This window comes from Cyanistes caeruleus, chromosome Z (genome assembly GCF_971803275.1).
Source record: "Cyanistes caeruleus chromosome Z, bCyaCae1.hap1.1, whole genome shotgun sequence".
Taxonomy (NCBI): domain Eukaryota; kingdom Metazoa; phylum Chordata; class Aves; order Passeriformes; family Paridae; genus Cyanistes; species Cyanistes caeruleus.
Window position 1 is genome coordinate 2,478,479 of NC_141732.1, and position 72,089 is coordinate 2,550,567.

The 72,089-nt window shown below is 39.8% G+C and overlaps 1 protein-coding gene and 1 long non-coding RNA gene across 2 annotated transcripts; one reads left to right on the forward strand and one right to left on the reverse strand.

The window, feature by feature from the left end:
- Positions 1-15,794: 15,794 nt before the first annotated feature.
- LOC111941683 (uncharacterized) lies at positions 15,795-25,776 on the reverse strand. The gene is made up of 4 exons (XR_015280536.1): positions 23,159-25,776; positions 21,590-21,886; positions 19,587-19,663; positions 15,795-17,697 (listed from the first exon to the last, which is right to left on the reverse strand). It is a non-coding gene; the product is annotated as an uncharacterized LOC111941683 (long non-coding RNA).
- LOC147647981 (uncharacterized) lies at positions 22,312-27,202 on the forward strand. The gene is made up of 2 exons (XM_086868066.1): positions 22,312-25,780; positions 25,847-27,202. The coding sequence occupies exon 2, from the start codon at positions 26,090-26,092 to the stop codon at positions 27,098-27,100; it is 1,011 nt and encodes a 336-aa protein (XP_086724192.1). The 5' UTR covers positions 22,312-25,780; positions 25,847-26,089; the 3' UTR covers positions 27,101-27,202.
- Positions 27,203-72,089: the final 44,887 nt, after the last annotated feature.

Consider the following 72,089-nt stretch of genomic DNA (forward strand, 5'->3'; position numbering starts at 1 on the left):
GTCTCCATTCACCTGAACAATTTTCAGAAAGAAATACATATTTTGGCAAAATAATAGTAATAGTAATAGTAATAGTAATAGTAATAGTAATAGTAACATATTTCTAAATATATAAATTGTCTAAGAAACCTTGTGAACAGTCATTAAAGGAGGAAAATGGTGTAGCACGTGGCTAACACTCAGATAAGGGGAGTAGCCCCTGTTTCTCAGCTAGAGGCCACAAAGTTCTGTCTGGTTAAAAGTAAGTTCTGAAAAGGCTCCTGACTACCAGAAAATACTGCTTTGTCCCAGATCTCATTGTCACTGTGACCTCAGTAATCATCCTCTGAGTTTCTACCTCAATTTCCTTGGCCAGAAACTTCAGGTATTTACCTGACCTCACATGTCCCAGGAAGTTGCCTAAACCTTTTGGAAAGGAAGGACATTCAGAAAATTTTATCAGCTTCCTAAACTTACACCTTATAAACATGTAAATATGTAAATATTAACATTTATAGGAACACTAAGAACATCACATAAAATTTCAAAGGTTTTTTTGAGAACAGGGAATACCTTGATGTTTGTCTGTTTGTCAAATACTCTGTGTTACTCCAGAACTTTCCTTTTTCCCAAAGCCAAATCCAGCTGCCTGTTCTGCATGGAATGAAGCCATAGAGTTTGAAGCAAAGTAATAAACTTTTGAATATGTTAAAAAATGCTCAGTATCTACTCAGGTGCTCTTTTTGACTGCTGCACTCTGTCAGGTAACAAGATTTTGTAGGTTCAGGTGAATCTAGTAAAAGGCATTCTTACGGGAAAGAAGTACCTGTTTTTGTGTTTTACTAAAATTTTGAATATCAACCCTTATTATGAGAGATTAATTATCCCTTTAAATCTGCCATAGAAAAGTTCCTTCTTATATCTTGTTCTTTTTCTGGTTCTTGCTCTTGCTCTTGTTCTGATTCTTGTTCTGGTTTTTGTTCTTGTTCAGGTACTTCTTCAGGTTCTTGTTCAGGTTCTTGCTCTTGCTCTTGCTCTTGTTCTTGTTCTTGTTCTTGTTCTTGTTCTTGTTCTTGTTCTTGTTCTTGTTCTTGTTCTTGTTCTTGTTCTTGTTCTGGTTCTGATTCTGGTTCTGGTTCTGGTTCTGGTTCCTGTTCTTATTCTTGCTCTTGTTCCTGATCTTGCTCTCGTTCTTTTTTTTTCCAGATGGATTTCCAGAGTTGGTTCCCTCATATGTGAACACTACAAAAATCTAAACCCCAAAGGTTAAACATTTTTAAAACCACACAGATAAATAACTGAATGACAGAATGACTGATGTTGGAAAGGATCTCTGGCACCATCCAGTCCAACATTTGACGCATCACCATCTTTCACCCAGCCCAGAGCCCCGAGTGCCACGGGCAGCCCTTCCTTGGGCACCTCCAGGGATGGGCACTCCAAACCTCCCTGGGCAGCTCCTTCCAATGCCTCACCATCCTTTCCATGGGGAAATTCCTCCTGATGTCCAGCCTGACCCTCTCACCCCAGCCCAGCCATAATCTAAGGGGGGGAATATCTGAGTAATCCTGAGTTATACTGAATAATTTCAAGAAAATGACCTATCACTACCACCAAGTCTGAGAAGCACACAAATTATCTAAGAATGTTCACCAAACTTAAAGTTTTTGTCTCAGCTCTAGAGGCAAACAAATTTCTGAGGGACCATGGGCATTTTTAATACCTGAGGGTCAAAATGGCTTTCAAACCTTTTAAAATATAATCTTCAACAATTCGTTTCCAGCAGTTCAATGCAATTGTAAATTAATTTGTTGACTTCTGAATATTCCCACTGGATGAATGTCAGCCTCAGAAAAATAAAGCTTGAAGCCCAGCTGTGGCAAGAAATTAAGAAGGTGTATGAAGGCTGCAGTCCTGATGAGATGAGGTTGTGCTGAATAACAGGGTTTTCTAATCTGCTGCCATTTTTCTGGCATTTTGCAGTTACTTATCTTCACATAGGAGATAAATATATATACATATATGTGTGTGTTCAAATAAATTGCTGCAGGAAAAAAACACAGCTACAAAAAGGGTTTTGATGTGCTGGATGGTATTTATATATGAGCAATGTACTAGACATATATATAATGTGCTTTTTATTGCTCTTTAATCTTATGCAATTTTTTGGATTATTATATTATTTTTACGTTCCCTGATGGTTTTAGTCTGTTCCACCCTTTTGTCCAACAGCCCAATAATTTCTACTGTATTATGACAAATGTGTATGCTTCAAATTTTCCTCAATGAAGAGAAAGAAAATCACAATAAACCCCTAAATAAACAATACAGGAAAATGTAATTAATTACATATATTTTATTAAAGATATTGTGGTGTTCTGACAATGAGAACCACCTTCAAAGCAATAAAGCTGCCTACAGGCCATAGGGAGAGAATGTGCATAATTTCAATTGTTTTTACTTCAAATTATGTACAGTAAGTGCATGAAATTAAAATAAGACCAGAAATTCTAATATAAGACAATAAGGATATCCTTTTTCATTCCTTCTTTTTGCTCCTATTGAAAGTGGTAGAGCCTTTGTAATAAATCAGCATCTGTGGCAGGTCATACCACTGCAGCTTGCTTTGTTAATAAAAAAAAGCAAAGATTCACAAGCAAAGAACCACAAAGTGAAGGGAAGATAACCTCTTTTATTTGGAAAACACATTTCAAACACAAGAAACGTTGAACTCATCACCCAAAACTCTAAGAAATATAATAACGTTCCTAGCGTCCTTCGGGTGAAAATAAAAACCGAAACGAAAGCAAAATGAAAACATGTCTTTCCCTGCCCCTCACACACGTACACACACTCCACCTGAGACCATTTAAAGACCTACACTTTGCATTCAGCTCCTCGGGGAGGCCTCTCAAAAGTTACAGCTTATTTCTGAAGTAATTCTACAAAGTGACCAAGTGCCCCCAATTTTAATGGACTGTATCAGCCTCGCAGGGACGGCTGCTGCAACATTAACTTGTGCCTTTTAAAGCCAAGAGCTGGGAAAGGCACAGTATTTGCTGACTTTCTGAAAGAGGAGAGTCTAAAGAGTGTTTTTCCATAACCCAAACCCCCAGCACTCACCTCACACAAGGGTATTTTAGAGAACAGCTTTACCCTTTCCTGGATGCTGAAACTGAAGCCGAAGAGCGTTTTCTTCACGGTCTGTGTTTGCTGAGGACGATCAGCAAGTAAATCTGTAAGATATAAATATATCAGATGTAAATGTATATTTATAGCCTGTAATGGTCCTTCACCAGCAGCTCAGAGAAGTGGAACTTGATGGCTTGGAGTTGTTCAATGTTTATTTCCAGTTCATTTCCAGCTACAATGAAATACCAGGATCTCACTCACTTGAACCTGGGGAGTACCAAGTGCTTTTTGCCAGATATCAACTACTCCCAAACTCCACAGAGCAAATGGAAATGTCTGAATAAAGATTCATACAGCATAACTAGAAAGAACCCTTGAAGTGCAACACATATCTTAATAGACACATAGTATTTTGAATTTTGGCCAGAATCCTTTGACTGAAATAGCATGAGATGGCCAAAAGGTTATTCTGAAAAGGAACAAAGAAAAAATGTAAACCAACATCTTCATAACCTTTCACACTTCCTTCTTCTTTTTTTGAGGTTTACAGATTATTTAATTGAAATGGCCTTTCCACACAAACCAAAAGTCTCATGTGCTCCTATCAATCTGTGCAAGAAAATAGCTTAATAATAAAGCAGAGAATCACATGTCATCATTTTACCCACAACCACAATAAGAGGTTTGTCTGGAAACTTTCTGCTGCACTGAAATCACTGCTCAGGGAAACAGAAATTTAAAAGTAAAATATGGAAGTGGCAATATTGATGGTAAGAATTACAGAAAATATGTTTTTTTCTCCTATAAAAATGAACTAAAATCAAAGCCAGTAAATGAAGCACATCTCTCTCATTTCCTACAAGATAAACTTAGAAATTTTGACAGGGACATTATGTAGAGTTTAATTTCCACATGAACAACTCAAAAGATTTTTAGCCAATGTGTCACTCCTCAGTAATGCTGTAGAATTATGAATGTATGTATAGAATGCCTCACTTCCCAATTAAAGATATAATCTAAGCAAGATTTAATCTCTTCTTAACTATGCAGAGTTGTGAGGTTTTAAAGCAGTTTAGTTTTATGTACACCAAAAATGGGAAAAAACTGTTGCTCAATGTTCTTTACATGCTGAAGTTATGGAAGACTTCATATTAAGTGAGCCACAAGAAATTAAAGTCAATCAGAACCCAAAAATGCTCATCTGTGTCAATCAGATTCTTCTTCTGCAGAAAAACTTTTTTTTTTTTGCAGAGTAAAACATCTTTCTGTATCAAGAATCTCAAAGAGTCAAGATGGGAGAGAAAAACAGGCATGCAATGCACTTTTAAAATAAGTTCTGATGCTTGTATGTTTCTCTCCAGTTTTAGTGTTTTTAAATGAGTGTAATTATTGCTTTGCAAAGGGAAAAAAATCAGAGCAAAATCAGTCTGCAATAAAATTTAAATTCAAAATTTTAAGCAAATATAAATTCATCTATTTAAAGCAAAATACAAGCTGTATTTCTGAAATCATATCACGGGTACATGTTGGAATAAGGATACTACATCTCTTATGTTTTTTGAGCAGCTCCTTAAACTGAATCTTTTTCTTTTATTAGCTCCCTTTTATTGCATCCATAGACCTTGAACACAAAAAAAAATGTAGTTTGAGGATAACATCATAACCACAAGTTTATAAAAAGGCCTTCTCTAATAAAATAGTCAGTTCTTTCACTACCCTCCTTTATTTTTCCAGTGTAGTGAGCAGGAATGCTGCTTATTTTACTTTCTGTATACAGCTGCCCACTTAAAAGTCTCAAACCTTTCTTATATGGTATCTCAGTACTTGGTTGCTGAGAATATAATTGAGCTTCAAGTAATTAACTCCTCCTAATTTTATTTTTTTTTCTGCTCAATAGTTTTTCAGTTAAAAAAAAAAATTAGTTAATTAACGATAAATTAGATTTCAATGGCTGTTACATTTTGAGTCAGAAAATCCAAAGGAACCTTTATATTAACACTGGTTTATTTCCAAAACATTCATATATGAACAAATCCGCCTTCCTGAAGAAAATTCTTAATGTCTGATATTGACTACACACCTTTTATCAGGAGTCAACATTATTAACCTGTAAAGAAAGGCAAAGGAGACCAAACAAACTGGTGTTTGCACAGAAAAAGGAAGTAGTAGTTCTTTCACTGGATGTTCTATTAGGTATATAAAGAATATATAAATAAGTATTTTTTCATAGTTTTCATGGACTTATCAGACAAAATTTTGTGTCTGTCTTGTGGACCTCCTCATTGTGCTAATATTGAAAGCATATTTTGCTTTGGGAAAAAGGACTTCTGAATATTTTAATGTTTATCAATGTGAAAGATCTTGACTAAAATTCAGAATTATTTTGTGTTACAGCAGCCATGGTGACCTGGTCATAATTAGATCATGATTCTGTGTACATGAGTTGTAAAAATATTTAAAGTTTGATTATTTTATCCTGTTTCATGAAAGCCATAGAATTTATTTAACCTAACCACAGAACAGCACAAGTTAAATGGGTACATTGTCACTACTGATTAATACCACAGATGTTTATGATTAACTAAAGTGCTAAAAAGCTCTATATGTGCATAAAAATAAGCAGATTCTGGCCCCAAAATATATTACATGGATTGAACATTATACACTGTGCCATGTTAATCTTCTCTGCTTTTTATAAACAATCTAAATAAATTTGTCTAAAAATTGCAATAGACCTGATATAATCTATCACTGTCTTGATCACTCAGATCACTCAGAGAGACATAAACTTGTACAATATATTTCATGTGAAATATAACCCCTCAATACCACAAAAATAAAATCCTTGGTCCCTGAAGCTGACGTCTCTGGGGTTTCCTGATTCTGGAAATTAATTGCATTAGTCTACAGGTAAGACCCATGTTTCATCTTTTCAATCACTTTTGGCATCATGGTCCAAAAAATTAAAAATGAGAAAAATAGCTATACCCCTTCAGCATCATATCAAACACATTTTTAACCTTGTAGCTCGTTCCCTTTCATCACAGCACTGGTATAGAAATAAATATTGAAAAGCAGTTGGGAAAAAAAAAAAAATCCTTCATCATGAGGGGTGTCAGCTTTGCAATGTTTTGTGTAGGGAACCTCTGGACTTGATTCTGTAAGGCACTGCTAAAGTTAAACTGCAGGATCTCCATTTCTTTTTCTTTTTTTTTTCAAATCCAAACTGCTCTATCCTTCCATGCTTAAAATTTAGGGGTTTTTTGCTGCCTCTGACCCCTTTGATATAAAATCTCACAAGTTTCCTGAAATTTTTATAACCCATTTGAACTCATTATTTCCTAATAACAGATTTACTCAGATATTGATATTAAGGACTTCAATCTCCAGTAAAATTTCTTAGTGAAGTCAATGGCATCATAAAAGAAAATTATGGTCAAAAACTAATAAAAGCTGGAGTTTCAGTAATGGCTTAGATCAATCATTTGGAAAGCCACTACCTCAAGATCTTTTCCAATGGAAATAAAAATGCAGACTCGACTTCTATGTCTTCTATAGGAGAAACTAATTTGACATCTGACATTTTTTTCCTAGAAGTTCTTTTAACTTGGAAATGAAAATGAAACTCCAGGTGCTTTTTGGTAGAGAATAATGGCATTGAAAACAGAAAAGTGAGTTGCAAATGGTGTTGACAAATCTGTATATGAGAGGAATTAACAAAATCTAAAGGACAGAGAAAGTTCAGACGCAGGAAATTCAAATAGTGCAGTACAAACCACATAAAATAGTTTGATCTCAACTTGAGTTATTTCAAATTATATAATGTAAGTATATAATTTGAAAAAGAATAACAGGCTCAACCACAGTGTTCATTTCAATGTGATCCTTTCATAAGGAAACAGCGTGTTTTGGGTATATGCCATATATTATTTTCTAAAACAGTACTTTTAAAAGAAATTGTGGATCAGCATTGATTATTATTGTTTTTGTGAGAAAAAAATACTAACCAAGTAACTATATAACCAACTATCTCTATATTATTGTCAATGTCTGCTTAGTTTTTCTCACTACTATTACTTTTTATATGTTAAATATCTACGTAAGAAATTTAAAAAATCAAGGTAAGACATTAAAAAAAAAACAACTTGGATTTTTTTTGCATTATTTTCAGCAACCTTAATTTCTTTTGTGGTTGTTGTTGCTGTTTCTACCTGTCAGCTGTCCAAAATAAGCAGATCATCATTTATAGAGTAAAATAATTTTTCCATTCACTGAAGTACTTTGCTGTATTCACTCTTAGTTAATTATTGAGGTGTTGAATCTCCATGCATTAGCCTTGTATGCTTATGATTACATCCCAAAAATCTTTGGTTTTTTTCATGTTATACTACCTTTTCCTAACAGCACTATAAAAAACTGGCAGATAAAATTTTAAAATTTAAAAAAAATTTAGAATTTTAAAATTTGTCCCTGCTAGTCCTGAAAAGATCTATTATCACTTTCACTGATTTCTTTATGCTTATGCCACTCATACATTTCTCCTTACTCAGGATAGCCCACAGTGAATTTTTCTTCAGTTTTGCCTGCTGCAAAAAGGCACTTTTAATTCATAAATGTACAAACAAATGGGTTCACTGATGTTTCATGCTGGGGTTTGCTGCTGTTGTTGTTTGGTTGGTTTTGGGGTTTTTTTTGGTTTTTTTTGTTGTTTTTTTTTTTTTTTTTTATTTATGTTCAAATATTTATGCAACCAGAGTGAGTAAAAAAAGAGAAAAGGCTTTCTGAAAATTATATCCACCACTGTCTGCTGACAGGGTTTGGCTGCTGTCTCAGGGCTCTAAGACAATTAAAAACAAGATATTTCTGAGGCCAGAGTGACCTGAGTTGAGCAGCTGCTGGCTAATGAGCTGTGGATCCTTCATAATGCTGTAACTTTTATTTGATAGAAAAATAATGGTGGGTTTGCTTAACCTGCACCTGTAATTAGCAGAGTTTTCCTTCTCAGTGGTGTTTGCTTTTGCCAGGGACTTTTATCTGCCCTACTTACCTGAAATATAAATTTACTGCAAGGGATGAGATTTGTGTTAAAGGGAAAAATATTGTTGACTGAAAGACTGAGTTCCTCTCCAGTATTTTCATCATTATATAATCCTGATTTAGAGTAAATATTACTTGATAAAGAACAGTCAAGAGTAAAAAGCCCCCCAAAACAATGAAATTTAAGTGTTTAATTACCTCAATTTAAACAGTGAGTTCAAAACAAAGATGATCAACCTGAACGTGAGTGTTTCAAATGAAAACATTTCCTTTCCCCATGGAAAATTCTTATTTTTCATGGTTAAATTGGTTGATAAAAAAGATCGAATTTTTAAAAAATAGTTAAGGATATTTCTCCAAGGCATCTAAATAAAAAGAAATCCATATCTTTCAGGGAAAATGGACTTAAATTGCATTCTTATTTGCTGCCTGAATCTATCCAAATATGTTTTACATCAGTCTAAAACTTTCAAAAACAGAAATGAAACAGCTGACCATTTTAAAAAAAACAAAACAACTGCATAGGGAGAAGTTAATACATGAAATCAAACTGAAATGTTAACATTTCTAACTTGTTTTTATTCAAAGGGATTATGTCAGTATTTAAAATGCCAACAGTGTCAGGCATGAGATTATGCCTGTAAATGATGGAGCTCTATTTATTTCCTGGACATATAGCTAAAGGATAAGAACAAATAATTAAAGAGAAATATATATATATATATATATATATATATATATATATATATATATATATATATATTGCAGAGGAGTAGGGGTTTTAGGATTGAGGGAAGTGTGATCCTTGGTGGCTGGAAATTCAAAATTGTCTCAGACACACAGAAGGAGACGCAACTGAATGGACAAATTCAGGCACAAAAGGTGGAAAGCAAGTGAATGGACATTCAGTGTACTTTTTTAGCATAGCATGCAGGTAAAAAACAATAAATTGTTGTATATTTTTGAAAAATTCTTCTGTATTCTGCCTTGAAACCAACTAAGTGCCAGTTGCCAACAGAATCATAAATTTATCTTTAAAACTTAGGGGAGAATAAGCAGATAAGCAAGTTTAGAACCAGATTAGTTGTGACTTCCTTTTTTTTTTTTCCTCCCTATGAGAAAGCAAATTTGCACAAATTTGTGCTGGCCTGAGCTCCAGGAAGAGTCATGTTCCCGTAGACTTGGAGGCCATGGATTTAAAAAAAGCCATTCACAGGAAAAGATGTGCAAAGTACTGCTAATGTGAAGACAGGTTTTCTGTTCCAGCAGCTCTCTCTTTGGTAGAAATAATTTATTCTTCTGTTCTCCCCTGGATATCTGATATTGACCCTTCTCAACAGATGGGAAAGGATAAGAAGGATTTTTGGCTTAGAGAGCTCTGCATCTTCAAATATAGGAGTACTTGAATCCTCTAGGCAAAAAGTTGTTTCTACGGAGTGCACATTCTAAAAGATTTTAAACTGCTCTCTGCAGTTCAGAAATCCCTGCGTTATTCTCTAGCCATTGTGCTCTTGAGTAGCTTCAGTTGCAAAACTGCACTTGTCTTCCTTACAAATTCCTAAATTTTCATTACTCTGTGAAAAATAACTAAATCACAAAGCGCCTCAGTGGTGAATGAAAAGCCAGAGCCACAAAACTGTATAAAAAAATGAAACTTTGGCTTTAGCAGCTAATTTACTTAGGCATCACCCCAAGGCGTCAGGAACATTTCTCACTGCTGCAACAGTCAGGAATGTTTGCACCATCTCTAGGAGCAGAAGAGGTTATGGAGGGGAAAAAAATATAAATAAAAGGAGATTTGGGGAAATACAAGGCAAATATTTAAATGGATCAGAAAATACACAGAATATCTGCAACTGGGCATCGAGGTCTGTTTAGAATTAAACCAGTGCACATGTGAGGTTCTAGGTAAAGGAGCCATGCTAGGTAAAGGAGCTTTCTTTACTAATTAAATCACTGGAGGTATCAGTAGTTTTGAAAGCAAAACAAAGTTCAGCCACATTTCTAAAGGGCTTTGCAGGGTAACTCAAATATTTGTGTACAACCATAATTTCTAGAGGGTGAATGAAGGGTTTATGCAGCCAGTAAAAGAGGATGGCAGCAGAGATTTTGCAAGAAATGAAGTTTTTTGCAAGAGCATCTTTTAAATACTTCAAGTCATTAAAATCCATCTTTGTTACTGTTTAAACCAGCACATAGAAACAAGAAATACAAAGGCAAGCAGGATGCAACATGCAACTCTTAGAGAGGGCTCCAAAACAAATAAAAAAATTCAATTTTAATACTAGTAACACACAAAAAAAGCATTTCCATAGTATTTCCTCTGACTTGAATGATCAAATCTGCGGTTTGAAAATGCCAGTGAGACTCACGGCTGAAAATTTAGGGGTCTGGAAAAACTGGCTAAAATGATTTAGCTCTTCTATTACTGCTACAGCTCAGTGAATAATGAAAAGCATAATGGACTCATTGAATAAAGGGTGCAAAGATTTTATTTGATTGTTCTCTCCCCTCCAAAAATTTGCAGTGAAACTAAACATATTTAGCTGAAGTGAATACTTCTATTCTTTTCACTTTTTTAGTATAAAAACTAAATATGAAAGCAATACAAAAATGGCTTTATGGATTTAAAGTAACAAAAGAAATCAATCCTATCTATAAATTTCAAATTTCCTTGCTTTGGTGGTTTTAAGATAACCCTATAGTTTCCCTCAGCACTCTTTTTTCAATCTAACATCACTCCCTGATACAGTTTAAGCTGTATATATCTGTTTCTGCTGTAGCTTTTTCTCTAGCCCCTTAAAATCTTCCCCTTTGTTAAAAGTGTTTGCAACCTATTGAAATGCAAATGGAGATAAACATTAAAGTATCATGCAGACGATATTACCGAAAATATGTTCATATTTTAAACTATATTTTCAAGATTTTCTACTTCTGGAAGTTCATCTCTGCTCATTTCAGGAAAAGAAGAAATATTAAACATTTCTTGTTTTGTGCAAATTGCCATCTATTAACAAGAAAACTCAGCTGTTCATCATGATTTCTGGAGCAAAATGTAGTGACTCTGTCTTACTAAAATCATCAATTCTCTCTCATTTAGGATAAATTTCTAACTACTCATCATCAAGTGGTAATTTTTCCTACCTTTGATGATGAAGATGTCAGATTATATTAATGTTCCAGCAAATTCCTGCCACATTCATAAGTTCACTTGTCTGTTAAATTATCATTTACATTAAGCTCAGTAAGTTGTGTGGGTTTTTTTATGGGATTTTATGAAACCACATCCAGCCAAGATACACCCTCAGCATGATACAAACCTAGAAATTCATTTCACCTTACTATGTTTTGATAGTTTTAAAATAGTTTATCTTGTCCCTGGAAGTCCAACAATATCTTCCATTTTATTTGTGCCTGTATTTATGTAATTGTTAGAATTTGATTTTTTATTTCATTAGCACTCCCAGCCCATCCTAAATGGGCAAGAACTGTTCACATTTCCTTTAATCACAAACACTCATTGTAATTTTTCTGGGTGATAGGGTAGATCTGAAAATCAACAAAATTCCAGTATGCCTATTTTATACCCAAGACAGTTCTAAATTCTTCTAATGATGTTTATGCAAATGTAAAAGCAGCAAAAGAATAAACGTAAGGATTTAAAACACGTTCCAACCCAAATTTTTTCACTGAAAAATCATCACTGAACTCATCACTCATTTTCTTTCCCAAAGTGTAGGCACATATTTCCGGAAAACACACATCCTTCTTCTGCACATCGAGATCTCAGAATATTCTCTGCCAAAACACCTTTTTCCAGCAATTACTTTACTGAGTCCATAAACTTGCTCTTGCTCTACCAGTTTTCGCCATTCAAACTCTCTGCCTTTGAAGTTTGGGGTTTTTTCAGCTTCTGTTTGATGGTGTTTGGTTGTTTTTTTCCTTTGAAACAGAATATACTGACAAGTCCAATTACTCATCTGTATGATATGAATGTTCTGATTTCAACTCTTTTAGGCAATGGAAAACCTTCTAGCCTCTTCTAGCCTGGATTTTTAAAGGAGAAAGGGACAAAGTATCTTGTTGAAGATTTATATGTTGAAGAACGATGGAGATTAATTGAAGCTTGACCCCTAAAAATTGATGGACCCTGATGCCCCATCCCTGGAGGTTCGAGGCCAAGCTGGAAGGAGCTTGGAGAAACTTGTTCTTGTTGAAGGTTCCCAGGGCAGGGGATGAAACAAGATGATTTTTAAGGTCCCTTCCAATCCAAACCATTCTGTGATTCTATAATCATCCACCAGTGGTGTTAGGAATGGTGTCAGGAATGACTGGGAAGATTCTCTCTCTTCTTTCTAAAGCCATGGAGGCTGGGGGACTTCCCAGAAGACTGGAAGAAGATGAACGGAACACAAATCTACAAAGTCTGGAGGAAGGCTCCAGTCAATTTGACCCATCAGTCTCTCTTAAGTCCCTGAGAAAGTTCTGGAATGAATCCTCCTGAGGGCTATCAGAACTCAGAGGAAGCACATGACTGGGAAAAGCCAGCATGAATCCACCAAGAACAAATTGTACTTGACAAACCTGACCACCCTTTATGACAAGCTCCTCTGCTTGGTTGATGTGAACAGTGACGATTACATGCCTTAGATTTCTAGCTTTTTACATTTTTCATGTATTTGTAGCTTTGTAGGTTGCTAAAGCATGGCTGTAGCTGTTTGTACATTTCCTATCTTTATTCCCTTCATTTAAGAATAAGTTGACATTATGAAAACATTCCTAAAATTTTGTTTGGTCTTATTCCAAAAGAGAACCAACTATAAGGAAGTTATTTTTCACAACCGGAATCTGGACCATACATAACGAAAGTGGGGCAAAAGAAATCTCTGGACTGATTCCAGTGGGGCAGGACCCCAGGAATTATTACCTAATGCAGTCACCCTTTAATTGGACAATAGATGACAGATACTTGACCAACTTTACAAACCTTATAAAAATTATAAAATTACTGTATCACATGTGATTTTTGCCATGTTGTTTACCTGAAAGATTTCAAGTAAAGGTTTGCGTTTATATTCACTCTAACATTTTGGGGATGATCTTTTCTATTTTCCAGGCAACAATCCAACTGGATTCCTCCAAGGTTTTCAATATATTTTTTTACAGTCTTCTTCTAAAATAAATGATTCAGAATTTTCTAGGCAAGGGGCCTGTGTGGTGGGTGGGGGACTTGTTGACAGGTGACACATGGTGGGGGGGCTCATGATAAATAGATCCTTGCCAAACTGGCAGACTTTCCCAAATGGAGTCCCCCAAGCATCCATATTAGACCCAAAATGGTTTATTATCTTCTTAAGTGATCTGGATGATGAGATGAAGCATACCCTGAAGAATTTTGCCAATGACACCAATCTACGTGGAAAAGCAAATCTACTTTGGAAGGAAGAGCCCACCATGCAGGAAGACCTGGACAGGCTGGAAGAGAGGAGGAAAAAACCCACTATAAAGCTCCATAAGGACAAGTGCAAAGTCCTGCATTTGGGAAAATATGTGCAGCACAGGCTGGGGACCAGGTGTGTGAAAAGGGATCTCTGTGGAAAAGGGACCTGGGACACCTGAGGAGAACCCAGCCTGAGTGAGTGACCAGGGTTCTGCTTCAGCAGGAAAAGACAACAGGATGCTATGTGGCAACAACAACAGCATGTGAATCAGAGGTGAAGTCATGACCCCACTTTGCTCAGCATTCCTTGGGGTCACACCTGGAGCACTGCGTCCAGGTTTGGTCCCTGTTGTGCCAAACAGAGCTGGCCAGGCTGGAGAGGCTGCAGAGAAGGGCCACAAAAAGGATCCAAGGGCTGGGAAGTCTTGACTTGTGAGGAAAGGCTGAGAGACCTGGGCTGCCCCAGCCTTGAGGAGAGGAGGCTGAGGAGATACCTCCCCTCATGCTCCACTGCTTTAAGGGTGGCCACAGAGGAGGTGGGGACTCCCTTTGTGCAAGGAGCCACGTGGAGAAGACAAGGGCTGAGGGCTCCAAGGGACTCCTGAGGAGGCTCTGATTACAAGAGGGAAAATTTTCACCATGAAAATCAACCACTGGAATAATCTCACCAGGGAGGTGATGGATTCCCTCCCCAGCATTAGACATTTTTAAAAATCAACTGGACAGGGCTCTGGCCCATCTTGCCTGGACCATGATTTTGCCAAGAAAGTTTGACCCAGGTGATCCTTGAGGTCTCTTCCAACCTGGGATTCTGCAATTCTGTGAGCTTGCAAATTAAGGAATATTTGTCCTAAACAAATCATAGCTGCGGAACATTTGTTCTGATTATGTTTAGACACTGCAAGACAAACAAGTCTGTTGCTGCCATGCAAAGAAGAAAACAAATGGAAAGCAATTCAAATTTTAATATAAAGTTAGTCATCATGTATGATGGAAAACCCAGGAACTGAAAAAAGCCTTAAAGATAAGAAAATTTATCACCATCTAGCAAAGTACATGAGAAAGCCAATATGATTTCTTGATGGTTTAGTTCCAGTAAAATGAACTCACTTTTAAGTATACTTCCTGAAAATATTACCTTCCAATAGCAGAAGCTGCAAAACCATTGACATATTAAAGACACAAGGAATAGGAAATGTCTATGCTTTATGAAGATTTATAAATGATATATTATCATGGCATCACATAGTGATGCATCAGTCGATCTCTGTCAATGATGAATTGGGTTCTTTAATCAATACATTTCTATTTAGATATATTACAGAAAAGAAGAATTATTTATAAAACAGAAATTGACCATCCAAACCTATATTTCACATCGTGGTGGAGTAAATATACAGTCTTTCCTTTGATAAATTTACAAATTTATTTAAGACAGAAAAAATAAACAAAAATATTAATGAAATAAAATGTAATATTTCCATGCTATCAGATAGCACAGTCAGAGTTCAGGAAACCATATACATGGTCTCATAAAATTCATCATATTTCATTGAAACTATTCATCAAATAGTGTTTTTACCACAGATTCTCTGCTTTACTTGGAAGTTTCATAAAACAATTTTTGATTTAACTCTTCATTTTTTCACATAAGTAGGTTTTAACTACATCATTTTTGCAAAGAATTACATGGTAGCAGTTTTGTAAAATTTCACTTCAAATTTGATAATTAGTTTCACATTTCATATACGCAGACTTTATTTTTCCTTATACACTTTTGTTTTCAGCTTTCCCACACAAATTACCACATCAGAAAAACCTTGGTCATTAATGTATCCACACTATGTGTTCTCTAAATTAAAGGCCCCTTAGGTTGCACAAAAAAAAGACCATAATTTAACTACAGTTGCCTTTGGGTATCTGAAAAAGGCATTTAAACATGTTTCTAGCAAGCAACTACCATGCATCCACAAAAATGAAAATTTTCTGAATTTCCTGAAATTTTTTTTTGCATAATATATTTTACATTAAGTGATGAGTCTACAAATCACCAAGTACACAACAAATGTCATGTTCTCGCATTTTATTTCCACCTCACCATTTAGCAGCACAAAGGAGGAGGTGACTATTTTGTGCTTCTTTATGTGAAATCTTGTTTACTCTTTTAAAAATCTTTTTTCTCTGTATAATGTGTTACAGATCACCATTTTTCTGGGCATTAACATGGATCCTGGCTTGATTTGTACCTTTATTAATGAGCTGAATGATCAGGCTCTGCATTGTTAGCATGAAACAGTCAAGCAGGGATGAGTCATAAGTTGTTTATCTGTTATATTAAATCTTATTAATTACAGAAAATTAGGGCTATTTAAAGCTCAAGAGGGTTAAAAGTGCTTTGGGGATACATAAAATATGACATAGAAGAACTGAGAATGAAAAAAGTGACTTATGATATACTGTAATATTATGAACTAACTAGTACATTATATAATTGACAACTATACTTGTACAAAGGTTTCCCTCTCAAGAGGTGCATTTGTTTTGGAGCTTCTTTTTAAGTTTAAAAGAGCTGCAAAACTTTACAATTTCATTTTTGCAGAAAAGACTGAGGAAATTTTAAAGTCCTGAATCTAATTAAGTACATATTGGGAAACTTTTACGAGGCCATCAGAACAATCTTAAGACAACATCTTAATCTAACAGTTAATCTAACAGTTAACACTGCTGTTGGAAACTGTCTGGAGTCATTTGTTCTGCTGGGAACCAGAACTGTGCTCAGGTAGCTCACAAAGCCTAACAGAACAAAATATTTTCAAATAATCAGATGGTTTGGGCTGAAAGGGACCCCAAAGCCCACCCATTCCCACCCCAGCCATGGCAGGGCCAGCTCCCAGTGTCCCAGGAGCTGCCAGCCCCAATGTCCAGCCTGGCCTTGGGCACTGCCAGGGATCCAGGGGCAGCCCCAGCTGCTCTGGGCACCCTGTGCCAGGGCCTGCCCACCCTGCCAGGGAACAATTGCTGCCCAAGATCCCATCCAGCCCTGCCCTCTGCCACTGGCAGCCATTCCCTGGCTCCTGGCCCCGCAGCCCTTGGCAATTGTCTCTCTGCACCTTTCCTGCGGCTCCTTCGGGCCCTGCGAGGCCATAGGGAGCTCAGCCCAAATCTTCTCCAGGTTGAACAATCTCAATTCTCTCAGTTTTTCTTCACAGTTTCTTCCATCTCATTTTGTGTCAGAAAATACCTCCTGGTATCCTGAAGCCAGACTAAACAACTTGGAAGGCTGAGGATGAGGGACATGGAGCAGTTCCAGCTTCCCATGAGAAATGACATGTCTTGCATTTGGCTGCCCTGCTGCAGATGTTAGCTGCAGATGTGCTGCAGCCCCCACTGCCTCCAGAGAGCCGCCAGCACTCTGAAGTCTGAGTAGTTCCCTACATCACCAGTCCCTTTATTTTGTTCTTTTCACACTGTTTAATTGCTCCTAGATTTTTTTCCCCCAAGTCCTGCCATGTGATAGAACAGTAAGTGAAACCTCTGACAGAACTCTTCCTGTTCAGTTTTCCCTTTGTTTTCTTTTATTTAAAGAAACAGTTCATATCCACCCTCTGTCTGGGTGGATAATTATCCCTTATTTTCCTAGCATGTTCTACCACTTTTCTTCTGACTGTGGATTGGACTCGGGGACACCAAACATCACTTTCTATCTCCTTCATACCCTTCCCTGATTGCCAAGCCCACTCAGATGAATGGCAGCTCTCCTAGGAACGAGATGAATGACATCCATCAGCTCATCAAATGGACTTGGACACACCCAGGCAATCCAGGGACAAAACCATGTAATCTCCTCTTCGTGTCCTCTGCTTTACTGAGTGCAACAATTCCTGCACAGACATGGTGAGTAAAAACATTTCATATGGAAGACAAGGAAGTATTTTCTGTCCTTGCCATTTTTGCATGAGTCTTGATCCAATTTCATTCTAAGGGATCACATTCTGCCCTCTCCCAGCCCCTAAATTCAATCCTGAGCCCTCTCTCCACAATGTCCTCCTGTGTGACACCAACACACATCTGCAGCACTGGACTGGTAAGGTTTTCCTCAGCTGTGAAACCTGTTGAGAAAGAAGAGAAAAGCTACTCTTCAATTGCTAAGTATTTGTAAATCTTAAGGGGCTGTCAAAATACAACTAAAAGCAATTATAAGTGTCCAAATAACAATCTCTTTGGCTACATAGCTTATGTGAATTTAGGCTTAACTCAATACACCATTAGACCTGTACAACTAAGACCTCTATGTTCGTAAAATGCATATAATGAAGAAAAAAATGCCACATAAATCACTGAAGTGTTTGATAATAATATTTAAAAGAAAAATTAAAATTAAGTTAAGGATATTTTCCCTTCTCTAGAACTGGTGCCTAGAGAAGGCTGACCTACAACAGAGGCTAGACATAATTAAGAACCAAGTATGTATTTATTGAACAGCCTTAAAGGATTTTAAGGCATCAAAATGTTGTGAAATTTAACACAGTGGTTTTTATATTTAACATTTTTATGCTTTATATATTCCCAGACTAAGCCTGCAATACTGAGAGATTATTATTTCAAGATTCTTTTTAATGTATTTTTTACATTTTTCACAATTTTTTTCATAAAATTTCCCTCTGCTACATAGCTACCACAACAAAAAAGACACTTCAGCTCTGTAACATTAACCTCCACAGGCATCAGATTCATGCTTTTATATTGCTCACTTTTTTTAAGGCTTTTGGTGATTTTATCAACTTGCCTGCAGATGTGAACTAGGTTCTTTGGTTGTTATTTGAAGAAAAATGTTTAGATGCTATTCTTTGTTCTCATTAAAATAATCAGAAGATCTCCAAGGGGATATTTTTAGTTTTAAACTAGTATGTGTAAAGGTCAGGTCTAGATTTTTTTACTACAAAAGAAACACAAGAACTCAAAGAGAAGCAATTGATATTTTCCAGCAATTACTGTGCCTAATGTGTAGAGCTATTCATATGGAAAGATTTCCACACAGTGTCATTTTCCTGGCATGCTGTACTTTCTATGTAAATACTTAAAAGCGTTATTTGTTCAAATATTTCCTGTTCCTGCTTTTTTTTTTTTTTTTTTTGTCCTTTCAGAAACTTATCAGAACATATGTTCTCCCATTTAATAACATTCGGAGTGTTTCACAGTAAACACAGGCATGGCTTTATTCACTTTTCCTTCTCCTTTGCCTTTGCTTTCCTTTTTCCCTCCCTTTTTCCTTTCCTTGCTCCTTTCTCTTCTTTTTCCCACTTCCCCCTCCTCCTCTCCCCTTCCCCCCTCCCCTCCTGATGAAGGGACAAGCTCTCGTTTGGGTATCCAAGGCCATTTCTTCAGGAACAGGAACAGAGGCTCAGGGACTGGAAAAGCTCCCAATGGGTTCAGGGACGAGACAGAGAATTGGCTGGAGGGCACAGGGTTAAATACGGTACAGACGGGGCGGATCTGAGGGCCAAGAGCCAATAGGGATAGGGTAAAGTGGTGCAGGGGCGTGGCTAGGAACCAGGGGAACCAATAGGATGACGGGGGTGGAGCACTGCAGAAAACAGACCAATAGGAATCAGGGGAAGGGAGAACTTAATTCTGGGGATTAACCATAATCAATTAACCATAATCAAGTTATGCAAGTGGGGGCAGAACATGATGATGTAAGCTTAACAAATCAAGAAGGGAACAGACTTAACAAAACATTAACATATACTGCAAAGGCCCATGGCAGGGAGGTGTTTTCTTACTCTATCCTAGAGGGGCGTCTCTTCCCGTTTACCTCTGCCCCTCCAGGTTTTAGGTATGACCGCCCTGGTGGCAGGCCCCCTGGCCTCCACAACTCCCCCTTTCTGTTTAAGTAAAAAGGCTTCTCCCATGGATTTTTGAAAACACTTAATACAAAACATAGAAATACAATCAGTACTATAATAACAATAAACAGAATGTAGAAAAAATTATTCACTAGTGATAAAAGCCAACCCTCATGTCCCCAGTCTTGGAAAAGCCTGCCTGGATCTGGCCTCTGGGTACTTGGGTGGTCTGCAAATGAAAGAAACAGTAATCAAAAAGCTGTACTTGGGGGGAAAACTTTGTGACAACTTTCTTTGTCCTAAAATATCTGTAACTTAGGGAATATCGATAATCTCCTCAGATAAGTAATATTGTTCAAGTCCACTAAAGCAGTCCTTCAGAAACTTCCAAGAGAAATTTCTGTGTGTCTAAAGCCAAGTTCTGCTCTCTACCCAGAAAGCTGTCCCAGGGATCCTCCTCGGGCTCCAGTACCTCCATTTCCATGTTTTATGTCTTGTCCTGTTCATTCTTTCTGTCTTCCTTATGATCATTCTTCCTGAGCTGGTCCTATAGCTTCCACATTTGGTTTTAAATTTTTCACTGGGATCCCCCTTGGGCCTGCCCCAGGGGAAACACAAGCATACCCTTTCCCCCAGGTGATTAATGGGAAAGGTCCCATGACTTGTTTGGTCTTGGGGTCCTTGATCAGCACAGGTGGTTTTTCTTTTAACTGGGTGTTGGTCAAAGTGCTGAAATGTCTGATGAGTGGGGGAGTTGGCTCCATGAAAGAATTGCTCAAGAAGTGGAACACATAAAGAGCCTTCACCAGTCTCTCAATGGGAGATAGTGTCAGGACTCCCCCTCTCTGCTGATGAAGGACCTGCTTGATGGAACAGTGGGCCCTCTCCACGATGGACTGTCCCATAGGGCAGTGTGGAATGCCCATGAAGTGTCGTACACCCCACTTTTAATTTAAAATTAATCAATCAATTTAAAAATTGATGGAACTGATGTGAGGTGTAGGCAGGGCCGTTATCTGTTTTTATTTCTTGTGGGACACCCAAGGTGGAAAAGGCTAATAAATAGCCCTTGATAAAATCTTTCTTTTTTTTTTTTCTCCAGTGTGTGTGGAAGCAAAGACCACGCCGGAAATTGTGTCAATAGAGACATGGATGTACTTTAGAGGCCCAAAAGGGACATAATGTGTCATGTCTGTCTGCCAGAGCTGGAGACTCTGCAATCCTCTTGGATTGACTCCAGCTCCAATAGACGGAAGGGAATATGATTGGCAATTTGGGCAGGTGGCTATGATCTCAAGATCTTAAACATCCATACTAGTGCTGGCACATTTTGGTGGAAAAATTGATGGCTAATCTTAGCTTATTCAAGTATATTTGGTAGGGTGTTTTGAGCCACCATTTCTAGGGTGTCTGCTTATTCCTGGGACCTTGTGTGCATTGCATAATAGGGATGCTTTCTGTGGGATGATATAAATTAAGTGGCAGAGTAAATCATACAACTGGGGATTAGGGCTATCTTTTAGGATTGAATTTTCAGCTTGCTGCACTGCACCACAGACATAGGCCGAATCTGTAATTAAATTAAGTGGTTCATCAAATTTGGAAAAAGCTCTGACTACTGCGGTGGAATCTTGAGGGACCCATGGATGATTTACACATCTGACTTCCACTGCTGGGTAGTTGCGTCTTTCCAAGTAATAACAGACTTGTCGGAACTCCCAGACTCATCTGTGAAGACATTTAGTGCTTTTAATGGAATTTGGCTATTTTGAGGTTTAGGGACCAAATTGAAGGCTGAATTAAACAATTTATATTTTGATAAGTGAATGGAAAGTTGTCCAGGGTAGCTGTCTAGAGTGTATTGCAGTGACTCAGATGTTTGTAAAAGCCAATTAAGATGTTCATTGGTAAGAGCCAGGTATATATTGTCAAGGTCCATCCTGACTACGGTATAAAGGTGAACCCTAGCTTTTATATCAATTGTGCTATAATTTTTAGTAGGGTGGTAATGGTCTTGTGAGGTTGATGGGCTCTAAAAACCCATTCTATAATCATCAGGGGATCTTGCAGGTGTGGGTGCCACTGAAAAATCAATGCATGAAATTTGTGACTGGTGCTGAGAATAGCTGAGGAAAAGAGTAGCTGGGGGCGATACCTGTGTGCCTGTTTGGTCTGGATGGTATCAGCTACCTTTTCTACTGCCACCCTGGCCTCTGGTGCTAGGGATTACGGAGCATTGAGGTCTTCATCGCCCTTCAGGAGATGGAACAATGGTGCGAGGTCCTCGGTGGTGATCCCCAGCAGTGGATGAACCCAGGTGATGCTCCCACAGAGCTCATGTAGTTCCCAGAGGATCCTGGGCTTGTCCTGTAGAAGCTGGGGCACAATGGTCCACTCCACAATCTTGAGGCTAAGGTACTTCCGAGGGGCAGCGCATTGAATCTTTAATAATCTTTAATATTAATATTAATATTAATACTGATAATATTAATACTACTACTACTACTACTACTACTACTACTACTACTACTACTAATAATAATAATAATAATAATAATAATAAGTAGGGTATCTCAAGCAAATGGGTGACAAGATCCAAGCCATGAACCACTGGCAGATTGTGGCCAAGTTCTTCATGCCCTGGGGCAATAATGTCCAGTGGGACCTCTGTAGTGGTGCCTGTCAGTTTAGGGGTGGGACTGAAAAGGCAAAATGGGGGGCATCTTCTGGGTAGAGTGGGATCTTAGAAAAGCAGTCCTTTAAGTCAGTGATCACCAGGTGCCAGTTTCTGTGTAGCATGGATGCTGAGGATAGGCTGGAGGGTACTCATACCCTCAATGACCTCACTGATCTTTCTGACGTCCTGCAGGAGCCGCCGCCCATTCTTGCCAGGCTTTTGAATGACAAAGACAAGTGTGTTCCAAGGGCTAGTGGATGGCACAATATGGCTGTTGGACAGCTGCTCCTGCATGAGGGACTGCAGCACCTTTAGTATTTTGTCTGGAACAGGCCACTGATCCATCCATATGGGTTTATCAGTCCTCCAGGTTAGCTGAAGGGTGGTGTGCTGCTCAGTGGCCCCAACTAGAAATCCTAGTAGTGTTGTTAGGATTTCTAGCCTTGTCCCCCATTGAGCTAATAGGTTCGTTCCCCAGAGTATTACTACTGCCTGAACCACAAAGGGTCTTACTGTGACTATTCTACCCTCAAGACCCTTGAAAGGGATGGTGTCCTGACTCTGAAAGCTGGTGGTAGCTCCCCAATGCCTGACATGACCCCAGCAGCTGGAACAAGGGGCCACTCTTTTGGCCACTCACAGCAGGAGATGATGGTGACATCTGCTCCAGTGTCCAACAGTCCTGAGAGGTAGTTCCCCTTCTTGTTTTGGGACAGGACACACTCTAAATGTGTGTCCAGGGCCCAGGATTTGAGTCCACGTGAGCAGCAGGTCAGCATGTGTCTCAGTAAAGTCTGGTAATAATTAGGCTTGGGCGATAGCATTACCCTATGGTATAAACAGAGGAGGGCTCAGGCATAAAACCTGGACCGTTATCTCTTGTGAAGATGTGACACTCAGTACATCTTGCAAAATTGTGAGTCACTCTATCCCATCCCACGTGTCACATAAAACAAAAACATCCTGGGGCCAATCTTCAGGCCCATACTTGCCCGTAGAGATGGTGCGCATAAAACTGTCCTCAGTTTGGATGGAAAGGGCACTTACCAGATGCGTCTGGGTTCCTGGCTGGACCTGCTGTACTTCAAGCACCCCCGTGGTGATGGTCCCATCCCAATACCTTGAAGGAGTTCTGCATGCTGGTTCTCCACGATGGTTGGGAGAGTACGGCGGAACAGACTTGCATTTGGTGTCATCGCGTGAGGCCACTCTGCACTCGGCTGGAAGTTTCCTGGAGGCTAGTAAAGCCACGGGGGATCGTGTGTGTGCTGGAGTGGCTTGCATCGAGAACAGTGTGAATAGCAAGGAGGGCATGCTGAGAATCAGGATCTGTTATTTCCTTTATTGTGACATCCTTCCTATAGTTGTGAGTCCTTCCTATAGTGTCCTCTCTCCCCAGAGTTAATGCACTGTCCTTTGGTGTCATCGTGTTCGGTGGTAATTGCCTTCGCGGAGACCAGTGCTTCCACTGCACCCTGACTGGCAGCCTTCACAAGGTTGGTGTCCCCCTGCTCAATGGGGGCAGGCCTCCACCATGGCCACAGTGGTTGGGTCAGTGTATAGGGGGAGAGAATGTAAAACTTTCCAACAGTCATTATTAGCGTTGCTCACAGCTGGCTTTTTCAGCAGCTCCTTGGAGTGTTCCGTTTGTTGATTGCCTGTGTAAGGCAATTTTGGTTTAGGTTTACCATTTTGGGTTCCCCAGCCAATGTACCAATTAGTGTAGTGGGTTCAGCACTGGCTAAAATTGCCAGTGCACCTGCTAGGATTATTGACTCATTTCCTGCTGTGAGACATGAATTAGTAGGAGGATGAAGCAGGCTCAAAACTTAAAAGTTATAATGAAAACTTTATTAAAATAACTAAAAGAACCATGAGAATCAGAATAAAACCTTCAGAACACTTCTCCTCCCTCCCTACAATCTCTTTTCTTTCTCACTGACAATGTAGAGACAATACCTGGGATTTTCAATCAGTTACCACCTCTGCAATAGTCTTTCATCAGTTCTTGCAGGGAGAGGAGTTTCTCTCACCATGCCAGGGAGACTTCTCCACAAGAAACAGTTCTCTTGTGTTTTTTTAATTTCCATGAATAGCAACCGCCTGGAAAATCTGCAATTGTGAAGTTCCTCCAAACTTTCACAGCCTTCCCACAGCTGACTTCATAGACCATGTCAACTCCTGGGGTGCTATTTTAATGACGAGCTGCTCAAAAGCAAAGGTTCCCTTCATCTTTCTCTGAGATCACCTTCATCTCTGTGAACAGAAGTCATCTTCTTGTTTTTCTTCTTGTTTCCCTGGGAGCAAAGGGTCTTCATCACTCTCTGTCTCTCTGTCCAAGCTTCTCATGGGATCACAGCTACTTCAAGATCTGCTTTGCTTCATTATGGATGCCTCTGCTCACATCTACAGTTTGAACATTCCAGCCTCCTGTTCTTTTTCAAGAATTAGAGGGGATATTCTAGTGTATCATAGTCCATCTCCATAGCATTACCACAAGGATTCCAGCCCAAGACTAAGGCGTCTCCTCATGCTCCTTCCATCTGGGCCTTGACTCCTTAACTGACCTTGGTGCCTTCAAGTTGTCCCCGACATGTCTTCACACATTCCTCTTCTCTCACTCGAGAGAGGATCAATGTTTTGCAAGTTTCATCTGTGCAGTGAAAGAGTTTATATCTCGCCCAGGCCTGAGGGCAGTCCTGTGATCTCTGCCGGGCTGCAGCTGAATCTGCTCATAATGGAAGTTCTTCTGGGCTGCGCTGGGTATGTGCTGAGATCTCAGGGGGCCCGGCTGCTCTAGCAGCATGGCTGGTCTCTGGCCCCTGCCTCCTTCAATTTCAGCTGCGGGTTGATGGCTTCCCCTGGCAGTCGCTGCGGCCGCGTGGCCGTGGCCAAGGGGGCCTGGCCTGGCCCAGAGCCGCTCCCAGGGCCTGGCAGATCTCAGCTCAGCACGGGGCAGGGCTTAGGTTAGGCAAGGTATGAGCAGCTGTGGGTCAGCCCAGCCTCAGCCAGGCCCCATGGCCTCTTGTCCCCAGCCTGGTCACCGCTGGGGCTGGCCCGGCCTGGCCACACAGGTCACAGCACAACAGGGCCGGCCTGACCAGCACGCAGTGACCTCCTCAGAGCCAGAAGCAAGAGAGAGATTTCCTGGCTTCTCCATCATCAAAATGCCAATCTCACAGAGGCGGATACAGCTTTTTAAATGGTTTAATAGCTTGTCAGTTCTCAGAGCTAGCCACCTCTTGGTTTTTGCTAGGCACAGAGGAAGCTCTCAGAAGCTTCTCTGTGAAAAATCATTTCTGTGGGTGGCTTCTTCCAACCTCACCTCACCAAATGTCAATTCATGCAAAACCAGCACAACCTGTTATTCCTATTCTCATATCATTGTCTGAGAGTGCCCTAATTTCAAAAGGATAATAAATGTGAGGGAGGGGGGGTTGCATTTTCCATTGCAAAGGAGGCTCCTGCCTTAGTTAGCAGGCCCCTGTCTTTCAAACGAAGACACACACGGGATCCTTTTGCACCTTCACTCGGCCCCAGCCGCTCCTGATCATTTGAAGGTGCTGCTCAGAAGAAAGGGGCTGCAATCCCCCAAGACCGGGGCTGCTCCAGGCCACTCCTGGTGCCTCGGGCTGTTGGAGGGGTGCCGGGGTGGCCTTTGTGACACAGGCAAGGGGTGCCGGGGTGGCCTTTGTGACACAGGCACGGGTTGCCGGGGTGGCCTTTGTGACACAGGCACGGGGTGCCGGGGTGGCCTTTGTGACACAGGCACGGGTTGCCGGGGTGGCCTTTGTGACACAGGCACGGTGCGTCAGGGCCCTCGGTGATGCGGGACCTTGTGATGCCCAAAGTCCATTGTGACATGGCAGAGCCCCAACCCTGGCTGGGGGTATATAAAGGGTTTGTGGGGCCGTGGTCTGGCCAGTCCTAGAAGAGCGGCTGTGTCCAGGTACCTGTGTGTGCCAGAGGACTGCAGACATGGAGGAGAAGAAGGCAAAGCCCAACTCCCAGCCCCACAGGCCCTGGTCCGGCTCACAGAGAGCCCAGGCCTTGAGGGAGCAGCAGGAGGAGGCTGAAAGGGCAAGGAGAGGGAGGAGAGGAGCCTTGGATGGAGACCGTCTCTTTGTAAGTTTCTACATTGGGGAAGAGCCAGAGTTCTCCCGAGAGGAGGAGAACAAATTCCAGCAAGGGACTCCGGGGGAAGCTCATGCTGAGCCACAGCTGTCCCCAGGAGATGGCCGTAGCTCCCAGGAGCTCTCTCATTGGGATGAAGGCCTTGACAAAAGGCTGGACCAAGAAGAATCCGCGAGCTACTGGGATGTCTCTGACTGGGAAGAATGCAGGGAACAAGGGGTACCCCAGGGAGAGAAAGGTCGCTGCCTGAAATTTCCACACTGGGAAAAATCTGAGAAGCGGTTGTCCCCAGGAGAAGGCACGAGCCGCCGGGGACTCTCTGACTGGGATGCTGGCCACAAACAAGAGCTGTCCCAGGAAGTGGCCAGGAGAGACAAAGAAACCTCAGCCAGGCAGAAGTGCATTGGCCAGCAGGTGACCAGAGGGAAAGCAAAGAGAAAATCCTCCAGGTCTAGCTGGGATGATGACAGTGATGAAGAGCTGGAGCAGAATGACGGGGAATACAGCAGCGACCTCAGTAGCCAGCTCAAGGCCTGGCAGCGGGTGTTTGACGACTGGCATGAAGCAAGAATCCTGGATGAAGAAGAAGAGGCTAGGCCGCAAAGACTGGGGGATTTAGAGGGACTCTCCTTGCCTGTTCCTCGAAAGGTTTGGGTGGAGCACCATGAAGCTGAGCCATGCCCCCAAGAGCGGCTCCATGCCGGGCCCAGCCCTCTGGCAGCCCAAGCCACCGTGGGAGCCGGCTCTTCTCCTGGGCAGCCGCTTCCCCGCAGGAAAAGCCGCTCGCTCTTGAGGCGAGCACTGCGGGCGCTGCAGGGGCTGTGCCGCTGCCCCTGCCTTGCTCCCAGGACATGACTGCACAGTGCTGGACTGTGATACAGACAATTCTAACAAAACAAAAGAATATTCCGTGTGAGAATTATTAGTAAAAATACTCCAAAATCCTACACCAAAAAATGGTCTTTAACTCATAGTTACAGGAACGTTATTCCCAAAACAAAAGCGCTGTCATTTTGTCTGCTTTTGTGTTTTGGAAACCTTATGGAGTTCTTTGGGCTAATAGTGAGAGTTTGGACAAGGAGAATATCCAGCTGATTTAAATATACTTACCATTTTCAAAAGTTTTTTCAGCTTACAATCTTTGTCAAAACTTTTTGAAAAAGGTAACCCACCATTGGTTAGAATCAGAATTACAGGATTACAGAAGGGGAAGATTTTCACCTGGAGAAACAATGACTTCTTTGAGAAAAAGGAAAATAGATTTGAATTTCAAAAAAGAGATTTCATTAAAATGAAACAGCATTTATGGTGTACTACCTGGTCATGTAGACACTCATGCCTTTTGTGAATGAGTAAGTCATTTTGTTTAGTAAAGAGACATTTGCAAAGAGTTCCAGCAGGTCTTTGGTTTGGAGCATCTGATAACTAAGATGAAGATGAAATAAAATGCAGATGCACATAAAGTGATAGACTGTGAAAACCTCAGGTCAGTAGAGGCAAATCAGTGAAAAAGATAAAAATTACAGGAGTTATGAAAAAAAAGAATAGCAGAGAAAAAGGCAGAACCTTCTATTGTATGTTGCACCTTGAAATGTCACCGAGCGCACAATTGGCTGACAAGGTGTTAGAGACTACAGACACAGCATTCCAAAAGGAACAGACTGCTTTAAGGAGGGAAACAACAGGAGAGATTTCTGGGGAGGGGCATCTGGGGAGCAGCTTTGAAGGCTCCTTTTCAAATCTTGGACTGTTTCTATGTTTGTATTCATGGTTGTCCATCTAAATCCTGAGAAGCTCCAATGAGGGACATGAGGTTTGTGGTCAGACTCAAAGATCTTAAAGGTCTTGTCCAACTCAATCATTCTATGACTCGGTGATTTTTATGATTTCAGAACCTCTCCCACTAAACTCTCCTATTAGTGCACTCCCCTCATTCCTAAAGGTTTTTATGTCTACTTTGAACCTCCTAAGCTACAACATGTTGTTACCACCACTATTTTTATTGTGTGACACTACCCAGAAAAGTGTATCTTCATCATCATCCCATGTTTAGTTGTGGGTGCCTGCCAGATCATTTTACTGCTAACCTGCACTGTCTCAGAATAAACAAGACATTTCCCAGCTCTTTTAACTTATCCTCATAGGTCAGATCTCTGTCCCTAACCATTTTGTTAACCCACTGCTGAACAAATCCATCACTGCTCTCAAAATGTCCCAGAAACTGAGCAGAGTGTTTCAGTTATGGCCCCACTGCTGCAGTCCTGAGGTGGATAATGCCTTCCCCTGACCTGCTGGCTATGGGCTTTTCCTTATTCTACAGGAAAACCTGTTTTTCATTCATTTTCAACCCGGTGACCACCCAGCCTCCCAGTCCTTTTCATCAGAGCATCCATCCAAACCAGTCAGGCTGTCCCCTACCTACCTGGACCCTCTGATCCCTTCACAAAGTCATTCTGCCTTAGATGTAAAACTGCACTTCTGTTTGTTTAAATTCAAGGCTAGCAGTAGAGTTTTCAAAGCTACCCTATACTATGTGCTACCATTTGTCATATTAAACCATATGAAGGTCCTGAACCACTGGGGCTCCTTTTCTCTTTTGAGTTCCTGGACCATGTTGCTGATGATCTGGATGTGCACATGGATGCTTTTGCCATGGTTGGACAGGTTAAAGCAGCACAGCCTGTCAAACTCCTCACAGCTGTGTCCATGGGCAAGGAGCAGAAAGTCTATGGCAGCTCAGTTTTGTAGTGTAGCATGCCTAACAATCTCTTCATCCGCCAAGAGGTCGCTCAGGACAGAGGAGGTCAGGTTGGCCTGCTTACCAAGCCAACACTCCAGGTGAGAAAGCTCACTGAGGGCTTTAGCAGCCTATACCCATGGCAAAAATGCCGACATCACTACCTTCTTTGTGTATGACCAATCTTCAATTTGGCTATCACAATTTTCATCCAATTGGATGAGATCTCTCTTTTGGCCGGCCGATTCATTCCTTTTCAGCCAATCATACATCAGGGTTGAATTTGGAGTGAGGATGGTAAGCTGTCCAAGCGTGCAAGGACCTCCCTGAAGTTGGGAAGGGATTCCTGCCCACACTCTATCCCCACAGATTAAGAACACTCCCCGGGGCAGCACTCTGGGATAGTGAGAGGAGACAGATCGTGTGCTGCTGGTGTAATTGCACCATTTGGACTGATTGTAAATTTTACTATTGGAAGTCACATTTTTCTTTGATTTAATTGCCCTTTGGTATTTTGAGGCAGACCATGCATTGCCTACTGGGCGATAGTCAAAATTTATACAATATCCTTGGAGGACCCCAAAAGCTCCAATTCTTGGGGTTCCTCTGGTGCATGGGGCAAGATCCTTGTCCACTTGTCCCAAATGTCCACCGGGTTGGGTTCTTTCCCTGTGAAAGGGTATTTGTGGGACTTCAAAGGAACCCCAACCAGACAGAGGGTTGGTGGTGCTGCCCATGGACAAGCACATGTGTTCTTGTTGGAACGTCTTTGCGAGGGTGATCCACACATTCTCCTGGGGCTGTGCTACTAGCCAGGCATCCACGGCTGATGTTGTCAGGGGCATCCAGGTGGTCAGGAACACAACGATGGTTTTATATTCCATGGTCTGTAAATGAATGTAAACAGATTAGGGCTAAGCAAGGAAAGATGTTATTTTTCCTTCTCCCCCTTTCCTGTCTCTCCCCCGCTTTCAAAAAAAAAAAAAAAAATATGAGGAATGGGTATTGGGGATGAGGCAGTTGGTTGCTGATGGGGCCATTTTGCGTAGAGGGGGACGCATGGCCAAGGCACCAGCGGTAGCAGCATTAAGGTGCATCTCTGTGCAAATTAGCAATTAGGGTTAGGTAATGAGGGTAAGAAGGGGAAGGGAGAGAGGGAAGAGGTAGGGGAAAGGAATTAAAGGAACTTGTGCATCTTCGTGTAGTCCAGCTGGAGGTTGGCTCCTGTCTGGTTGTGGTCCTGGTAGTGGCCCTGGTAGCAGGACAGTTTGGCTTCTGTCTGGTTTTTGATCTGGTGGTAAGCCGCTTCGGTGGACTCCGGCGATGTTTCTGTCTCCAGGCTGCAGTGATTTGTTGCTTTTCTGGACCTGTATGGGTCTCAGGAGACTTTGTGATGTCTGTGTCTGGTGCAGGGTTTGCAGGGCCTAAATATGGTTTGATATTTTTCCCCGGGAGCCACTTAGGACCAGATTGCTTTGTGTGGACACACAAGCATACCCTCTTCTCCAGGTAATCAATGGGAAAGGTCCCAGTGTTTGTTGTGATTCAGGCTCCTTGATCAGCACTGGTGGCTTCTCTGTAAGTTTGGCATGGGTCAAATTAGAGAAGTGCCACATTACAGGGGGGTCAGGCTCTGTAGGTAAACAATTTAGAAAATTCATGACATATAGAGCCTTACAGAGCCTCTCAATTGGAGGAATGATCTCTGTGTTCCTCCCCATTGCTGATCAAGGACTCTTTAAATTTTGGGGTGTCCTTTCCACAATTGATTGCCCTGTGGGAGAGTGAGGTATGCCCATGGTATGCTTTATCCCCCAGTGATTGAAGAAGTCTCTCAATTTGTGAGAGGTATAAGCGGGTCCATTATCTGTTTTAATTTGTTCTGGGACTCCCAGGGTAGCAAACACAAGGAGGAAATGTCGGGTGGCGTGTTTGGCATTTTCTCCTGCATATGCAGAAGCAAACACTGCACCAGAGAATGCGTCCACTGAGACGTGGACATATTTGAGTCTCCCGAAAGACGGGACGTGAGTCACATCAGTCTGCCATATCTGGCAGCTATTGCGTCCTCCGGGGTAAACCCCAGAAGTAATGGTTGGAATCTGGAAAGACTGATAATTGGGACAGGTGGCAACTATTGCCCTGGCCTGATCCCTAGGTAGCTTGAACATTCTAACTAGTGCTGGCACATTTTGATGGTAGAATTGGTGGGACAACTTCGCCTGGGTGAAAATGTCTGGGACTATGGCTGCTCCAGAAGATATGGTTAACACGTCTGCCCTCTTGTTCCCTTTTGCGATGGCACCTGGGAGGTCGGTGTGTGACCTCACATGCATAACATAGTACGGTTGCTTTCTGTGGGAGATAAGATATATTAACTCAGAAAGCAATTGGTATGATTTTGGATTTGAGACTTCCTTTAAGAAAGCATGTTCGGCTCTCATAGGTATTCCGGCAACATAAACTGAATCTGTGACCAAATTAAAAGGTTCAGAGAATTTCTCGAAAGCTCTGACGACGGCTGCCAATTCAGCAATTTGTGGTGATTCCTCAACCACTGGGACATCAGACTCCCAATTCTGTGTCCTGGGGTCCTTCCAAGTCAAGACTGATTTGTGGGATTTCCCTGAGCCATCTGTAAAAACTGTCAGAGCCTTGAGCGGTGTTTTGCGCTGTAATAATTTGGGGACCAAATTAAATGTAGTTTTGAATAGTTTGTGGCCGGGTGGATGTATAGAAATTTGGCCTGAATAGCTATCAAGAGCGAACTGAAGGCTCTCATTGGTTTGGAGTAAAGGCTCCAAATCCCCAGTTGCCAATGGTAGAAATATACATGTGAACTCACACTCCGCGAGAGTGCGGAGACGAACTCTTGCTTTTTTAATGAGTTCTGCCCTGATCTCCTGTGGAGTTGTGATGGTCTTGGTAGGTTGGTTATGTGTAAAGATCCACTCGATGATAAGGAGTGGATCCTTCAATGCCATGTCCCATTGAAAAATGAGCGCGTGTAAGCGTGGGGCCTTACCCAGGACAACCAGCTGGAAGGGCAGGCTGGGCTCATAGAGGTGGGCTTGCCGCGAAGACAGGGCCTCCTGGACCTTGAGGATGGATTCCCTTGCCTCTGGCGTGAGGGTGCGTGGTGAGTCGAGGGCCTCGCTGCCACAGAGCAGGTTGAAGAGGGGTGCAAGGACTTCCGTCGTTATCCCAAGCAGAGGGCGCACCCAGTTGATGGACCCGCAGAGCTGGTGTAGGTCTCAAAGGGTCTTGGGGTCATCTCTGATGGTCAGCTGCTGGGGCACGACGGTCCGCTCACAGATCCGGAGTCCCAGGTAGGTCCAAGGGCAGGTGTGCTGGATCTTGTCCTCGCGTATCTCAAACCCAGCATCCTCAATTGTCTGGATAGTTTTTTTGCAGAGTCCGGTGGAGATAGTCTTCGTCAGCGGCACAAACTAAGATGTCATCCATGTAATGTAGAATGACTGCATTTGGGAACAGGGCCCTTCCTGGGGATGGGATGTGGGCTACGTACCATTGGCAGATGGTGGGCGAATTCTTCATCCCTTGCGGGAGAACAAGCCAATGGTACCTTTTTAAGGGTGCCTGCCTGTTTGGGGAGGGGACAGAGAATGCAAACCTGGGGGCGTCTTGGGGGTGGAGAGGGATGTTAAAAAAGCAGTCTTTAATGTCTATGATGGCAAGCTTCCAGTCCCAAGGGAGCGTAAAGGGAGTGGGCATACCTGGCTGGAGGGGACCCATATCCTCAATGACCTCGTTGATCTTTCGGAGGTCATGGAGGAGTCTCCACCTGTCCTTGCCTGGTTTGCATAGGACAAAGACAGGGGAGTTCCAAGGGCTGTTGGTCTCTGTAGTGTGGCCCTTGGCAAGCTGCTCCTCCATGAAGGCTTCCAGTGCGTGCAGTTTGGTCTCAGATAGGGGCCACTGATCAACCCACACTGGATGGTGCTGTTTCCAGGTGAGTTGAGGGATGGAAGGCTTGGTGTGATCTTCAGTGACCCCCACTAAAAATCCCTGCTGGGAATTCATAGAGAAGCACCCCACTGGGATAGGAGATCCCTTCCCCAGAGGGTGATTGGTGCCCTTACCACAAATGGCCTGATGGTCGCCATTTTCCCCTCGGGTCCTTCAATAATGACACTGCGTTTGCTTCGCATGGAAGTTTCATCCCTCCAATCCCCAAGATCATGCCTGCCACAGGCTGCAACTCCCAGTTGTCCGGCCACTCGGAGTGGACGATGATGGTAACGTCTGCCCCTGTGTCGAGCATGCCGGGACAATGGATACGCTCCCCATAACAAAACAAACAGCAGTCTATGATTGGTTTGTTTGAGCCCACAACCTGAGTCCACATGGCAGTGGGATTGAGGGGAACCTGTTCTGGGCAGTTATTAGGTAGTAAAAAAGCTTGTGCCACTGGAGTCCGTTCATTTAAAAACTAAGGAGCGTCTGAACATGTTAAGGAGACAAAGATCTTGTCTCCTGGGTACACAGTCTGAACCTCTGGGATGGTATGAATTTGTCCTGGAGAGTTCGTTGGATCCCCAAGTATTAGAATATTGGAGGGGTCGCCTGGTGGTGCATGCTTTCCTGTGGGGATCTTATACATACAGTCACCCTTAAGTTGTAAGGACAGCCTGGTTACCAGTTGGTGCCGGGTTCCCATCTGGATTGATCCACCTGCTGGGTCTGAGGTCGTGGTCCCCGTGGAAGTGGGATGGTGGACTTGGCAGGAGGAGTGCAGCAGCAGGGCTTTTGATATGATGTTGGAGCACAGGGCTGTTCCGTGCTCTGCTTGGGGTTTCTCAAACACCAATGTGGTCTGGGTAACTGTTTGTGGGTAGATGGTTGTGAGTAATGTCTCTCTGGACAGCTTGTACAAATATGTTCAGGCTCACCACAATGTCTGTCTGGGCAGTCTTTGAAAAAATGTCCAAGCTCACCACAATTGAAGCAGCGGCTTTTGCTTGGATCTGCAGCGAAAGCACCAGACATCCCTTCTGCCACTCCCTTAGCTATCACAATTGCCACCGTATGTTCAGTTGGGCAGCAAAGTGCTTGGTGCAGGCTTCAACCATTCGGTCAATTGTTGTTTTGGGGTCAAGTGGAAGGGCTTGCAAAACTGCCTTGCATTCTGAATTTTGCATTCGCCATTGCCATCTTAGCCAGTAGCTCCTTTTGTATTTGGGAGCCCTCTATTAGTTTTTTAATGGCCAATTTTAATTTATCCACAAACTTAATAAAGGATTCATTTGCCCCTTGTTTAATGTTTGTGAAGCTCTGCGTAGGCACCTTGTCATCAGGAGTGACAAAAAGAGACGTCTTGGCAGCATTGGCGATGTCCTGTAACGCTGGCTCGGGCAGATCTCGGGCCTGATCTTGGGGCTTTTGGAAATCACCTTCCCCTGCCATTTGTTCCACAGTTAAATTTGGTCTGTTGGCATCCTTTGGATATGCATCTGCCAACTGTTTTAGATGTTTTTTCCACTGCCTTTCCCATAGTATGTATTCTTCTGAGGAGAGAAGGCAGCTCATGATATTTTTAATATCATGAGGCACCATAATATGGGCAGTGAAGGTGGCTTCCAGTGAATGTTCAAAAAAATGAGAACCCCGGCCATGCTCCTCTGCAGCCTTGCAAAGTTCCTGCAACTCCCTATAGTGTAGGGACTCCCACACATTAATAAGTGCCCCTGCCCTGTCCTTCTTATGTACTACAGGAAAGGCTAAAATTTTTTGAGACAGGGCTGAGTCTCCCACCCACGTAGCCTGTCTTTGCACCTCAGCCCAGCCATCCTCAGGCTCAGAGTCGGAAAATGTGGACTGACTCCTCTCATCTCCTTGCGGACATGGAGGGCGCTTAATGACAGCATAAGGCCAACTCCCGTGCCTAGACTTGGCTTGCTTGCGACTGGATGAGGAAGCCAAGATGGCTTCCTTCTGATTGGTGTCATTCCCACTTCCGGTCCCGGTGTGGTGGAACTCGGGAGTGGGGGTGTCATTGGGGGCGGAGCTTGGGTTGGAAGGGGCGGGACTGGGGTCCACGATGGGGAGGAGTTTCCCAATGGAAGGGGAGGGGCCTGACGCGGTTACACCCAGCGATGTGGTGGGAGGGGGAGAAGAGCAGGGTGTGGCAGGATGAGAAGGGGTAGGGGCGGGAAAGTGGCCATTTTGAGGTGCAAGGGCGGGAAAACCTGGGTGCAAAGGTGACAATATGGCGGGGCTGGCCATATTGCTGGCGCCATCTTTACTAACATTAGGAAACGGGGATACAACCGGGTATGAGGGCATAGGGAGGAGGGTAGAGGAAAGGTCCAGAGCAGCATGGCCAGTGCTGTCCTGGTAAGGGTAGAGAGGTGGTGGGAGGGTGTCAGGGAGACGGCAGCAACCCTATATGTGCCTATAGGCTACATCCACCCGCCAACTGTCCCTCGGGTAGGGAAGAGGGTTTAGGGACACTTGGAGAGGGTAATGGGGACGGGGGTTTCAACTGGGCACCCGAAACTTCATCAACCCTTTTTCCCTCTTTCTCGACAGAAAGTATAATGGTTTGAAACAAAGGAAAAAACTTGGCAACTGATAAATCTCCCCTCGCTAGAGCAGTATATAATTTTTCCCCACATTATCCCAAAAATTCCCCAACTTAACAGAACCAGGAGTTATTTTAAAGTACTTAAAAATCCAGTGAATAAACCTCTTTAACTCCCCTTTAGAAAACTTAAAATTTCCCGTTTTAAGGGTACCCACAACTTGGACGTAAAAGTCCCTCTCAGGAGGGGTCAGTCTCGGTCTGGAGAGCTGATTCCCCATCCTTCTCACTCCCCACCCAGCAGCAAAATGCAAACTGAACTAGGAAAGGCCCAAAAACCCTTAATGGGGTGACTCACACTTTTTCTTCGGCTGATGAGGCCAATGAAAAGCTGGTGGGCGGGTGGTCACCTGGCGGCCAGTCCTCAAGGGCTCGTCTTCTTCCTTGCCCTGGATGGTCAGCGAGGGTCCCGGTCGCAGCCCTTCAGATCTCCTCTTGCTAGAACGCAAGAAGTTCTCCTCGTGGGTTGGCAGCTCCAACAGTAGCACACTCTGCAGTTAAAACTGCAGGCAGACTGCAGTGGGGGCTCTTTGTCTGCCCCACGTTGGGCGCCACTTGCCACGGCGGTGTTGATGGCAGGGGTGCTGTGCCTACCCTGAAGAAGCCATCCAAAAGGACTGCTCAGGAGCACAGGCACGTCCTCTGCCCGTCAAGTGGTCTCTGCTCAGTGGCGATCAGCAGGTGACACAGGAAGAGAGACTCGGGGTCTGTATGGCATTCCACAGAGCAGTAGCCTTTATTAAAGCAGGGCCCTCAGTGAAGGGAGCCAGTGAAAGCAGCTCCTCCAACTGGGAAAAAACGGGGAAAAAAACCGGAGTATTTATAGGGAAGGAGAGGGGGAAACTTGGATACATGTATCAGGGTGGATTGATAGGGAGGGAAACCAATGGGGTGCAACAAATTAACATGTCTAACTCAAGGACCTCTGGGAGTGACACTTTTCTCTCTCTGAGAGCAAAGTGCCTTACCTAGGGAGAAACCCTCCAAGGGAGAGCCAGGATCTCTGAATTGGCTGGTTCTTCGGCCTCTACATGAAGGGATTAGAAAAAACCCAAAACATAGTTGGCATGCTTTGAAGACTTTTTGTGCTTGCTCTCCTTAAAGATGTCCCCTTCAGCTATCATGGACCTCGTTGTCATTGCGTGGTATTTGGTGTGTTGTACTGTCCTTGCTCTTTCAGCCCTCTCAGGTGAAACCCACCTTTTCCTATGAATTCTGAGCACGGTTTCTGTACATAATTTCTAATCCAGTAGATCATCTATGATAATGTTGATATAGTTGTTTCTTACCTTAGTATTCTCAGCTTCTACACTGTGATAAATATTTTATGTATATGTACACTCACATTTTAAAACCTTTTCACTTTTGCTTAAAGCACTTTTTTCTTAATGATGAGAGCTTTCTACCATTGAACAAGAAAATTCCAGTTTCTGATGAATGATTAAAAGCCTTAAAAAAAAATCTGTTGTAACATTGCTATTACCAGGCCAGAAGAGCACTTCACAACTGCAGCAGAGACTGTTAATCTTTTCTTTATTCAGTTAATAGAAGCCAAAAGTTTAGAATGACAGAAATACTGAGCAGGCAACCATCTTTCAGTGTGTAACTTTCAGCGTGGCACACTGAAAGAAAGCTCTAATTAGCCATGATTTTTAGACATGCACATGGAAAAGAAAGTGGCTTGCTGGTCTCTCAAAATGGAAATTCTGGTCCCAGCAGCCACATCTGCATTAGCTGAAGTTAGTGTGAAATTTCAAAATCTATTACAGTTTGCATGAACAGCCACTCACAGATGTCACAAGAAGGCTACACAAGAAATTTTGACATTTCTTAATGTATTGGTATAATAAAAAAGATGTGAAGGCTGTGCCTGGATAAACTAAGTACCACCATGTCAGCTTTCTTATGTTTGATGTTTGGGAGTTTATTTCTAAGTGACTGAGGGAGAGGCTGTCAGGCAGCACATATCCTACACCACAGGAAATGTCTCTGATAAGATGTGAGATACAGGCATTATGAAAAGTGTTTCAAGCGTGCAATAAACCTGACATTCTTCAGTTTAAGAAAAACTGTTTCTTTGTAATGTGAGTCTCAGAAACCAACCTGTGGTATGTGGGGGAGTATGGCAGGAAGAAAGAGATTTTATGTTCTGTTCCCCTTTTGCTGTTTGGGTCTTGGTTTTTTTTTATTGGTACATCATTTTCAGAAAATCAGAATATGTTCTATAGAAAAAAATCTGGGGATTAGCCACCTGTACATTCCAAAATTACAAACCTAAATACTGAAATAGTTTTAATTTATTTTTATCTTCATTCTGTTACAGAAGTCAAGATTCCTTGCTGAAGGCCAAAATATTTCTTCCATTGTCACTTTCTTTGGATGTCTCCTCCTCACCCAGATTTTCTTCACTCATGAGAAAAGCTTCTTTTCTCTGTGCATATGAGAAAAAAAAAATTGACAAAAAATTACTTATTGATCTGTGGAATTTGGCTGCTTCCACAGAGCCCAGAAAGACTGGTCTGTGTTCCTGTGTTCAACCAGAACATGTTCAACATGTTTATGTTATCTCTTGTTTTTATGTACTTGACAGAGGATTTCATGGCTCCATCTCTACAGGATCCTCTCACATGTGAAGTTTTGGGGTAGTTCGGTGCTGCATTTCCTGCACATCTCTTCTACATTTTAATTCATGGCTTAAACTCCCATGGAAGTTAAATGGCATCTTTCATTAGCCCTTTATTTTCGCTTCTTCCCTCACTTGGCAATAAACGGCACAAATGTCAGGGCCACAGTAAAGAGCAGAAATGTGATGTCAGCACATATTTCTTTGCGAGCCTCACTGCCTGAGAATCCTGGTCACAATTTATGTCGCTGGGGGCATCAGTCTTTCAAGTGAAGCCCTGCAAATGGCAGGCCTGTGTTATATATGATCTTCAGCAGCCGGCTGATTATCAGGGTGATGAAAGATGTGACGCTCAGCTGACAGTAACACTTGAGTAACTTTGCAGGGACACAGTTTATTAAGGATGTACTTCAGCAGCTCCCTGATTCTTCCACCGTGCCCAGATGATGTTTGATGGAATACTTACAGGGCCATCATGAAGATTGTTAGGGGTAGTTAATTGCCTGGGATGGTAGAGAACTAGTCCAGAGACTTCAAAAAAATAAAGCAATTCTTCTTTCCACCATAAATGAGAGCAGTTGTTCATTTCTCTGTGCATGAAATGAAGGGGAACCCTCAGATGAAGCCATGTATCATAAGGATTTGAGTGGAAAGCAAAAAAGCCTTCCTTGGATTCAGCGTTTCCTTGACCTTTAGATTTTACAGGCAGTTTAAAATTTTGAATTTAAGAAAAAGAATTAATTTTAAATGTTTAGGAAATTTTAATAATTGTGGAATGCCATCAGTTCTAGGTGAAGGAGTGTTAGATAGACTAGGTAATCTAGATGTTCAATGGGAAAAATATATTTGCTTTTTTTCTTAACTTCAAGGCAGCAACTTCTTTTCTGTATATTTCTCTTATTAACAATCAAAACATGGTCTTTAACCTTTCCTGCTACTTTTGTTAAAATAAAATTATGAAGCAGTTTTATCACCTGCAGCTCTAGGCTACAGTATTTAATGACTATAAAAGTGGTGTGTATTTCTGTAACTTCCCAGACTTCTCTGAGTCAAACAATGAGGTTTGATCTCATTAATTTTAAGCTCAAAGCAGTAACAAAAACCCTCCGTCACTTCATGATTATTCCACATTTGAGTCCCTCATGATATGAAAATTATTCTCCTGTGCATTGTAGGAAAATTGCTGTCCCCTGTCCCTTTCAATACCTGGCAAACACATATTTGCTGACAGCATTTTCTTGATGTCAAAGCTATTAGAGTTGGAACGATGAGATGATGAGTAGGATAGCCTTTTTCTAACACTTTTTTTTCTTTTTTTTTTCCCTTTTTTTTCCCTTTTTTTTTATTTTTTTATTTTTTGGTGCTGTTGCACTGGATCTGATTCCTGTAGACTGCAGCCTTTTGCTTTCTATATTCTGATGGGTAGTATGTTGTAATTTCATACCCTTGGTATTTTTGCAGAGTATACCACAAATAGAAAGACTTCAAGAAAACAAGGTGACTTTTCCCCTTAAGAAGAAGGAAAGATGTTCTGTTAGAGCTGAGAAATTCTGATTGAAGAAACCAGACCTCCTGATCCATCTCACTGAACATATTAAGACACAGCTGTCCATTATTTCATGCAATAGGTAAATGTGAAAGGACTGTGGATAGACAATTGCAGCCTCAGAGCTCTGTTCTGAGCTGCTCAACTCTCTTTCAGTGAAGGCACAAATTTTTATCTTACATAGTCTTAGCCCACTGTAAAAAAAAAAAAAAAAAAAAAAAAAAAGAGAGAAAAAATATTTGAAATATGATTTCTCCTTCCTGATCATCCCTGAAGATATTTACAGCTACATTAAAATATAGTATTAATATATTATGTAAAGGGCTTGGGGATAAGTTTGTTGAAAGTCAGCGCTGATAATAATTTCTCAATGTCTTGATGGGGAAATTAAAAAAAAAAAAAAAAAAAGCAATTATTTTTGCTAACACCTTCCCCAGCGCTCGGGGAGTTGCTTTCATATGTCTCTTTCCACACCACCTCCTCCTGCAAGACAGATTGTGGGCAGACACGGTGTCAGTGCGTGGTGTTTACAAGGGGAAGGCGTGAGAAGGTTATCGAGCTGTCCTGCTTTGAGTATCACTTTAAAAGGGAAAGTGCAATTAGTGCAAAGCATCAGATGAAGGAGATTCCTGTTCCACTGTGTGCCTCTCCTACTTTGTAAAATCATAGCTTGGACTTCAAGGTTTTTCTTGATTTCCTAAGCACTGTGTTCTCTCAGCAGTGATGAGTTTGGCGAGTGAGTACATGGTAACACACTGTGACCTGTGATTTCACTGCTTGGGGCTGGAAATATACTGTGGAACTGACTGCTTCAACAGCTTTTAAAAGCTTCTAGACTCCTTTTCTACATCTCACACCAATTTCATCACACCCATATTTTACCAGCTATTGGTTGCCACTTTACAATGTCATTAATTTTCAGTGTGTGTAAGCATGCAGGTTATTTTGTTTTCTTCCAAAGAGTAAATATTTGTATTGTAGCTGCGGGAAAAAAAAAGAAAAAAAGAACAGTATGTAAAATTAAAGTGCAAGTTTTCTCTCTCAAATAAGAAATTAGAAAGTATATGTATTTTATAGCTGAGCTTGGACAGACCATATGTAGCCCAGAAGCATAGGCAGAAGATTATGCCAGGTTGGCAGAAGAAAGAGTCATATCATTAATACTAATCATTATAAGAATTACCTGCCCTGAAATGTCAGATTTTTCAGTTAAACCAAAATAAAAAAAAAATATTCCTCATTGACAACAAATTTCTTTGAGCAGAGCTATTGTTCTTCAATATTTCTGATAAGTATTTCAAAAAAATCTCCTTTTCTGCAGCAACTTGGTATTCAAAGGTATGAAACAAAGTTTTTACTTTAAAACAAAAGAGTAATTTCTATTAGAATAGCAAAATATGTTTCTTGCTGTTTCAATTGATGCACTTAGGTTCACAATGGTATGCAATGGCAAAATTACAAATATTCAAGGTGTTTTTCATTCCTTCATTACTCCTGCAAAGAAGTTGTTTACATAAAGGATTTAAGCCGATGGCATTTTCACTGATGGCTTAGTCTATTTGATATTTTACACTGAGGAAATACACCATTTAAAATTCTTCCATCTTACCACTGATTTTGGCTGTGCTTCTCATTACTCCACAAAGCAAAGCAGTCATTTCACTTTGGTTCAATGGAGCAATCTATAATTTTTTTCTGTAAATATTACAGCAACGGGAAAAAAAAATAAAAGACCATTAAAGACTAATATTGCAAAAAAACCCAAGAATTATTATAGAGACCAATGTACACAAACAACCTTCTAAATGCTTGTGTGCTGTCACTATGTGAACTAAGCAGAATTTAATTGTTAGGGATGTTTTAAATGTGCACTGCTGGCACTTGAAAAGAGGAGGTGAAAATGAATGAACTGGGTCAACAGCAGCAGAGCTGGCAGTGGAGGAGGGGAGCAGAGAATCCTTTATGTACATTCATATTTCCATAGCAGGCTCATGTTGTCCACTGAAGTGTGCTTGGGTTTGGTTTTTTGGTTTTTTTTTTCAACTTTTCTGATGGTTTCCAAAATTGCCTTTCTTCCTTGTTTCAATTTAAACTCAGGTTATTGCAGTGTCAGTGCCTGAATCCTGCTGTAGGTTTACATTCATGTAAAACTAATCTTTACAGAATCATACACAGGATATCAATATTACACCATAGGTATGAGTGGCATTTATGATATTAAAAGAAATGCATATTTGAGAGCCTCATGCCTTGTCAATATTTTAACTATGCATAACTTTTTCTCAGGGACAAGTGAGATAAGATAAAAGGAATTTCTGAGCACTCTAGTGAATCCTGAAATAGCTTTATTCCAGAGGGTACATTTAATTTTTAGGACAATATTAGCAGGACTAGATAAATATTAATACTTCTATATTAAATTCTCTAGGGCACAGTGTAGGCCTATGCTTCACCTTACAACAAAAGCTTTACTTTAAAATTCAGACTAAAACAAGGTCCCCAGCTGTGTATATTGCAAACGGTCCAATTCTCACAGTAAATATTATTCCAGCCTCAAAACAGTTTTATTGACCCAAGATGACCAAGGACTGATGCATTATTCAGCATGTTTGTGTGGTGTAGGACTCAGCCCTTTGCTGCAGAAGAAAATGAAGACATTTCCTGGTCTAATAAGTTGAAGTCAGTCAAGAAAGATAAAGCTGAGGAGAGAATTTTTATTTGCTAATTGCTCATTATTACCTTAGTAAATAGCTCATTCCTTATTTACCTTTCAGTAAGGTTAATAATTCCTACTAATTCCAATAGGGTTAACAAGCCATACTCACATTGTCCTAAAAATTAACTTCATTTATGTTCCAATTTACTCAATTGTTATGTAAGTTAAATTTCTTTGTTATTCTGCTGTGTGAAATACAATGTGTGCTACCCTTTCTAAGGACTTTGGGACCTTAATTTATGGGTTTTCTTTCAAAATTGACCACTTGTAATCATAAACCTTACCATTGTCTACATATCTTCTTTTTTATGTTTTTTCTGTTTTCCTTTTTTTTTTTTTTTACTCTTTAATTTTTTTTCCTAAGATGGTGTGAAAATTGCTTTTTGAAGTGCCATGAATTTGATGAAATTTATTTCTCTTTGATATTTGTCTCATGTATGTGTGTGCTTGACTTCTCAGACTTTTATATATGCTCAAAACTGTCCATGTAAAATTTAATCTTGGATTTTATGAGCCAGGGTTTTATTTAATTTAATTTTTTCATAATCCATTATTTTGACTATCTTGACTAAATTACCCTGGGAGAAAAAAAAAAAAAAAATCACCTTCCTAATCATCCTAAAACATTTTTTTCAGCATCAGCTTTCTGGGAAATATGATATGTACACTGGAATTATTACTTACTTACAGATTGCCAGTTGTTGGTAGGATGAATTGCATGATGTAGTTTTTTATCTTGGGTTCTGAAAAGTAATAAAAGTCTCTGTAGAGTAGGTAAGGTGAATTTTTGTGTTGGACAGACAAGAAAATATTAGTGAAATAAGATGACTACAGTAACTATAAAGTACATATATGGAAAGACACGAGTGTGAGAAGGATATTATAGTTTGAACCTTGACAGATGAGTAAAGAATAAAAAAAAAAAAAAAAAAAGACAAAAAAAAGAGGATTAAAGAGGGTTTAGAAACTCTCCACAGGAGTCACTAAAGATTTTAGCTGTGATTATACAAAATTTGCATTCAGGGATGTCAGAAGAAGAGGGAGAAAAATGTAGAACAGGAAACTCATTATAGTCAGTTTGGGTGTAAAAATGCAAAATAGTTGGAGACATCAACATTTTAGAATATCTCAATTTCTCATGAGGTTAGGTTGACACTAGGCTTGGAACAAGTAAAACTTTGTCTGTTTCCAGGTCATATTTTCATGATTTTTTTCTCAGCAATTTTTTTTGCCCAAATGTCTGTATGGCTTCCGATATTATTTACATTCAAATGCCTCTCATAATCCCATAAAGATCTGAACAGTGTGAGGCAAAATGTCCAGTAATTTCTAGCAAATTTTTTCAATAAAAAAAAATTCTGGTCATTTTTCCAGTAAAAAAAACACGTTTATCTCTAGAAAAAGTAATTTTAGCACAACTCTTCCTGATGCAGAGGAATGTCAGCTTCAAATAATGATCACAGAGAGAGAGAGAGAGACTTAAATTATAGAGCTTTGGAAATCATCAGTTTAAGATTTTTCTAGAGCAGACAATCTAACACATTTTACAGAAAATGAAATCTCAGTACCTAGGTCACTATTTTTTTTTTTTTAATGATATCATTTTAGACTTACAAAACTCATTCTACTACAACCCTGAGACAGTTTCCTAGCAAAATCCAAATTAAATGTATATTCTTCTCTCTGGAACCAGCTACTTTTTGCAGCAGCTCTATGTAGAACAGGTAGTAGGTATTTGATTGCACTCAACTGCTTTTCATGTTAAATTGAAGTTAGGCTTTTGGATGTATGGAGTTTATTGATGACTTCACTTGAAGTTGAACATATTTTCAAAGCCAAAGCACAAAAGCAGCAAGTTATACAAATGTTTATGCAAGTTTATCCATATGTACATGTTTAGGTATATTTCAGTTTCATTCCCAGGCACACTTTTTCTAATCTGCTCAGAAAAAGGTTATATTAACACAGAGTAAAAGTGTTATTCTATAAAAATACCCAAAGTAAATCAATGTAATGTTTGAACTAATAAAATCCATTGTGATAGACATATACTGAGAGGTACGATAAAACAAACCAAAAAAACACAAGAACATAAAAAAAAATCCACAAATAAACAAGTAAACAATAAAAAATAAATACAATAAGCCAGGCAATTTAGTTGCACCTAGAATTTCTTCAATCTTATTTTATTTCCTGTTATTTGGAAGGTCAGTAGAAAACATGTTGAGGAGCCAAGGCATGGTACAACTGTTTCAATTAAATTTCTGCAATTTGTGGATTGTTCTAGATCAACACATGCAGGTTATGAAATAGATAAAGCCCTGGTGAACATGACACAGTTATACCATACTGATAATATCTGGTTGTTGGGCTCTGCTAAATTGTTGTCCTTAGGACTATCATTTTAGTTAATTTACAGGCATGCAAGTGAATTGGAATCAGTTTTAACAAGACAAAGGCAACAGATGTGCTTGGAAAACCAGAGGGCTCATTTGCAGTCTGTCAGGCTCTGGGATTGCTGGCAAAGAGCAAGGATTTGAGCTGTATATTTTTTTTGTTTTTTGGGTTTTTTTTAACATGATGGGAAATGGCAGTTCAGATGACAAAGCAAACAGCGAGCTTCCTGTTACCAAGTGGATTTGCAGCACAGAAAAAAATGTTAAAAAAAAAAAAAATTGATGCACACATCAGTGCAATCTGAAAATATTTTCCACAGTGGGAAGTGCTGAGGTCATTTGCTGAGAACAATTAAACTCTCTCCTTAGAGACCTTAGAGACGTCATAAAGCAGCCATGGAAATCGTCATGTGAAAACCTTCAGTGGTTTTTGACAGAAGTGTGGAGGGCAGATGAGGAAAGGGCAGATGAGGAAAGGAGCTGAGGCCCTTTTAAGTGCTCTGTCACTCTGGCAGGCAGCTGAGGGTCTGCAGAGAGCTGCCAAAGCGTGACTTGGCCACTGTTTTTAGGGAGGGCTGTTTTGCTGTTTCTCCCCAACTTTTCCTTTTGCCCTTTACTGATTTATAAACTTTTATTTTTCGCTGGACCTTTTGTACTAAGTGAATCATTATTTCTCTTTTTCTTTCATCCTTTTTTTTTTTTTTTTTCTTCTCTCCATCTTTGACAGTAGTTATTCCAGTGTCAAGAAGTCAAGAACATCTCTATGTTTTCTCATCGTTCTAACACATCTCTGGAAAATATCCCTGAAAAACTCTTTTTACCTTCTCTCTATTAATTCACCAATTTATGTCTTTTGACACCCATGAGACACCCCAAAACAAAATATGTGGAATACTTAAGACCAAAGTTTCTCATGAGTTGCACCACTGTTAAAAAGCATTCACAGTTGTTATTTGATTTTATATGGTCAAATATTTCTCTGAAGGATTTTGTAAGGAAAAAAAATCTGGATTACCATGAGAAAGCCAGCCATAGAAGAGATTACCATGTAGGCAGAAATATTCCTTCCAAATCCTCTTATTTTTACATGTGTAAGTGGGTTTGTGTTTTCAAATATGGCAAATTAGTTCAATAGCATTTGGTCCCATTAAGTAATGATAATAATAGCTCCGTGTGGGGAAAGGGTTTTTTTGTGCCAGTGGCCACAAATTTGGAACAATTGACCCCAGTTCTCTCCTCGGACAAAGGTTCTCCATTTTTTCCATTTGTCTGGACTCAAGTCACTCATAGCAAAATAAGAACTCTGAGCAACCTGGGCCTGGCAAATCCATTTACAGAAATCATGTAAACAATCAAAAATGGGCTTTCAAAGGGAATTAAGGTATGTTTTTAGAATGGGACTCTGTGCAATGTGGAGTAGCTCTATCCAAAATCCACGTTACAAACTGATGAACAAAAAAATCCCTCTGATCAACCTTGCAGTCCTGTTCTCTGTGTATGAGGGTGCTGTCCAGAAATGTGATCTTTTGAAAAGAAGCTGATCAGAATGGCAAACCGTCCTTGCCCCAGCTTCATAACAGCATTCCTATTTAAGTAATCCAAGCAGAGTATTCAATAGGTCACTATTCTCAGGATAATTTATGACTTTTTGATAAGAACTGCACTTTAGCTTTATTTTATTCTTTTCGCTGGGGACAAAACCTTTTATCCTGGAGTGTGACTTCATCCAAAGTGCATTTATGGGTTTTTTGTTGGTTTAGTTTTTTTGGTTTTTTTTAATGTGTTTAAATCTCGGGTTTTAGTTCTGAGATAAAGGCTTTTAAATACAGTGACAGTGCCTGGTAAAAAGACACTACAGAGACAAAGCTTTTATTTCCATCAGTAGATATTGTGCAGAATTTTTAGTAAAAGTTTGACATCCCATCCCTGTCTGCTAGATCTGATTTTTCTGTACTTTTCAACATTTTGACATACAGGATAAAGAAGAATGGCAGGGAATGGAATAAGATGAGCTTTAAGGTCCCTTCCAACCCAAGCCATTCTGGGATTCTGTGAAATTCACTTGTATGGGAGTCTATGTTGCTACATCTCAAAAGAAAAAAAGAAAAAAAGGAAAATGGGAGAATTGCACTTGTTTTATCATTGGCAACACAATGAAAATATTATTTTGTCTTCACATTAGACAAATGTAGATAATACCCTGTGTTTTTCTGGACTCAGTCCATGCTCTCTGGTGTGTTTGATATGATGAACACTGTAAGCATTTTACCCCCAGCCCTGGCATTTGTCCATATTTATTTATTAATTAGGAATACATCTATATCTATGTTACAGCATTATTTTCTTCCTCTTTTGACCTCTCAGCAGTTCATTTCCTGGTTCTCAGCTTTTCCACACAGTTACAGTGTCTGAGCTAATAAAATATGATAATAAGAAACTTTATGTAGTTGTTATCAGGAATTGTCAATAAATATGTATTATTAGGTAATGCTTTCTTGACATTTAATTTTGCAATTTTCTCAGTTTTTGTCCACTTACCATAATCTTTTTCTTGCTCTAGTCTCCAATTCTTAATGGAATTACATATATTCTCTCGTGTTAATTACTAAGTTTCATGATTTTAGGGGTTTCAAACAGGGGTTTGACACTTTTTATCCCTCTGCCAAGAAACCATTTTAAAATTTATCTTTCCCTAGAATGTGCATAAGATAATCTATTAGCACATGTCATCCAGCCTAGCAGAGTTGATGTCACAGCTTTTTTCTGTCTATTCTATATGTAGGTTACAGCTCTATTTGTTACTTGTGAGATATCAGTGTCAATAAAAATATCAATATTAATCAATAAATTATACTTTTCTTTATTGTTCTATGTCTCACAACTTTCCTTTTCCCTGTACTCTCTTGCAAGGGAAGAAGAATACTTTTTCAGGGGCAGTAGTGCTGAATTAATCTTTAAAAACAAAAAAAGGAGCTTGCCCTTGGCACTTAGGAATGAAGACTACACAATCAAAATCACACAGATCTTTATAAGGAATTAGAGCCAGGACCAGTTGTTCACAGGTATTTTTCAGTTCTTGTTTGTTACAAAAAAATGAAAGATTGCACTACCTTACTTTCTATTAAAACAAACAAAAAAAGAATCCCCCCCCCCCCAAAAAAGCGATAAAAAAATAATTTTTTTTTCAAATATATGGAAGAATAACACACAAAAATTGTTGTAATTACACTGATTACAGTTCATTTCAGCCTAGCAGTACGGACAGTTTTAATTCCATCTTCATTCTGGCAAAAATCCAGCATGTTTGTACAGTGCCAAGGGAGAGGGATGTATTGGTTTTAGAGAAATACACAGTACTGCCAAGGAAACTCCAAAACCAGGGAATTATACAGGTGACTAGGAACATCAGACAGATGAAGATGGTGACAGACATTGGGCAGTTTTCCCAGGAAAAAAAATAAAAATCTGTAGCAAAACACAATAATCATATGCTACTGATATTGAGGCAGGAATATAAAATAATTTCAGTCATTAAGAGAAAAAATAAACTAAAGCCAACACACATTTTTTTCCAGTCCCACTCTCAGCCAGTTTGCTGATGTGTGTTTTAATTTTAGGTGTTTTGTTTCAGTCACTGGTGTCAGATGCCATTCACCATCATAAACCCACAGCATTCCATAAAATTAGGATTATTCTTTTTAGATCCTGCTTCTTGTAAGATTTCTTCCTAAATCTTCCTGTGTTTCTCCATTCTCCACTGATCCAAGCAGGCCTGTGGTCATGAACTTGGGCAGAGGGGAGAGAAGTTTGTTTTGGAGTAATTTTATCTAAAGCCTGCCTTCTTTCAATTTTGTTGATATTTTTGCAGATATTACCTGAGGACTAATGAGGCTGAAAACATTCTGTGTCATTTACATTAAAGTCACCATTTATCAAGAAGTCAAATCTGTACTTACTTAACACTCAGCCTCATTCTGAATGCTTGAAAACAATTTGTTATTTAAACATACTGATATGTGCATTTATAAGTGCCTAATCTATATTTCAAAATTTGACACGCAGCTAAAGAGGCATTTATAATTCTTTATCTTCATTGACATGTTAAAAATCAATTCTGACCTTGCTTTGACCTTAACATTTCACAACAGGAAAATTAATACTGAAGTGCAAAATTGGATTTGTGCACCTTTATTTTACAAGAGACTTATTTGGAGCACTCCTGCAGTCTACTTTGAGAGGCAGAAAGAACTTTAAAAAGGTTAAAAGTTAGCAAACAGCTACAAGGGGGGAGGAGGGAGGGAAAAGTGGGTTTAATTTAATATAATTTGTGAATAACCATATGTCCAAGAGAGATTATTTCAGCTAGAGCTTCTTACACTGAATCACCATGATACATTTAAGGAGCATTCCACATGAAAAGACAAAGAGGATGCTTTATCTGCTTTTCTTAGGATTTTGCACAGCAATGCTGGTGCCACCAGAAGTCATGAAAGTCTGACTACCATGGAAATTTGAAGCAAAATTTTCGGGGTGTGTTGTCTTCATAATACTCAGGAGGAATTTCTTGGACCCTCCCCAAAAAAACTTCCCCTTCTAAAGAAAGCAAGTGCAGTGTCTTTTGAAGGATGAGTTTGGAGAAAATCCTCACGTTGTGACAACCAATCTTTTCACAGACCATATGAATAGATAAATAGATAGCTTTGTGTTTTTTAGCAATTAAAGTTTTCTCTTCTTTTAGCTGAAAGAAAATGAGAAGTAAACCAACATGTGTCCTTGGGTAAAGTCTAAAACATACATCATACTTCAGGGGCTCTTAGAGAAGAAAAAGGCAGAAGATCTAAAGATAAATCAGGTGCAGCAGCGACTGAAGCACTAATCCTCATTGCTACCTCTTCAAAAAAAGGGCAGGTCACCATTTCATCTTACCCTCCCCAGGTAACTTCCTCCTCAGTAAAATCATGACTATATTAATTTCACGTTATTTTGGGTGAGATTTTTCCTGTTCTCCAAAGTCAAAAATACTAAATACACATATATGTTTCTTTGGATTCATCTGGGCTACCACATCCTCACATTTTCCACCTTTATTTCCCAATTTCCATCATGTCACAGCTGACTATTTGCAGTATGGAAGGGCAGGCCTTAGACAAGTCTGGTGTTATTTGGCCATCAGAATCAGTGTTTTAGAACATATGCAAATAATTTCAGCAACTTGCTGCTGAAGATAAAAGCACATGCTGAGGTTTGTGTCATCTGAACTGTGCCAGTAACTCAAGATGAAGTTTACAAATAAAAGAGTAGAGAGACAGAGTATTAAGTAGGTAGACATAAAAATACAAGAATAGAATAACTATTTTTTAGGAAAAGTTTATGTAGTCTAGGCCTAGGGTTTTGTTTTTGTTTTGGCCTTCTTCTTTATGATCTCTTTATTCTATTGAGAATTGTCTCTCTCCATCTGCATGAAGACCTGTTTTGCTGTAATTATAATTTTTTTAAAATAGGGAAGAAGAAAATTAGGCTTTATGTCTGCACAATTCTAGTTTCAGCATGCAGTTGCATTCTGGTTTTACTTTATAGCAAGGTTTTCCTTACACAGTTCCATGCAGAGGAACCCTTGCTCCTCCTTGATTCATTCCCTCTTCACTTCAAGAACTGAGGAGAAAACAAAAATCACCCTTCCACTAAAAAACATAGTTCTACCATAATTTCTACCTCATTCAGTCCCAAACAGATTTATCTCTATAGGAGACAGAGCAAATAATCAGAATTTATTTCTCGGGCACTTCTGACCATAGCACGATTTGCAGCAGCTGCTCTCCTCAGGCTTTCTTCTTGGCCATATTTTGCTGTTTCTATATTTTCTGCATTCCAGAACAATTCAAGTCCTGAAGCAGTCATTTTTGCAACAACTTTCACTCACATGTAAAACAAGCCATTCAGTACCTGAAGTTTAAACTAAGCCACTGTGGATTCTTCCTAAGCCTGGCATGCAAGCTAAAAATCTATATTCTGAGAAGTGGATATTCACTCCTGCATCCTTGTCCTTGTAGATGCAAGCTTGACAGTAAGTTTTTTTTGTGTTTTTTTTTTTCTTTTTTCTTTTTATCCCCCCTCTTCTTTCAGCTGTGAGAATTCTCCCTTTTAAACTAGCTGGTCAGATCTAGATTTGGCAGTGGGGAAAAAATCATGACATGTATCATAAGCTTCAGCTCTGTAGCAAAGGTTTATGCCAGAGGCAAAGCTACAGGCACAAGTAAATAAATAAATTCAGGAGGCCTGGAAATTATATTGGTGTATAATGTCAGAGTTGCTGTGGAAACCATCCTTACGACTTTTTTAATGCCTCAAAGAATAAAACCTTCTGCCACTTTCTCTGCAGAACAATATTTTAGCTGATTTTAAACTACTGATGAATTACTTGAAGGGCTGTGAGAGCTTGGGGTGTTCAGCCTGGAGAAAAGAAGGCTCTGGGGAGACCTTAGAGCCCCTTCCACTGCCTAAAAGGGGCTTACAAGAAAGATGGGGACAGAATTTTTATCAGAGCCTGTCCTAAAAGGACAAGAGGTACTGTTTTTTAAACTGAAAGAGGGAAGAGTTAAAACTAGATGAAAGGAAGAAATTTCCTATGGTGAGGGTGGTGAGACACTGGAACAGTCTCCTCAGGGAGGTGGTGGGTGCATCATCCCTTCTAGGTCAGGTTGGACAGGGCTGTGAACACCCTGACCTTGCTGAAGATGTCCCTGTTCATTGCAGAGGCTGGGCATGATGGCCCTTAAATGTCCCTTCCACACATAAAAAACCCCATTCTTTGAGTCTATGAGTCACTTTACAGAATACAAAGAAGCTCAAAGGCAGCATAAAGCTCCTACACATTAGTTCTAGTTTTCAGAAGTTAAAGTTCTCTTAGAAAATAAAAGGTTTCTTAGAAAATAACACACTTTTTCTTTCACAGTCCATGTTCAACCTTCTTGATGAAGTGACTTTGACAACAGGTTCATTTAAGTCTAGCTCTACAACCCCTGTGCAGGCTTAGTTTTATTACATTTGTTCAGGTTTCTGATCCTTACAAACAAGCAGCACAATTTGTTCAAATGGCACTGCTTGTGCAGGGTAAGCTTTCTGGAATGAGTAAATTAGCAGAATCCTGTCTCATTTCTCAGCTGAGGACTGCTCTGCTGTCCTTCTTTGAATCAGGTTGCTGTTGAACATTTTGTGAAGGTTGAAAAGCTGTTCATATATAAAATATGGCAACTGAGTTGTATGATCTCTCTGTTGATGCATAAACAGAATAAACCATTCTAAATTAATGTGATTCACTAATAAAAATGTGTATAACTGTTGCATGTATCCTGGTAATTGTTAAAATTATAATATAGTATGTTACATATCATTTTATGTCAGGTCATTGTTCTGATGAGTATGACCACAGTTGGAGTGTGTGCAATGAATTCTTAGAATACCAAAATAAGAGCAAATTAAACAAAATGGTGATAACAGGAAAAGGAATTCAGTCAATAAAATACCCCTTTTGGCTTAAAAAGCATCTGGAGAGTACCCACACTGCTTTATTTCTTCTTCTGGTAGATATAACTTCACAGAAACCAATGCTCACTGAAGAATCAGGGTGTTATTCTTCCCCTTTTGACTACTGAAAATAAGGGTGACCTACTACTTAACAGTTTCAGCTTGAGACTGAAGTATCATTCTAAAACTCTTCTGTGATGTTAAGACATTAAAAATTGTGCTTACAAGGCTTTCTGGATATTTAATACAATCTTGCATGGCTTTTCACTGAAGACCAAGCTTATGCATGAAATTGAGACAAATAAAATTTCAAAAGGATTTCAGAAGAATAATTAGCAAGTCACCCTCAGAAATTACAATTAAAGTGTGCAAAATGTAAATTATGATCAAGATAAGAACAGAAGAAAATGTCTAAAACCAGAGGAGGTTTGTTTCATTCTGGGGTTTTTTTTCTTCCTTCTTTTTAATAAGGTTTACTGTGTTTTTATCAAATATATAGAATATTTTCACTATGTCCCACAGATTTAAAAAATATAAATCCCTGCTGAAGAACCATTTTATGCCATGAAACTTTCACATTATAATGTAATACTTTGGAGTAGTGCCCTAGAATTTCACTTATGAGCAGGATAACAAGATAAAATTTAGGATTTTTAAAAAGAAAAAAAACAAAACCCTTGCTTTTTGAAAAGCAGTTTTAAAGCTGTTGCAGAAAAGCATTATTTCACAGTTAAATTGAAGATGATTCAGAGTTATAAAATAATAATTTTCACCCATTCAAGGAGGACTATATTCCTTCTGCAGTTTTCCTTCTGTATTTAGGCAATAAATATCATAGTGCAGTGAGAGATTTACCTCTAAAACTAAACCTGAGAGCTTTCCTGCTTTATTTTGCAGGAAATAAAATGATAATAAAAACAGTGGAGATGTTGGTTCAGACAGCACTTGGTCAAGGGTCTTGCTTCTTCTCAGAAGTGGAATAAATCACACTCCTTGCAGAAGCATTATTGCCATTCTGTGCCAAAAAACCAATAAAATTTCTGATGCTGAGAAGTTTCTGGGCTGATGACAGACAGGATGGAATACTCTGTGATATTTGGAAGACCTCCACATAGGTCTTACATAGAGTCCTTGAGTTCCTGGAATTCATTCCTTGCATTGGTGCCTTGAAAGGCTGTGCTCAGCAGTTATGAGTGGAAAACCCCTCCTAACACCTTTTCTTCCATGTAAAATTGTCCTCAGAACACAGAACTACAGAACACAGACCTGCAGAGTACAGGAACTTCTGGAGCAGCTGCTAATGACAGACTCAGTCCAAATTTTTTCAGCTAATCATGGAACCATGAAATTGTTTAGGTTGGTAATGACCTCTAAGACCATTGAGCGTGACCATCAGGCCCGACCATTAATCCAGCCCCATCATCACCACCACCAACCCCTGTCCCCAAATGCCTCAGCTACATGGCTTTTAAATCCATCCACGGATGGGGATTCCAACACCTCCCAGGCTGGAAGGTGACTGAAGGAATTTTTCCTGATACCCTGAGCCTCCCCTGGCCCAGCCTGAGGCCGTTCCCTCTCCTCCTGTCCCTGTTCCTGGCAGCAGAGCCCGACCCCCCCACGGCTGTCCCCTCCTGGCAGGGACTTGTGCAGAGCCAGAAGGGCCCCCTGAGCCTCCTTTGCTCCAGGCTGAGCCCCTTTCCCAGCTCCCTCAGCCCCTGCTGGGGCTCCAGCCCCTTCCCAGCTCCGTTCCCTTCTCTGGGCACGCTGCAGCCCCTCAATTCCCTGTGCTGAGGGGCCCAGAGCTGGACACGGCACTCGAGCTGTGGCCTCAGCAGTGGCAGCACAGGGACGGGCACTGCCCTGCTCCTGCTGCCGTCCCACGGCTGCCACAGCCCAGGGGCCATCGGCCTCTTGGCCACCTGGCCACCCCTGGGCTGGTGTCCAGCTGCTGTCACCAGCACCCCCAGGGCCTTTCCCAGCTTGCCAGCCCCTCTGCCCCAGCCTGGAGCTGCAGGGCGTTGTTGTGAGCCAAGGGCAGGGCCTGGGACTTGGCCTTGTACCTCACACCCCAGGCCTCATCCCATATGTCCAGCCTGTCCAGATCATAAATAAAAACATTAAATACAACATGTTCCTGTCCTAGGGACCACCACTGGTGACCTGAATTCCACTCACCACTGGTCCTTGGGACCACACATCCAGGCAGTGTTTTAACCAGGGAAGAGCACAGCTATCCAAGCTGGATGGCTTCTCCAAGAAAAAGCTGTGGGACACAACGTCCAAGTCCTTCCTGAAGTCCTCAAGGCCAGACAGACATCATCCACAGCCTCTCCCTCATCCACTCAGCTGGTCACCTTGGATTAGAAGGAGGTCAGGTTACTCTCAGGAATTAAATATTCACCAGGTATATATATATTTTTTTCCTTTACTGCAGCCAAATCTCTTTGTCCAGCCACAGCTACTTTGCTCATCATCTTGTTTTGCACAGACCATCTTATTTCAGCCTTTGCTGTTTTTTCTTTCATTTCTGCCATGAAAGCATAGTGGAGTTTTTTGGGTTTCTTTTAGGAATGAGAAAACACAGACAAAACCTCTGGGAAGTCTTTCAAAGTTGTGTGTGGAGGCTGAGACAAGTCACTGCTTTGCACTGAAGGACTTGCACACTGCTTTGAAAATGTCCTTCTTCTCATGCTTGTAATGGTTTTGGAAAGGGACACTCAATATAACTCTTCATTCCTTTAGATCTTTAAAAAAGAAATAAAAAAATTACATATATTTATTTGCATGCTTCAGCAAGCCAGAAGAAAGTGTTTAGCCACCAGACACTCATGTCTGCCTGTCTTTCCCCTGGCAATTAAAAGCATTTCAGAACCCATGTTTTCAAGTCATTTATCCTTGCTGTCTGGAGCTTGAACTGATTGAAATATGACTTCTATGTCCTGAGTAAAAAGCTTGCCACGTGTGGCTCTGCCAGTATTTAGACAAACAAACATCCTAAGCTAAAGGCCCTGACATTGCTTCAAATAAAATTATTTTATGTCAGTGTGCAGGTGTTTGTCTGTGTGGGCTAGCTTATATCTAGGTGTCCAATTTAAAATAAATATTCTGGAATATGGATTACATTTGGAAACATATTTCATAAATGTATAAATGTTCATGCAACCATTTCAGATGTCTCAAAGGAGAGCAAAAGCGGACATTCATCCAGCGCCATGTTAAAGCATGTACATTTTACAAGTTTTCTAATAGATCCTAATGGAAAATAGATATTTTCATTATCAATTAAAGAGGACATTTATTTGTTTGGAAGGAGCATTTAGCCTTGTTGCAGTGTGCTTCGGCTGGTTAATAGAGGCACTTTTCTCAAACACTTAGAAAGTGGTAGAGGATGCAGCAGCTGTAGCAGGGGCTTGAAAAAGGAGTTCTGCTCTTGCTAAAGCATCATTAAATAGGGAATATGAGAACAGAAAAGGAGCTATGAGGCTTATTAGGCTTTATTAGGTATCCCTCAATAAAGACAGTAAAATCACAGAGCCATAGAAGGGTTTATGTTGCAAGAGACTTTGAATCTCATCTAATTTCACTTCCAGCCATGGCAGGGCCAGCTCCCAGTGTCCCAGGAGCTGCCAGCCCCAATGTCCAGCCTGGCCTTGGGCACTGCCAGGGATCCAGGGGCAGCCCCAGCTGCTCTGGGCACCCTGTGCCAGGACCAGCACCAGCCCCTGGCTGGGTTGAACCTCCTGAGATCCCCATGGGCAGCCTTCAGTGCCCTCCCAGGTCCCTCTGGATGCCATCCTGTCCCTCAGAGGTGTCAGCTGTGCCTCTTAATGATGATCTTCTACTGCAGAATCAGCTTGTTGTGCATGAACGTTTGGTTAATGCTGCTGTGGGTTTCTCAGAGGCAGAAAACACGAGGAGCTCTCGGCTGAAAATCGTTCTTCAACAAGCAGACACAGCTGTGGCATATCTGCAACAGAGAATGATGAAAAGGGTGAATGGGGAAGAACTTGACCAAATGACCTGCTTTTCTGCTTATAACTACTCCAGTTTGTTGTCAGGGAACAGAACTGAAATTTTCAGGCAGTATTTCCATAAAAATAATTGGCGATGGTACAAAGTACTCTTGGTCTGTGAGTTTTTAAGCATTTCAAAATGCCACAGCAGATGCAAATCACTGTTTCTCTAACTAATACTCATGTCAGATTGACTTGAAGGCATAAATAGCTTATGTAATGTTATTTAGATTATGAAATTCTACACAGTCTTATCTTAACATATTTCAAGTGTCTAGAAGAAGGGAATGTGTATGATCACCTGCATGCAGTGATTACAAATGTAATTTTGTTTTTTATGGTTCAGTAAAACAGCTGGTTTTAATTCATTATATTAAATCATATATTATGAGTATAAACACTCATTATATTAAGTGTGTAGTGGTATTTCATGTGCTATCTTAAGTATGTTTCTAACACTTGCTTAGGTGAAAATGTTTAATAGATCATTATTAAACCACTGCTGTGAATAGCTCTATATAGAGTGCAGCATCAGGATTTATGTAACAGTGGCAGTGTGTGGCAGTAGGCTTTTAACTTTTAGATATGTTGGTGTAGGGATTTAAAGTGTTTATTTTAAATTGTCATTAAAAAATATCCAAAGGTCTAAATCTTTTTACTGCATTTAATTTTTAATGAAATATTAATGAAAGGAATTCAATTCCTGATTGTACCACATATGGTTTACAATTTGAAATAAGTCTGTAAACTGACAAAGCTGTTCATCATTCACTACAAGTCCAGTGGGTCAAGGATCTTATTTTAACAATATTAACATTTTGTTTCACACATTTTATTGAAAAGTTCTTGCCCCTTCGTCAAAGTCTTCACACCTTTTCCTCACCCTTCTCACAAGCCCAACTCTGATTCAGAAATTTACAATTAGCAAAGTGTGAATGTGATAAAGTCTCCTGAAACTTCTGAAATTCTGGAAATTCCTTAGGCTTTGGACAATGCTGTCACATAATGAGAACAATATTCAGAATGCACAGTCAGACTATTCTTTAATAGAAAAACCTGAGTGCAGTCAAGGGGGTTTCTTCTACCTGAGAATCCAAAGTTTTGTTTTTGTAATGAAAGTAAAAAAACCAGGGATATAATCAAATATATTGTGTCACTGGAGATATTTTATTTTCTCTAAGACACTCAAAAATGCATCTTGTTTATTTTTTTGTTATGAAATGGATTAAAATGGCATATATCAATGTTTTCATGATAAGAAAATGGAATTATATTCTATTTTGTTCAAACAAGTCTGAAATTTAAAAATCTACTGGAAGTTGTGTGTTTCCAAACGTAGATATTGCTGATTTTGGGAAGTTGTCTCGAAATTTGTTGTGGTTTCCTGAATTGGGTAGGGAAAAAAAAAAAATCTCGACAATCTGTTTGATCAGATGTGAATATTATGAGATTTGGACAAGACTTGTTTACTGCTTGTTGTAATTGTAAAAAATTACTGTTTAATGCTTTCTCAAAAGCATTTACTGATGGAAATGCATCATCTTGAATCCAACATGGATTTGGTGACTGTGAGCTTCTCCTCCTGACGAAGTGTCTCTTTGGATGTAGGCAAATGATCATTGTCACATAACCTGACCAAAATCTTGGAAGAAAATATGCCAAATATTTCAAAAATATTAAAGACATACAATTGCTTTTTTAGACAAAAAGTGAGTTGGAGGACAGTCCTGGCTGTGGAGAAGAAAAGCATTCTGCCAGTGGGAACAAATGTGTTTTTTTAAAAATCATTGATTTTTTTGGAGTGTCTGCAAACTGAAGTAGTAACCAGAGTGCACTACAGTAGCAAAATGAAATAAATTAAACAATTTGAAAATTACATGGCCAAATACAGGTAGCTTTGCCTGTGCCTCCACCAGTGTACAGAGGGCAATCACTCAGATGTCGAAATTGGAGGAAACTGCAAATATTGAAGCTTATAACTGATCGGAACCAGGACAGAAAGTTAGACTCATAACTGGTCATTTTAAGCCAAATTTCCCTAGTACTGTTTCTTCTTCCTCACTGTGATGATCATACTGAAGCTATAATTTAGGAATATCTCCCTAAACAGTGCAATCTTCCTATGATGATGTAAATCCTCAGAAATTGAGCCAGGGACTGCAAACAAACAAACAAAAAAAACCAATGAAACAAAAACCCAAACAAGCCAAACAAAAATCCAAACAAAAAGCAAAACAAACAAATAACAAAAAACCTCAACCAAAACCAACCAAGACCACCAAAATCACCGAAACAACAGCAAATGCAAAACAAAAACATCCCAAAACAATAAAAAAGCCCTGAAACTCAGCTTTCTCTCTGTTTTTCAACTTCTCCATTGCACATTACTCTTTTTTTTTTGTGATTTATACTGTTACAGACATGCTTTGAAGAGCTCCATGATAGGTGATGTAGAAGGGAGGAGACATTGCAACAACCATGACTGTTCTAGGCTTCTTCATACCTGCATAAGTAATTTCAAGGCATAAAAGATTTGTAATTAGTGTTCAATTAATAATTTATGCTTGTATTCAACGCAAAACATGCCCCCAAAAATTAGAAAGGACCAAACTCTGCAGAAAGGAGAGAGGAAGAGAAAAGGAGGTGTTGAATAGAGCCCTTATAGCACGAGCTGAATATGGGTCAAGGAGTAAAGAAGGATGTCATGACAGACTGAAAGGTTCAGAGGGTCCCTGAAGACCCAGATATTAAGGAAACATGTGAAAAACACCAAGAAAATTTCAATGCTTCAGTGCTTCAGAGGAAATTGGGAAAGGGATCATTTATTTATTTTTCTGTCTTGAGGTTTTGCCAGTGGAATGACTTTGGTAAGGATTGACATGGGGTGGAGAATAAACCTATACCCCCCACCCACAATAAACAATTAGAGCAAGTCAATCCATGGCACATGTCATACAAAATGAAATCAGCCCAGAAATTAATAAACCATTTTCTCTCATTGTGAGAGTCAAGCCTCAGATTTTCTGGTCCCTGTGAAGAGGATCCAACGCAGCCCTCATGCTCAAAGCTTAGCAGAATGCCACTGAGGAGAGATGCCTGCAGGAAAAATCCATCCTGTGATAAATTGGCAGTCAGGGAAGAGATATTACAGCAGTTTGGGGCTATTAAGTTCAGGTTTTGCCAATAGGTGAGCAGCTGAGCTTTGGGTGAACTGAACAAAGAAAAGTTTAATGTCTCCACAAAGCATTGCTGTAGTCAGTAGCCCCCCAGAAATGAGTCACACATCAAATACATTTGCTTCCTGAGAAATGACAAAAACATTATGTGTGAGTATAAAAGAAATATTAATATTATTGGCTCCTGATTGTATGCTGACATTCATATTCCCAGAACACACCAAAAGCAATAATTACTAGTTTTCTAGTCAGAATGATGAAACTCAATATGGAAAAAAAAACCAACTTGGAGGCATTCAGACTTTCCCCTTTCCTGTGTGCTTTTTAATGCTTTTATTTTGAAAATTAGTATTTTTTTACATCTCAGAGCCATTACACATCTGGCCAAGTCCCATCTGAACCAATATGAAGCTCTAGTGACTGAGAAACCAGAGATCCAGCAGCCCATCAATGAAAGCTCACCAAATGTTTGTGAATTGCCTTGCCCAGTGGCAACGTGTGAATTGGCACCAGTAAACAGGCCCAAGGATGTGGAAAAGTAACCTGCTGACATAAAATGACATCTGTTAGACAGGTGATGGCAGAGGCAATGAAATCAGAGTGCTGCCAGCACAGCACATCACAGCACTTAGACTCAGCTCAATCTAGCATGATACAGGGATTAGTTATATCACTCAAAGGTGGTTCTTAAAGATGTTTTTTTTTTCCTGTCCTAAAGATGCATCTCCCTAAAAACATCACAGTGGGAGTCCACATTTATTGTCTCCAAATGATTGCAGGTCAGAATTGCACATTATACAGGATTTCTCCTCCTTTCTGCCTACAGCTCTCTGTTTTGAATATTAACCACAAGGACCTGAAAGTTAAGCTGGGATTTTACTTATTTATTTCAATAGATTTTACTTATTTATTTCAATAGTAGATGACTGCCATTTTCAGGTGAAAGAGCTTTGGGACTGGTTATCTAGAATATTTCTGTTCTGATTGCTGTCTTTTTGATACAAGTCCTTGTCATGTGTTTATAATTTCTGGACAGTGAGCATAGAAATGGCTGGGAAAACAGCATGATCTGCGTTTTTGAACATAACAAAACAGAACAAAAACCCTTCCCTGCATATCCCTTTCTACTGGTATGGCCATGGTCTCTGAAAGAATTTGACTTCAAAATTACATTTTTCATGTTAAACAAAAGGGAAAAAAAAAAAGCAAAAATCCCTCAACAACAGAAAGACAAGAAAAGTCAAGGGAAGGCAAGGGAAGGGAAGGGGAAAAGAAAACAAAACAGACACATATAAACCAAACAAACAAAAAAATAAACTGAACCCAGAACACAAAAAATAAATCCAAAAATATTCTGTAACAGCCTGCCGTGAGTGTTGAATATCTGGCTTGGGTTGTGTGTTCATCTTTAGGTTGAGATGAAAGTGGTTCAAGACATATATTGGCCATATTTTCTGTTATTTGCTGTTTCTTGTGTTCCACAGCAGGCTGAAGAGGTTGGAGAGATGTTGCACAAGCAGCAAACACCACATGAACACCACATGAACACCACATGAACACCAAACACCACAGAGGAAATGGTTTATTTTGGAAAAGGAGAGTGATGAGAACACAACAATCCCATGGGACACTCAAGGCTTGGGTAGAGGGGCTGGAAAACTGGGAAAGGCCCCTCAGCACAGGGAATTGAGGGGCTGCAGCGTGCCCAGAGAAGGGAATGGAGCTGGGAAAGGGGCTGGAGCCCCAGCAGGGGCTGAGGGAGCTGGGAAAGGGGCTCAGCCTGGAGAAAAGGAGGCTCAGGGGGAATTTCTGGCTCTGCGCAAGTCCCTGCCAGGAGGGGACAGCCGGGGTGGGGTTGGGCTCTGCTGCCAGGAGGAGGGGGAACGGCCTCAGGCTGGGCCAGGGGAGGCTCAGGATGGACAGCAGCAGGAATTTCCCCATGGAAAGGGAGCCCAGGCCTTGGAACTGCCCAGGGAGGTTTGCAGTGCCCATCCCTGGAGTTTCCAAGGAGGGGCTGGACCTGGCACACAGGGCTGGTGACAAGGCGAGGGATCAGGCAGAGGGTGGTCTTGTAGATATTTTCCAGCCTAAAGGATTCTCTGACTGTGATTTTGATGTTAGGATTATAGTGATGGTCAGGCACTGAGGAGAAAAAAAGGAAAGTGGTGAGGAAGGTGGAAATTGGTATTTCTCCTGTACCCTCAAGCTTTCCAGTTTCTTCCAGCTCAACCTGGTCCTTCACACCTGCATAAACACTTAATCAAAGGTTGGACTGGATCATCTTGAAGGTCTTTTCCAACACAAATGATCCTGTGAGTACAATTTAAGATTAAAAAATGCACTAGGAGCAGGAAATGTGAACACCCTCCCATGCACCTGTGCCACTGACATTCACTTGATCCTTGCTCAGGGCTAAGGTGATCATGTGGTGATATTTATTAAAATTCCCTGAATTTTAGCAGGGCAGAATAGGTTGGCATTTCACACCTCTGCTTTTCTATTTTAAGATTAGGAGCATTGTGATATTTTTGTGGGTTGCAACTCCTTTTGTGTGCTTTCAAGACAACACTGGGGCTGCCATATCCCAGCATTTACAACATCTACAGAAACATCCTAAGTCCTGTGTTTATTTTCTTTCATATTTATTTATTTATATATATTTGGGAAAAATATATATAATATATAACATTAACATATAACATGTAACATATAACATAATATAATATATAATATATAATATATAATATATAATATATAATATATAATATATAATATATAATGATATATAATGATATATAATAATATATAATAATATATAATATATATAAATATTTCCATATTTATATTTTCCCTAAAAATATTTTTATTTTCCATAGTATTTTCCTCCTTTTCTATGTATTTTTCTCATAAAACTCCAAACTCTTCATTCTTTCCACACAAATCTTTTATTTTAATCCCATTAGGATAACTGGAAAATTGTTTAGGAGGCTGAAGGGGTTCAAAAAATATACATAAAGGGTAATTTGCCTTCATTGAAACTCACTGGTATCTCTCTCAGACTGTCTGCAGAATCTCTAGGGTTAAGAGTCAGGGGGTTTTTTTAATATCAAAAATAAAAATGAGCTTAGAGCAACAAATATACAAGCTCCAAACACTGTGTTTGCAGTCTCTTAAAAGGTAAAAAAATGAGTTATGAAGTTAAGGCAATTCAAAGAAGAATGGAACAATTGCTTGTGAAAATTCTCATAACTTTGCAGAGAACTAAATTTGGTTTTGAAAAACATTGTAAAAAAAATAGAACTATATTAAGTACTTCCACATGAGCAACAACTACAGAAAAACTGAATTTTAACCAATATTTTAACCAATTCAAAAGAGAGGTGTTTCTCCAAGTTTTTTCAGCTTCTCTGATTTTAGTGTGCACAGGAGGAGGGGGGAGGTACTGGAGGAATGAGGGAAATTCTGTACTTGGAGAAAATAAATAACTTTGTGAAAGATTTTTGTTTGAATATTCTCTTTTGATCTGATTGGAGGTCTGAAATTTGAAATTGCCATGGATTTGCTTTGAACTCATCTCTATTCCTGTTCTTTTTCTCTTAGAACTATTAAGTTAGAAACTGTTAAGTTTCAAATTATGAAAAATTAAATTTTTTATCAACTTGTCTGTTTACTGACTCAATATTTCTAAAAGTAAAGCAGTCTTAAAAAAACAAACAAAACAGTGTTTCACCCTGTTTTAATACTCACATTGATACAAATCAGGTTTCCATAACTATTGAAAAGAAACAGACTTTAAGTGCTAGACATTAGAATCTGACATATTTAAACTGATTTCACAATGTAAAAGCTCCTGTGAAAATTCTAAAAAGAATTACTAACATATTTATATTTACTTCTGATATGTGAAATATGCACTTTTAAAATGAAATTTCATTATCAGAGGCAGAAATGTGTTATTTGGTTAATGAACAACCTGCAGATTTGTTTGTTGGGGTTTTTTCTTCTCCTGAAAGACACAGTAAAATTATTTTCATGTGAAATGAAAATTGGTTGTATAAAATTTTAGTTTGTCTGTGTAATTCCAAAACAAATAATAGCAGTTCAAACAATGAGTACATATGATTAGCTGTGTATGAAAATACAATTAATAGGAGATTTTTTTTCCTTGAGTCTGCAAGAGAAGTTTAGAGGTCTCTAAAACAGTCAGCAGATTGTAGGAAACTAGGAAAACTAAAAAGCTTGGGGTTTTTGTTTCAAAATTAATTGCAATATATTTGCTGCACTCCTGTTTCCTATATTTTTTTTTAATATAATGTTAAACAGCTTTTAAAACTAAAATGTAATAAATAATTTTCTTCTTACTGAATATTATGCCCTTATTAGGGGTTCAGTGAGAACTATATCCCATGTATTCCTTACTAAGTAAACATCTTTTGCTGTGGAAAACTGTTTATTTGGAATCTTCTTCAGTAAAAAAAAAAGGATTTTTTTTTTTTTTTAAGGATTCTAAGATTTTCAGGATCAGCAAAATAACTGCGATTTAATTTCAATCACTGCTGATCTCCCTTGATCCCCTGTGAATTCATGGGGAACTGTCAGTTCTCATCATCAGTAAATATCTGTCACACAGGGTCTATAAACTTGTTAGTCTGAGGATTGTTATGTAGCATTCCTGCTCCTAGTTTCACCATCCTCTGCATTTTCTAATGACTTTTTCATGAACCACACAACTGCAATATTTTTTACCAATTCAGAGACCATCTTCTGATAAGAAAATGATTTAGATGACTATAAAATGGATAATTTTTTAAACTGCTGCAATAAATAGTCTTGGGACTGCTGGTGAACCAGAGCCAAGGAATCCATTGAGCTAAACACAATCATTTATCTTAGCTGGATTACATGTGCAACTCACAATAAAGAAAGAAATCTTTTGCATTGTTTGGTTTGTTACAAATTGCCTGACATAAGTAATTTGCAACCCTGTATACTCTGCCATTCTGAAGGAAATTCAGCCTCAGATAAATTTTGAATCTGACATATAGGGCACAGTTTTCACACAGCAAAAGGGGTTTTTATTTGATTCAGAGCTGCAGAATGGAGTTGGGAATGGAGAGGGAACGGCCTCAGGCTGAGCCAGGGGAGGCTCAGGGTGGACAGCAGCAGGAATTTCCTCATGGAAAGGGTTGGAACTGCCCGGGGAGGTTTGGGTTTCCCATCTCTAGAGGTGTCCAAGGAAGGCCTGGAGGTGGCACTCAGAGTTCTGGGCAGGGGACAAGGTGGGCATCAGGCACAGGTTGGTCCTGGAGATCTTTTCCAACCTCAATGATTCTGTAATAGTTCCAACACCTGAGATGATCTTCAAAATACCTCAGTTTATTCAGCTGGATTTTGCAGAGAAAACATTTTGAAAAGAGAACAACTTGTGAGTTTTCAATGACAACACAGCAGCAGCCTCAGGAAAAATTCAGTGAAACATTCAGGCATTTTGCATGTGTCCAAAAACTTTGTGTGAGACTATCATCTCCAGGCATCAAGTTTATTACTTCTGTCACAGCTACTTCTTGCTCTTTTCACTTCCTAGCCTCATGAACAAGGCACAAATGTTAACAGGATTGTGATTTCTTACGAAAAAAACCAAACAAACAAACAAAAGTGGAATAATGGAAGCAACTAGTTTCTGCAGGGATGCATGTATGAGTGTAGGATTTTCCCTTAGATTTATGATCAGATTTGCAGCGTTAGTAAAAACATGCATTATGTGTGCTCTTTATTAGCTAAAAGCATACGAATGTTGCTAAAAAAAATATCTTCAGATATCCTGCAGGAGCAATTCTCCATAAAGAATGGAGGAAAAGTTTCTTTTATGGATGTTGGGGAGAATTAGTTATAAATTATTGATAAATAACAATCATAAAAACATATCACTCTGAGGTTTTTAACAAATATCCTCCATCCCAAATTGCTAATGTCACTTTTTGTAAGCTTTCTGGAAGGATTAAATTTATGTTACAAAATGAGTTGGGTAAAGGATGATAGTAACACTTTTTCATGATGTGCTTTTAATTTGAAGTTAGCATACTGATAATTAACAATTTCTGCTCTCAGTAGTTTGTATATCAAATTAAGTTTGACTGAGATAAGGGGAAACTGAAATTGTGCCATCAACCAGAACTAGCACAAACCCACCTATTTGCATCAGATATTGGTTTTGTATGCAAAATCACGTACAAAAAAATAGTGATTTATGTACAAATTAACATTCTGTGGTGAATTTTAGTGCTGACTAAAATCACCAGGACACTTACTCATTTCTTGCTGTGAGATATGGATTAGAAGAAAGGCAAAACAGGCTTAAAACTTTAAAGGAATAAAGAAAGTTTATTAACAAGACTAAGAATAAGAAACCGGAATAAAACCTCCAGAAACCTTTCCTCCCCCCGCCCAAAAACCCATTGGATTTTTCCTTCCCCAACTGACAACGAAGAGAGAAAACCCGGGATGTTAAAACAATACCAACTATACAATGGACTTTTTCATGAGTCTTTGTAGGGAGAGGAGTTTTCTCTTGTCATGCCACGGAGAGTTCCCCACAAGAACGAGTTCTTTTGTGGCTTTTCATGTCCACAAATAGCAGCTGCCCGGGTGAAAATTCTGACATCGTGCCCTCCTCCCAATTTCACAGCCCTCCTAGAGGTGTGTCCATGGCCATGAACTCAAGGGGTATTATTTTAAGGATGAGTTATTCAAAGGCAAAGGGTCTCTCCATCTGTCTCTGTGATCATCTCTGGGAACAGAGGTTTTCTTCTTCTCTCCCTGGGGGCAAAGGGTCTTCATCAACTCTCATCTCCCTCTCTGTTCAAACTTCTCATGGGATCACAGCTACTCCAACATCTGCTTGGCTTCATCAATGGATGCCCCTGCTTAGATCTATAGTTTGAATACTTCATCCTCCCTCCAATACTCTTTCATGAATTAAAGGAGGTATTTCCACTGGGTTCTGGCCCGGCCTCCCCCAGGCCGCACAGGCCGCGGCCCAGCAGGGCCGGCCTCACCAGAGCTCTGCTGCCTTGCCAGGCCGGAAAGAAAGAAAAACAGTTCCCGGGCTTGGGTTTCTAAAAGATGGTATTCACAGAGGTGGACCTAATTTCTACATGCTGCAAAATGCTGTCAGTTCTCAGAACTATCCAGGCGTTGGCCTGTCTCAAGTCCAGAGGAAGCTCCCAGCAGCTTCTGTCAAAAAAATCATTTCCATGGGTGTTTCTCACTTCTTGCCCTAAATGCCAAACCACCACACATTCTCATACATGAAATATGGACACAGATTTAATAGTTTATATAATATAGTGCAATTTATGTTTTAAATGCCAATATTTTAATACACCAGAAAAATATATTCATCTTTTTATGTTACTTCCCAACCATGCAGCTCTATGTCTTTGATACCTTTTCTGTTGTAGAGTTCCTTAAAAGACATGAAGAGATTTGTTCACTGTTTAACAGAGCATAAAGATGTAATCATACTCCAGTTAAGTGAAGAAAAGTAGTTACAGGTTCAGTAACCTCTTGCTTTTGTTACTGAAGAAATAAGTTTTCAACATCATCTATTTATAAGAGATAACAGGATAACAATCAGGGTTAGAGTCTTGCAGAGAATGTAGTATTCAAATAATTTCTAGATTTCAGGATTAAATCTGTGATATGATATTTCAATTTCCCATTCTTTGCCAGGGCTGTTTTGTGTGGCATTACTCACATATTTCACGGAGTGAACCTGGCTTTCAGTTCATCACGTGCTGCTCTAGGGAAGAAGGGGAAAATATTATATTTTTTGTCCCTTTATCTATCCTTTTTTTGCAGGCTTCCCTTCTGTTATTTTTTGTGGGACCTGGGAGGCTGCAGGTGAGTGCTCTGGGGCTGGAATTGTGATGTGCTTAGTCTGCCCTCACACAGAAAAGTGGCAGCAAGGCACCTCTGCAGAGCAGGCAGCGCTGTATTCCCAGGGCACAGTCTATCAGCCCAAGCTCTGACCTGTAAAGAGTTGGTTAACTCCCAATTCCTTCAGGAGCAGCTGTGTGGAAAGGCAGCATCTCTGTCAAAATTGATTCCGAGTTACGTGCAGATTGTTTCGCCTTTTTGGAAGGGAGAGGAGGTGGAACCTCTGTGGGTAAACCTGTGAGGCTTTTTAGACTAGTTTTGTGTTACTGGCTTTGTAATTTTCTGGGAGTCAGTTGCTGAGAAATGAATATCTGGAAGCGTTTTCCTTCTGTCAGAGGTGTTGTTTCAAAGAATCAAATAATGAGATTACTAAGAAGTGAAAAGTGAGAGGAGTAGCAGTTTCTCAGGAACCCACAGCCACAATTTGGAGGGAGGCTGTTGCAGAGGAGCGCAGAACACACCCCATTTCCTGAGTGCTCACCTCTCTGTCTTACTGCACTGTGGATGCAGAGCTGTCCATCTCTGAAAGATCACCGAGAGGCACTGAGAAAGTTAAACAGACTCCTTCTCCATAAAAGCAAATTAATGAAAGCACAAAATGTGATGAAAACTGTTGACCAAAAGCCCACATGTTGGCGCAAGGATTTTGTTTCAGTGCCTTCCCTGCACACACCCACGCATGCCCACGCAGTTTCCCGGGAACACTGACATTTAAGCACGCTAATAAATGGTTTACAGGAATTGCAAACTCCTGCTCAAGGCAAGATTTACAAAGTTCAGACTGCAAAGAGCAACAGCAAAGCAGCCCACAACTCAAAGACTCAATTTAGCCAATGACCTTTCTGGTAAATCCCTCTTCTTTGATGAAAGCTTGGCATTCGAGACATGGATAAGCTCCCTGACTCATTAGGTGAATTCTCTATGAAAATTACCAAAAAAACCAAACATCAATGACTCAGTTTAAGTTCCTTCACTTCTGTTTAATTTCCTTCATTTCAGTTGCACAGAACATTATTTGGCTGAGTCCCTTTTCATTTTTGTATACTGGCTATATCTGAGCAACAAAATAAAACAAATTGTAAATACAAATTCTGTTCATTTGACTGATAATGTCAGTTTAATCCTATAACGGGACTAACTCATTCTTCACTTCCAGCACTGCTGTTTGAAATTCAGTTATGGCATACGTTTATAGCAATAAACCTTCAATATGGTATAATACTTCTACAAATTGATTTAAATAATGCTTTACAAGAGATTAAATAAAGATTTTATAAATGTCTTTTTTTTTTCCCAGTCTTTTCCTCTACTTACAGTTATTTGTACTTCGTTCAGTCCATGTGAATCAATGCAAAACAAGCACACACATACTAGTTCAGGTTAGCCACTGTATATGGAGATCTAAACTGACACAGACTATAAATTCCAACAATTTTATTGTAAGTCTTAATTTTTTCCTAATTTGGAGAAGATGAGTGTGGCAAAGCAGTTGCTTGAAATGGATGCTAAATTTTATTTATGCATTTTTATCTATTATTTACATGGATTTACTTTCCACATGCATTGCACTCCAAGGGTTTGGTGTTTTTTTGGAATTCACACCATTTTTAATCTCTAGACTTTGCATCTGCTGTGCATTGGAAATGTCACAGACACATAAAAAAAAAAAAAGTCCAAAACAAAAACTCGGGGGAAAAAAAGCCATGAGTTATAGATGTTTGAATAAAGCAGTTAAAATTGCCAGTTATTTCTCAAGAACCAGACTTTAATACATTCTCCCATATTGCAGAGCCAAAAAATAGTCCTTTAGTGAGTATGTTGAGCATCAGTTTGGCTGAGAGACTCTGAACTGTGTGTTTAAATGGATTTATCTTGGCCACTAACTCTGGGACATATCCAAGCAGTGTGTGTTTTGCTGTAGTTTAGTCATAAGCCTGGAGAAAATTGAAGTGTTTTAGCCACTGCAGCTTTTTTTCTGCTGTTCTGGATACTCCCTCACAGACTGCAACTCTTGTGCTCATATTTTTCCTCTTTGGCTGGAGAAAGGAAACTCTTTAATGTTAAAAAACACCCTGAAATTCACTAGAACTCCAAAAATGCACATTTCTGTTTCTTCCTTGCATAGTATTCTAGATTGGCATATGGCAATGGCAATGGAGCAGTGGAAGGACCTGCATAAAAATATAGATATCAGTAATATAAATATAGCTGTAACTGTAAATATAAATATAAATAAATATAAACCACAGGAGTGGTCATTAAAATGTTTACTTAATTATTTCTCTTTCAGTCCCCATGGCTGACATTTTAAAGTTGCTTTTGCGAAGAGAGAGGGAGAAATAAGGAAAAGAGCAACCCCAAACTGAGGAAGGCAAACTGAGCTAAAGAAACTGATGTCAATGTCAGTAGTATCAAGCAATGACAAAGAACTAATGATAAATAATAATTATCTTAGTTATTACTAATTATGGGTATCATTACTAATTATGAGCAATAAGATTCCAGCAGGTGATCTCCAGCTTTAGGGAAGAGGAAAATAATTTCTAAGCATCCTGTAAATTTAACTTATAAGACAATATACAACCCACTTCAAATCTTGTGATTTCCATGGAAAAAAAATCCAACTTATTTTTCTTTTTTTTTTCCATTTATGGCATTATTAGAACATTCATTTTCTGAGATGGAGAGACACAGCTACTTCTCACCAAAAGCTCAGTGACGCCCAGATGCACTCCTGCTGCTTGGGCACACTGCAGTTATTTAAATTAGAAATTTTTAAATTTTTTTTCAGAGTGAGATGAAGATTCTTCTTAAGGTAAAATTAAAATAAATATAAGGTTTAGATAAATATAAAGTTTGGATATGGATAAAACATGGAGGGTGGTCATATTACTCAGATATAAATCCCTGAGTCTCCAAAGTGTGATACGAAATGATGCTGTCTGAGAACACTGGTCCAACAACTAAAGAGATATTTAAGATTTTATGTGTAAGGTGCTAAAGTTGAACGCAGTGACATCTCATTCCAGAGAAGTCTGCTGGCATCTGAACACCTAAATACATATTTGGGAAAAGTGTGCACATATCTCTCAACTATCATGCTCAGAGTGCCTGCAATTGAATTTTTCCATCACTCTTATTTTTTTTTTTATTTTTTTTTTTTAATCAGCATGTGCTTACAAATTAAAAGCAAACATTTGCTTTTCAAATGGCATGTCATGAGGCTGAATGCAGTTTAGGAGGTACTTCTTGGCTGGCAATAACATAAAAAAGTATTAATAATAAAAACCTAAATATTAATTTTTAAAAAATGAAAATGGTAAAGAAGTAATATATTTCATGAAAGTGTATCTAACACCTCTGGGCTCAGTACCATGGCTGTAAGCAAAGGTTTGTGTGTCTGCACTGCAGCAATATATCTCTAGAGTTCAGAACAATATATTAAAAAGTGCTCTGCAGCTTTAGAAATTGTAATTCAAATTATCTTGTACTCTCCTCTCTAACCAGGAACCTTGCTTTTTGAAAAGTATAATCATATTTTTTTTTTATTGCTAAAAATGATAGTAAAGTTTTTGCTTTAATGGAAGTAAAATGATACTTTCTGAAGCATTTTGTTGCATGCAATTATTAACAATAAAAAATGCACGTTCAGACTAAATGTCATATTCCTCACTTTAAGTACAACTGGCCATTATTGCTAATTGACTTGAAGCAGAATCCCATACAAAATAAAAGGTCAGCCACTTAGCAATTAGGTTAAAAACATTTTTGGAGGAAGGTACTATTTTTTTTTTTTTTTATTTATTTTTTTTTTCTAATTAAATGAATTTGCGAACAGCTACTCCTCAAAGACTACTCTCTAACTTTTTAATTTCAGTATAAATAATGTGAATACTCACCTGTCCCAGGTCCTCACCACCCTCACAGGGAAGAATTTCCTCCTAATATTTAATCTAAACCTATTTTATTCTCTACTGTGGTACAAAACTCCAACATTAAATATTACTTCCCCTTTACACGTTGCAGAATCTGAGATCTAGGCTTGAAGGGCTAGAAATTCCTACCTTTGAGCCACCAGATTTCACCTGGACACTGAAAGTTTCACCTGGGGAGGTGTGTGAGTGCCCCATGGCAACAGCCAAAACTGGGGCAGTTTTGGAACTGGGAAGGGAGTCTGCAAAATTGACATTTATTCCATGTAAACTTTCTCACAGCAGGCTGCTTTTTGATAAAATATCCCCTGTCCTGGTTCTGTGTCACCCACAGTTACACCGTGTTCAGATCACAGTTCCACGATAAAGGCGTTGTGATCAGGCAGCAAGACAACAGCGTGGGTATGACTTCATCAATCACATTTGGTGGCTGCTGAGGCCTCGTGGTGACATTAGGGCTGATTTCTTTTCAAGCTGCTTGAAAATAAACTGAATTAATGGCTCAGGTTTTGAAAAATGAAATTATTGAAACTGATCACGCCTAGGTGAATTACCAAGAGAAGGGAGTTCTAATGACTGAGAGCCATAAAGCCAAAACACTCTGAACTGGGCAACCATTAAATTGTAGCCCCTAAT

What these genes read in the sequence shown, in the direction of transcription:
- LOC147647981 (XM_086868066.1), top strand. Translation starts at nt 26,090, where the DNA reads ATGGAGGAGAAGAAGGCAAAGCCCAACTCCCAGCCCCACAGGCCCTGG.